Here is a 72,089-nt window from a genome sequence, read left to right as displayed (position 1 = left end):
CCCTATGCCCTAACCCTGCGCATTGATCATAATCAACCTAACCCGTACATCTTTGGACTATGGGAGGAGCACCCGGAGAAAACCCACACAGGCACTGGGAAAGTGTACAAAATACAGTTAGCCAAGGTCTGAATCAAACTGGTCCCTGGTGCTGAGGCAGCAGTGCTAGTTACCATGCTGCCCATGTACTTAACTATAGACTGTTAGCTGTGAATTAAAACTTTTTCTAGGGTCAACATTTTCAACATGTTTGAACATGTTTTTAAATGGTCTTGTGGGTTCTGAGACGAGATGTAACTAACATCTTTTCATTTCTCTCTTTAATGTTGAGACTGTAATTGCAGTAAAATGTGCACTTGTTAGTTTTTTTTAAATGAGCCATGTAAGGCTGTGTACATATTGTGCCCACTGATTCTGAACTGATATGGTACAGCTGTAATCAGAACTTGTTGGGAAGGTGTGTGCGTCATGTTGGAACTATGACACCATATAAGGGTGTGGTTTAATACTGTTCCTTTAGAATTACTACAAGCCGAGTTAGTCACGAGTTTTTAAACTTGATCTCGAGTGGAAATTTCCACTTGAGTAAAATGCCAACTCAAATAATTAAGTGAGAAAACCGGTTTCCTTTGATTTCTTTCCCTTCTAAGAATAAAATATTCACGTCTTTGAAGCCAGTTGCTTTGTGTAACAATGGGCTGGGTGCCTTGTGTTCTCTCCTTCTAGTAACTACCAGCTTGGCATTTTCTCATCAGGGTGGGGGAGGGATTGGGTAGAAAACCCACTCCATTGTCATATGTTTTAAATTATGATAATGTCTGCAATGTACACTTTAGGCGCCACAATTTTAGTACTTGACAGGAGTGAAGTCAGTTATTTTGTTTGTCCGTAACACAGAAAACTGGTAGTAATAAAAAAGCAAAATACTGTGAATGCTGGAAATCAGAAATAAAACATCTGTGAAGGAAGAAACAGAATTGACATTTCAAGTCCATATGACCCACCTTCAGAGCTAAAGAGGGGGAGAAATGTTTACTGGATGGGGGGGTGGGGGAGGTGCAGAGTAGAAGGTCTGTGATGGGTGGGAGCTCAAGAGACATTGCAACAAAGATGTGCAAGGCACAAGACCGGGTGCAGCGTGAAGGACTATGGAAAGGTCTGGTAGCAGAATGTTTCAATAGGAGAACAAAGGGCAGTCAGTGCTCAATGAAAGCAAAACCTGAGGACCAATGACGGGTGGTCCAGTGGGATTGGTGTCTGTGAGGGACAAAAATGTTTGCGTTGGGGATTGAAAAGCTCACCCAGTCTGGTTTTAGAGTCCCCAATGAAGCAGAGTGCAACAGACAAATTTGAAAGAGGTGCAAGTGAAATATTGCTTCACCTGAAAGGAATGTTTGGGATCTTGAATGGTAAGGAGGTAAAGTGGCAGGTGTTGCATGTTCTGTGACTGAAGGAACGGAATGAGGAGTTGGGGGATGATGGAGGAATGCACCAGATGTCACAGAAGGAGTGGCCCCTGTGGAAAGCTGACTGGTGAAGATGTGTTTCATGGTGGCATGCTGCAGTTGATGGTCATGATGGAAAATCGGCCTTTGGATGCTGTAGAATCAAGTGGGATCCTATTGTGGTTCTGCACAGTCCAGAGTGCAAGATTTTGAACTCCTCCTCTCCTCAACCTTTGAACACCCAGGGTGGGATTCTCTCAGCCCGGGGCTGGGCTGGAGAATCCCCAGCGACTGGTGCGAATCGCGCCCTGACGCCGGCACTAGATTCCCTGCAGAGCGGAGCCTTGGCACCGGTGTGGTTGGCGTGGCGCCGGTCGGGGGCCGCTCTCCGCGGTCAGCCCGCTGATTCTCGGCCCGAGATGGGCCAAGTGGCCGTCGGAAAACGGCAAGTCCCGCCGGCGCCGTCCGCACCTGCTTTCAGCCGGCGGGAACTCGGTGTGAGGGTCGGGGGGCAGCCTGTGGGGTAAGGGGGTCCAACCCCGGGGGGGGGTCTCAAATGTGGCCTGGCCCACGATCGGGGCCCCCTCCGATTTGCAGGCCAGCCTCTGGCTGGCAGCCTCCTGTCTTCAGTGTTGGCCCCTGTAGCCCTGTGCCATGATGCGTCGGGGCCGGCGCGTTGAAGGAAGCCACTGCGCATGTGCGTGTTGGCGCCGGTGCCACTGCGCATGTGCGTGTTGGCGCCGGTGCCACTGCGCATGTGCGTGTTGGCGCCGGTGCCACTGCGCATGTGCGTGTTGGCGCCGGTGCCACTGCGCATGTGCGTGTTGGCGCCGGTGCCACTGCGCATGTGCGTGTTGGCGCCGGTGCCACTGCGCATGTGCGTGTTGGCGCCGGTGCCACTGCGCATGTGCGTGTTGGCGCCGGTGCCACTGCGCATGTGCGTGTTGGCGCCGGTGCCACTGCGCATGTGCGTGTTGGCGCCGGTGCCACTGCGCATGTGCGTGTTGGCGCCGGTGCCACTGCGCATGTGCGTGTTGGCGCCGGTGCCACTGCGCATGTGCGTGTTGGCGCCGGTGCCACTGCGCATGTGCGTGTTGGCGCCGGTGCCACTGCGCATGTGCGTGTTGGCGCCGGTGCCACTGCGCATGTGCGTGTTGGCGCCGGTGCCACTGCGCATGTGCGTGTTGGCGCCGGTGCCACTGCGCATGTGCGTGTTGGCGCCGGTGCCACTGCGCATGTGCGTGTTGGCGCCGGTGCCACTGCGCATGTGCGTGTTGGCGCCGGTGCCACTGCGCATGTGCGTGTTGGCGCCGGTGCCACTGCGCATGTGCGTGTTGGCGCCGGTGCCACTGCGCATGTGCGTGTTGGCGCCGGTGCCACTGCGCATGTGCGTGTTGGCGCCGGTGCCACTGCGCATGTGCGTGTTGGCGCCGGTGCCACTGCGCATGTGCGTGTTGGCGCCGGTGCCACTGCGCATGTGCGTGTTGGCGCCGGTGCCACTGCGCATGTGCGTGTTGGCGCCGGTGCCACCGCGCATGTGCGAATCCCACGGCGTCCAGTTCGCACCGGGATCATCAGCTGGAGCGGCGTGAACCGCTCCAGTGCCATGCTGACACCCCCCCCCCCCCCCCCCCCCCCCCCCCCCGGTAGGCGCCAGAATTGCTGATTCTGAGGCCGTGTCGACGCCGTCGAGAAACGCAACGGTGTTTCCGACGGCGTTAACACTTAGCCTCAGGATCACAGAATCCCGCCCCCAGTTTATTCCGCCTATTCCTGGAATAATTCTTGTGCCTCTATCTGCACCCCCCCCCCCCCCCCCACACATTAAGGGTAGCATGGTGGTTAGCACATTTGCTTCACAGCTCCAGGGTCCCAGGTTCGATTCCCCACTGGGTCACTATCTGTGCGGAGTCTGCACGTTCTCCCCGTGTCTGCGTTGGTTTCCTCCGGGTGCTCCGGTTTCCTCCCACAGTCCAAAGATGTGCAGGTTAGGTGGATTGGCCATGCTAAATTGCCCTTGGTGTCCAAAATTGCCCTTAGTGCTGGGTGGGGTTATGGGGATAGGGTGGAGGTGTGGACTTGGGTAGGGTGCTCTTTCCAAGAGCTGGTGCAGACTCGATGGGCCGAATGGCCTCCTTCTGCACTGTAAATTCTATGTAAATAATGGGCTGGATTCTCCGCCGTCAGGATGGTCCATTTTGCTGGAAGCCCAACGGTTTCCCGACGGCATGGGGCTACCCCACAATAGCAAACCCCATTGAACCGGTCGGCATAATGGAGCATCCTGTCCACTGGGTGAAACCGAAATTGGCGGGGTGGAGAATTCAGCCCAATGTGTTCACATCCTTCCTGAATGGTGGTGTCCAGAATTGGACATTATATTCCAATTTGGGTTGAACCAGTTATTACGCAAGGTCCACCACAGCTTTCTTGCTTTTGTACTCTCTGCCTCTGTAAAGCCCAGAATCTCACTGAATACCTTCCCCACTCATAAAGCAACCTTTCTCCATTATTGTTTATAATCATTTGGCCAACTGTGTTCATGTTGCCACTCTCCCTTTTATTCACTGGCTTTGTCAAGGGTTTTATGCAGCAATCATCAATTGTGTTTTTGAAGTCCATGCGCATGACAACACCTAATATCACAAAATGGCTGAATGAACTCCCTTCCAGCAATAGCACTGAAGCTAGCCAGCTGTTCCAGTACAGCTACAACCATGGTATCTACCTGGCAATGTGGAAAATTGCCTAGGTGTGTCTTGTAATGTAAACAATCCAACCTGGCCAATTACAATCTTCTCCATCTACTCTCTATCATGACTGAAGTGGTGGAAAGGGTCACCAGCAGTTGTATCAATGGGGGCAAATTCTCTGGTTGGAATCATACCTGGCACAAAAAATGGTTGTGGTTGTTGAAGGTGAATCGTCTCTGTTCCAGGACACCACTACAGGAGTTCTCCAGAGCACTATCCTAGGCCCAACCATCTTCAGGTACTTCATCAATGGCCTTCCTTCCATCATAAGGTTTGAAACAGTGATGTTTGCTGATGATGCACATGATTGCAGTGTTCATCATCACTCGTAACTCCTCAGATACTGAAGCAGTCCAAATGCAGCAAGACTTGGACAATATTAGGCTGACGAGTGGCAAGTAACATTTAGGCTGACGGGTGGCAAGTAACATTTTCACTTGCACAAATGCCAGGCAATGACTATCTCTGATGACAGAATCTAACCACTCTCTGCCTCTTGACAAGGCATTGCTTTGTCTGTATCTTCCCCCAATTTGCCTGCCCACTTCTGCTTATTGAAGTCCATTAGGTCAGGTAATGGGGATAGGGTGGAGGAGTGGCCTTAAGTAGGGTGCTCTTTCCGAGGGCTGGTGCAGACCCTCGCTGTTCATGATGTTCCCAAATTTTGTCTTTTGCAAATTTTGAAATTGTCCTGGTAATGTGGATCATGAGCTCCACTGTATACTGCCCTGATTGGTTCCAGAACTCCACTGTATACTGCCCCCATTCCAAAAAAAACATTCACTATTAATGTTCCCAGTCATCTGGGCAGCTTTTTTATCCATGCTGCCACTCACCCTTTTATTCCATGGGCTTTGTTGCTGAGTGTTGCGGTGCTTATCATTTGTCTTTGGGGAAATCCATGTGCACGACAACAGGCCTATTTCCCTTGTCCAATATCTCCAAGTTAGTTCCATGTGATTTGCCTTTAACATCTGTGCTGGCTTTCCTAAATAATCTGTATTTGCCCCAATGACCTGTTTGTCCAGGATTATTGTTTGGAGACATTTCCCTATTGCTGAGGTTAGACTGACTGGCCAGTGGCTTTGTGGGGCCTATCCATGCACTTTTTTTTTTTTTTGTCAATTGCCCAGCTCCGCAGGATATGGAATTGACGAGGTGACAGGAAGGAGAGGGTGGATGTTTTTCAGACTGGCAGGTGTTTTGGATTGGTATTTCCCAAAGATCAATTAATAAACTTTAATGAATCCTAACAACCTAGATTCTGAAGTGGGAGTAGCATTATACAGTTTGCAGATGATACATTTGCAACTTGGCGAAATAAGTCACTTCACTGTTGCTGGGTCAAAGTCCTTGAACTGTCTTTCTAACAGCACTAGGTGTTTCCCATAACACATTGATTGCAGTGGTTCACCAAGACTTCATTACCACCTTCTCGAGGGCAATAATGGATGGTCAATAAATGCTGGACTAGCCAGAAATGTCCATGTCCCATATACCAATTGAAAACAGTAGTATTGTTTGTGGATTTAAAGATCTTTATAGGATGGTGAAATGGGCAGAAGCATGGTAGGTGGATAAAAGCAAATGACTGCGAATGCTGGAATCTGAAACGAAAGAGAAAATGCTGGGAAATCTCAGCAGGTCAGGCAGCATCTGCAGGGAGAGAAGAGAGCTAACGTTTCGAGGTGGATTTCAATATGGGGAAGTGAAATCAACTGAGGCGATTCTTTCATTGTCAGGGTCTGGAACACTCCACCTGATAAGCTGGTGGAAATTGATCCCCTGGATAATTTTGAAGAGAGAATTTCTACAGTGTAAAAGGAGGCCATTCGGCCCATCAAGTCTGCACTGACCCTCTGAAAGAGCACCCTAACCAGGACCATTCCCCACCCTATCCCTGTAACCCCACCCAACCTGCACATCTTTGGACTGTGGGAGGAAACCAGAGCACCCAGAGATTTGGGCAGGTACTTGAAGATGAGGAATATTCAGATTTATAGACAGACGGGATGAGGAACTACGCACAAGTTCTTTCAAAAGAGCCAGCAGAGGTACATGTGGTTGTTTCCAGTCCTCCATGTGACCATAACGCGAGACACACACTTTCCACCATACAGAACAAACATTTGTCATTTTTCTGTTTGAAATTTCAGCATTAATTTGTCAAATAGTGCAAATCCTGTGTCAGTGGCTGTTATTGGGCTTTGATTTAATTCATGTGATTGTGGTCAACTTTTTTCATAGCGGGGTGCTCCAGACTCACTCCTGGTCTCCATCCACAATGGACATGGATACTGCTTGCTTTTTAGAATTACACATCCTGTTGTACTGTCTTAATTGTTGGATTAGATAAGAGAAAAGAGCTAACGTTTTGAGTCCGATGACTTTATCAAAGCTGGATTGGATATGCTTTTGAGTGCTTATTTTGATTAGTTTGTGTAACAATGCACATTATTCAGTTATTTCGGATCATTGCCTGCGTTGCTCTACCAGTTTAGCAGGTAATCCAGAAAGTAAGGCACACTGTTCGGGCAGCACGGTAGCCTTGTGGATAGCACAATTGCTTCACAGCTCCAGGGTCCCAGGTTCGATTCCAGCTTGGGTCACTGTCTGTGCGGAGTCTGCACGTCCTCCCCGTGTGTGCGTGGGTTTCCTCCGGGTGCTCCGGTTTCCTCCCACAGTCCAAAGATGTGCAGGTTAGGTGGATTGGCCATGATAAATTGCCCTTAGTGTCCAAAATTGCCCTTAGCGTTGGGTGGGGTTACTGGATTATGGGGATAGGGTGGCGGTGTTGACCTTGGGTAGGGTGCTCTTTCCAAGAGCCAGTGCAGACTCGATGGGCCGAATGGCCTCCTTCTGCACTGTAAATTCTATGATAATCTATGACTTGCATACTTTGCTTTTCACCTTTCTACTTTACCAATAAATTTTGATAAAGTACTCTGTTATTCAGCATGCATTTTCAGATCATATTTAATTCAATTCCTCATTAGCTCTTAACAAAATATATTTTCTCTATCCGGTTTTCCAATCTATCTCTCAGCTAATATTAGAGACAGCACTTAATTGGTATTAAAATGCTGTATGGGGAATGTAAAATATTAAAATGTATTGCCTGAAATGTACAAACATAATTGCTTCTTGGTACTTTGTCTCAACCTTAAATATGTTGGTTTTGTTTGTATTTTTGTGGGTGTATAATAGAATAATTTGTTACTAGTGACTTTTTTGCTTTATTGTGTACCTTCTGCTGCAACATAACTGAGTAGAATTAGCTGCCCTTTCTAAAAATTGAAAGATGTAATATTGGCCCTATTTCATTTTAACGTGGCAAATGTAAGCTGGAATAACGTATAGAATTCTCTTTTTTTTTTTTTCCTAATTTCAGCATCATCACGAAGCTTTATTGGCGTGGAAACTACCAGTGAAGAAGAAACTAACAGCAGCAACGGGGACCATGGACTTAAAGTTGGCGACTTTGCTGCATCTGTACTAACGAGTGGATTGACTACAGTCTTCTTGCCTTTGGTTTACATTATTGTGTTCATCGTTGGCTTGCCTGCAAATGCTATGGCACTGTGGGTGTTTGTCTGGCGAACCAAAATGAAACATCCGGCAGCTATTTACATGGCCAATTTGGCTTTGGCAGATCTCCTGTTCATCATTTGGTTACCTTTGAAAATTTCCTATCATCTCAATGGCAACAATTGGATTTATGGCGAAGGACTGTGCAAGGTGCTGGTGGTGTTTTTCTATGGAAACATGTACTGTTCAATCCTATTCATGACTTGCATCAGTGTTCAACGATATTGGGTTGTTGTTGATCCAATATCTCAATCAAGAAGAAAGACTTCTATTGCCTATGCTGTATCGATTTTCATTTGGGTAATATTTGCTTTGGGCACTATGCCATTGTACTTAAATATTCAGCAAACTGCAAACATTACTAACCTTAATATAACAACCTGTCATGATGTTATGCCTGAAGAGCAGTTGGTCTCCAGCATGTTTGATTACTTTCTCTCTTTGGCTATTGGTGTGTACTTTTTTCCAGCATTGCTGACATTAACTGCATATGTGTTGATGATCAAAACATTGACAGCTTCTCCCAATGAAGATAGCATTGGGAAAAGCCGCAGGAGAGCGATTGAGTTGATCGTTACTGTTCTCACGATGTATTTAGTCTGCTTCACTCCGAGCAATGTTATGCTTATTGTTCACTATTCACGTATAAAATACGCAAGTGACAGCAATGTTTATGCATTCTATATTGTAAGCCTTTGTCTGTCTGGCATAAATAGTTGCATTGATCCCTTTGTCTATTACTTTGTTTCCAAAGATTTCCGAGACCATGTTAAAAATACTTTGCGGTGTCGTAGTGTCAGGGCAGTTAAAAGTATTCAGGCTTCCTTTGCCTCTAAGAAATTTTCCAAAGGATCTGGTTCGTATACTTCTGCCAGTAAAGTTACGACAACAAGCAGCTGTTGAGTGAAGCATCTATTTTGATTTGACAGTTTAATTGCGGGTATGAAAATCGCTTATTGTCACACGTAGGCTTCAAATGAAGTTACTGTGAAAAGCCCCTAGTCACCACATTCCGGTGCCTGTTTGGGCAGGCTGGTACGGGAATCGAGCCAGGCTGCTGGCCTGCCTTGGTCTGCTTTAAAAGCCAGCAATTTAGCCCAGTGTACTAAACCAGCCCCTGCTATAGCATGTACTAAACAGTTTATCTTCATAATTAGCTGATTTGGTACCCAAAGCATGAAGTATTAAGCCATTTTGGGATGTTTTAACTGAAGCTATATTATCACTTGTAAATAATTGCTCAGCTTTGTTATACGACATACCTATAATGTGTGAGTCACTTTTTTGAATAGACTTGGCCATTTTACATATTTATTTCTGCACAAAGGTATTGTCTATGAATTGCACAATAATTGCTGAACTAAACCACAGTAGCTGATTGCTACTAATATGAGGATCCAAGCAATGCTCCCTGTCAACTTGTATAGTGTTGTATAACGATTTTATTTAAGCATGGTCCAACACTGAAATATTTTGTGAATAATCCTGTTTTTTTTTTTTTATTTGATTTTTAAAACTTGTACATAACTGCCAAAGGCTTGTACTGTGATTTTTTAAATTTTTTTTTTTACAGATTGAATGCATTGTTCCCAATTGGTACTGTAACTGTGAACCTTTTATAACCTGTTTGAAGAACGGCCATATAAATGTAGGAAAGGGAACGTTTGGATGTTTAATGCTAGCTTTTAAGAATATTAAACTATTCAGTAAATTGTTTTGAAGTCTTGTGGTTTCAATACTGTGAATGATGCATGCATTTATTCTGAATAAATATGTTTGAAAACTACTTTTGAACAATTTGTTTTGTTTTAATGCACTTTTAGTCACCAATAACTTGACTGTGCTCTTATTTTTGCAAGCTGAGACCTGACTCCATTGTCAAGTCTAGTCTAAATTCAAGCAAACTGCAAAAGCACAGGCATTGATGACCCACTGTACTATCATGTTCATCTCTACTCTCCCATTCTCAATTTGTATGAATGTAACATTCTCAACGTGTGAGGGAAGTGAATTCATGTGACAATTCTCACTGCAGAAGCCCTTCCCCTTTAACATAAGATTTTAAAAAGATGTTACCAGGAGCATGTGATGAGCATCTCCTGAATTACCGCTGTCATGACCTTTTTGTCATGAATGCAACCTTCTGAGTCAGCAGGTTGTGGGTTCATATCCACTCCAGGAATTCCTGAGCACAAAAATCAAGACTGTTGATCCGGAATAAAAGCAAATTACTGCGGATGCTGGAATCTGAAATTTGAGAAAATGTTGGAAAATCTCAGCAGATCTGGCAGCATGAAAATGAAATGAAAATCGCTTATTGTCACGAGTAGGCTTCAATGAAGTTACTGTGAAAAGCCCCTAGTTGCCACATTCCGCCGCCTGTTCGGGGAGGCTGGTACGGGAATTGAACTGTGCTGCTGGCCTGCCTTGGTCTGCTTTAAAAGCCAGTGATTTAGCCCAGTGAGCTAAACCAGCCCCTGCATCTGTAGGGAGAGAGCTAATGTTTCAAGTCCAGAAGCAATATGAGAAAGACACATTATCACACAGCAAGTGCTAGGGGTCGAGGATCCATTGTTTGGTGTAGGCATTCAAAAAGGAATTAGATTGTTATTTGAACAAGCTGTGGGGTTATGAGGAGGTTGGCATTAGGTGAAATGCTCATTTGGAGAGTTGGTGCAGACACAATGGGCCGAATGGTCTCCTGCACTACTATGTGAAGTACTCATTAAAAACATTTGTTCAGGTGTCCCTTTGAACTTCTATTCTTGTCTGTCAAGATCTCCACTTGAAACACACATCACAAAAACTGCATTTGGGGTAATCTCTCACCATATCTCACTGGTTATCTTACATATCTCACTGGTTATCTTAGTGGGGAATCAAACAAAATAGCTGCAAAAAGGAGTGCTGAGCCTTTCGGAAATGTAATCTTTTTCCAAACCATCCCTTATAATGTCATCTAAAATACCATTGCTGAAGACCCTTTTTATATCAAGCTTTTATTGGCACTGCAGTGCATCTCTTATGATAAAAGGAAACGTTTGACCACTTTCAGCAGAGCTCAGCCACATCAATAAGTAATTTGAAAAAGTTTTCCTGAAGCCTAATGTCATTTCATAGCCTTGAATAAAACCGCTGTCTGCCCTTCATATCCATTACAATGCAAAATCCACTTTCAGCGATGGACAGGCTCGTCATGCAGCACTTACTGAGCAATAACCAGCTAAGTGATGCTCAGTTTGGGTTCTATCAGGGCCACTCTACTCCTGACCTCATTAGAGCCTGGATTCAAACATGGACAATAGCGCTGAATTCCAGATATAAAGTGAGAATGACTGCCCTTGTCATCAATGGATGAGTGCAGTTACAACAATACTCAAGAGGTTTGACACCATCTAGGACAAAACCGTCTGCTTTATTGGCACCCCATCCATCAATATTCACCCCCTCCCATTGTACATCAATGTGCACCACCTACAAGATGTACAGCAGGAACTCCTCAACACTTAGGCAGCACCTTCCAAACATATGACAATCTAGAAGGACAAGGGCAGCAAATACATGGGAACACCACCACCTGGAGGTTCCCCTCCAGACCAAACCTGTCTGACTTCAAAATATATTGCCGTTCCTTCACTGTCGCTCAGTCAAAATCCTGGAACTCACTCCTTATAGCACTGCTGGTTTACCTACACCACATGGACTGCAACGGTTCAAGAAGGCACCGTCTGAAGGGCAATTAGGGATGGGCACTAAATGCTAGTCTAGCCACCGACGCCTGCACCTCCTGAGTGAATAAATAAAAACCATTCTGCAGCCTTCCCAATGCATGTCAGAATGGACTGAAAATCTATGAAATCTGGTTTCAGCCTGGAATTAATTCTAAATGCAAGGCTGTTGATTCCTGCCATTTTCTGCCCAACCTGTTCTAAATAAGAAATATTTTGTTTCCAATTTTCACATCGACTTTTGATTCTACTGCATGGATTTAAAAAAAGACTTGGCAGGATGTGGTGAATGTATTCACCATAATGCATAACACTGTAACCATTGTATCCACCTAATGTAACCTTTGACCTGGAAGTGGTGATACGAGCTGCTTCCAGGTACTGTACTGTAACCCCAGTGGGCTCCGCCCTCACCGGGGCCATATATAATCTGGCACCTGCGGGAGAGCAGAAATTGCAAGTCTTGCACTCGAGGGTGAGCCCGGAAATTTACACCCTCATCGAGGACGCGGACGACTTCGATGCAGCAATGGAGCTGCTAAAAGGACATTATATTCGCCCAGTAAACCAGGTCTATGCCCGACATCTGCTAGCAACGAGGCGATCAATCCCTGGGGAATCGCTGGAAGAATTCTATCGTGCGCTCCTTGTGTTGTGGAGAAACTGCAGCTACCCGCAAGTTTTGGCGAGCGACCAAACAGAACTCTTGATCCGGGACGCTTTCATGGCAGGTATACTGTCCTCCTAAATCCGCCAGCGATTGCTGGAAAAAGACACCCTAGGCCTCAAGGAGGCACGGGCCCTTGCAGGCCCCCTGAATGGTGGCCTCCAGAAACGCCCGCGCTTATGTTCCCGACCACGCGGCAGCCCCCTGGGCAGCGTGGAACCCCTCCGCAGCCGATCCCGAGACATCCCCCATCCCCCCACAAGCTTGTGCTGCAAGGCGGCCTGGCAACCCCGGGGGGCCCCTCTGCTACTTTTGCGGGCAGGCCAAGCACCCCCGGCAGTGCTGCACGGCCCGCGAATCCACCTGCATGGAATGCGATAAAAAGGGCCACTTCGTGGTGGTATGACAGGCCCGTGGGGTTGCCGCCTGCGAACCGCCACCACAAACTTCTCCACGGTCCCCGTGCAGCCAGCGGGCGCCACCATCTTCCTCCTCCAGGGCCATGTGCGGCCCCCGGGCGCTGCTATCTTGTCCCGCGGATGCCACCTTCGATGGATGGGCGCCGCCATTTTGTGCACCCCCAGCCATGTGCGACCAATAGGAGCCACCATCTTGGATGGACTCCCAGAACCCCAGCTCGGCTGACCGCACATCGCCCGATGAGAACACTCAACTGCTGCGATTAGCCTCGGTGACCCTGGACCAGGCCCGGCCTCGGACACTCTCAACTGCTACAACGACTGTATTTATCAACGGGCACGAGACGTCCTGCCTCATTGACTCTGGGAGCACAGAGAGCTTCATACACCCCGTTCTCTCCTCGTCCACCCCGTTAATCAAAAAATCTCCCTGGCCTCATGTTCCCACTCAATAGAGATAAAGGGGTTGTGTGTAGCAAACCTCACAGTCCAGGGAAGGGAGTTTAAAAATTACCGGGTCTACGTCCTTCCCCACCTCTGCGCGGCCACACTCCTGGGTTTAGACTTCCAGTGTAATCTCCAAAGTCTAACTTTCAAATTCGGCGGCCCTATACCTCCCCTCACTGTCTCCGGCCTCGCGGCCCTCAAGGTCGACCCGCCTTCCCTGTTTGCGAACCTCACCCCAGATTGCAAACCCGTCGTCATCAGGAACAGATGGCACAGTGCCCAGGATCGGATCTTTATTAGGTCAGAGGTCCAAAGGCTACTAAGGCAAGGAGTCATGGAAGCCAGTAACAGTCCCTGGAGAGCTCAAGTAGTGGTGGTAAAAACCGGGAGAAGCATAAGATGGTCATCGACTACAGTCAGACCATCAACAGGTTTACGCAGCTGGACGCGCACCCTCTCCCCCGCATATCCGACCTGGTAAACAGGATCACGCATTACAAGGTCTTCTCCACGGTGGATCTTAAGTCCGCCTACCACCAGCTCCCCATCCACACTAGTGACCACAAATACACTGCCTTCGAGGCAGATGGGCGGCTCTATCACTTCTTAAGGGTTCCCTTCGGTGTCACCAACAGGGCCTCCGTCTCCCAGCACGAGATGGACCGAATGGTTGACCGGTACGGTTTACGGGCAACATTCCCGTATCCTCCATGCTAGCCCCCAGTACGCCTACGTGGCGTACCCCGACGGCCGACAAGATACGGTCTCCCTACGAGACCTGGCGCCCACCGCATCCCCACGCACACCCCAGCCACCAGTCCCTCCCTCCCACCAGTGCACCTTACAGGAGGATCGGTCCTTCCGCCGGACCCGTCTAGGCCCCCCCCACCCACCGACGCACCCCGCAGACACACCCTTCCCAGGTCAACCGTTTTCCCCACCAGCACCGTCTAGGGGTGTTGAAGCTGCCACAGAGATCGAGGCCACGCTCCCGGAGTCACAGAAGCCCGAGTCTCCACCGGCGTCACCCCCAAAGCTTCGACGATCACAGAGGGCGACCAGGGCCCCGATCAACTGATTGCTTCATTTTAAAGTGTATATAGTTAATTGTGAATCTGTAAATAGTTACAAAACGCTGTACGGAGATATTATGGTACCTCCATAACTATAATTCCTACCACGTTACCATGTTGAAATATCAAGCCACCACCCCTGCCGGACTCCTTTTTAACAGGGGGTGAATGTGGTAGTCTGTGTAGAGGTATTACGGTACCTGGTAATGCTGGAACACCATTGGTAGATATTGTATGTTTCCTATTGGTCAAGCTGTATGGTAGCTCCGCCCTGCGAGGCAGGGTATAAGAGCCTGTGCCGCCCTAGCAGTCTTCTTTCTGTACCTGAGCTGCTGGGGAAACAGCAAATGTACACCGAGGGGCGGGTCATTAACGCTCCAATGTATAAAATAAACATGACAATGTAAATGTTTAAGAAGGAATTGTAATGTAAAGAGCGATATGTGTGTAAGGTTATCAAAATTGAATGGAAGAAAGTCAAGGGAATGTGTAACTCTGATGGAAATGTACAGTCAAGACAATTCGAAATGTTCTGTAATGTTTATGATAGATTTTATGAATAAATTATATATTTTTTGAAAAAAATATTAAAGCCTTCAGTTGGACTACAACCTCGCTTTAGTGGTCATTGATTGTGCATCAGTGTTCCCCCCAGAGGAGAGCAGGCTGCTGATCACTGGCGTCTCCACTTTCCCAAAGGGGAATGGAGCCTATGGTCATCTGGGACAATGGCGACTTTACTTTTATAGTCTTGGGTGGCGGGGTGATACCCACCCTCCTGGCCCAGGGCAGATGCAGGCCCAGACCTGCCTTCAGGTCACGCCTCCTTCGCAGGTTCTTCCAATCAGATTATTTGAGGAGATTCCAAGATCCTGTCAATCATCCAGTCCAGGTATGACGAGCCCGGCCCCTTTCCGCAATTAGCAGATGACATATAGGGCGGGGAGGGAAATGCAGACAGAGTTTGTTCCTGTTGTCCTGGAGTTTGTGTTCTGGGAATTGATCCAAGTGAGGAAGCATTGGGAGGATGTTTACAGTAATATTGGCAGCGTGTCTGCTGGCCCTGCCAGTTTGCAGTGCAGGTAAGGCTGTGGAGGGGGAGGTGCTGCTGCTGCTGGGGGAGGGGGCGCTGGAAAGCCCGGCTCGCTTTCACTGTGAAATTGCTCCGCTCTCAGTGACTGGAGGGAGCCGGGGGGCTCCGAGGTTTCACTGGACACCCATTCGTTCAGGTTCCGTCGCCTGAGTGATGAAGGTGGCACAAGTCTGAGATCAATGCACATTTTTTGTATTTCATTCAAACATTCATTTTAAAACAGAAAGATTTTAATTCCCTGTTCCGTCCAAGGAAAAAGTTAGTGTTGTTCCAGAGTCAATGTCTGAGCCGGGACTGGCCTGATTTCGCTAATCGCAACTGAACAATTGGATTGGGCGCAGCTTCCATTTGTCCCCAGTCTATCCAGCATTGTACTGGGACTAAAGGGAAAAGACACTTTTATTGTTGTGAAGGCGAGGAGAGACAGTGAACATGTCGGGGTTTTGTTGTGCATTTTGAAACTTTTTGGTGTAAATTGTATTCGAATAAAACCTGTAATGGCGAGTTAGTGATTCCCAGGTTGTAAATTAGTTTAAGGTTGGATTAATGATCGGAAGGAAAACTGTTCTAGTTACAAGTTGAAGTGAAATTGTAAACCTTTTTGAATGCCATGTTGCTGCAGTCTAAACATTCTGCCTTGCGGTAGGGGAGACAGTGAACTATCTAATCTTGGATCATAACGCTCACTTGTTCACTGGTTCAGAGATCACTGGGGCAGCACGGTAGCATTGTGGATAGCACAATTGCTTCACAGCTCCAGGGTCCCAGGTTCGATTCCGGCTTGGGTCACTGTCTGTGCGGAGTCTGCACATCCTCCTCGTGTGTGTGTGTGTGTGGGTTTCCTCCAGGTGCTCCGGTTTCCTCCCACAGTCCAAAGATGTGCAGGTTAGGTGGATTGGCCATGCTAAATTGCCCTTAGTGTCCAAAATTGCCCTTAGTGTTGGGTGGGGTTACTGGGTTATGGGGATGGGGTGGAGATGTTGACCTTTGGTAAGGTGCTCTTTCCAAGAGCCGGTGCAGACTCGATGGGCCGAATGGCCTCCTTCTGCACTGTAAATTCTATGATGATTTTTACACTGTTGGTGCTCGCCATCGTTTGCGCCACTGACGATTCGGTTAATCTCTGAAACATTATCAGGATATAATACAATTAGATTGGGAGAAACTTCCATTTCTCGTTTTGTCCCCAGTCTATCCAGCACTGTACTGGGACTAAAGAGAAAATACACTTTTTTATTATTGCGACGGCGAGGAGAGAAAATGCTGGAGAAATTAGCAGGTGTGACAGCATCAATCAAAATAACTTGATTTACAAATTTTGGCACCATCTGCCATTGTTTGTACTACTGACATTCAGTTATCTGTCACTAAAACGTTATTAGGTTATAATGTTGTTCAACAATACAATGGTGTGCACTAGTTTGGCTGAATAGAGTAAACTCCATTTGGGGAGTTAACATGTAATGTAATTTGAAATAATGTTGCCCTCCTGCATTAGTTAATTATTGTAGTTTAATTCCATAGGACTGTGTAGAGCAGAAGGTCTTACCTCTGATATAGTGTGATTTTAGCTTCCAACATGACTGTCTTAAATCACAAAGCAGTTTCCTTTTATTTGATGTATGGTTGGAAACAGTTAGGTGAAAGGTGGAAAGGGAGTCATATTTCTGTAGAAGTATCAAGAGCTCCAGTTAAGATTTGCTAAAGGTCAGTTATGGGGAAGCCACAAGTGTGACTTTAGCACCTTCTAAACACATGACCACAACCATCTAGAAGGACAGGGCAGCAGATACCTGGGAACACCACCACCTGGAGGTTTCCCTCTCCACACACCATCCTGACTTGGAAATATATTGCCGTTCCTTCACTGTTGCTGGATCAAAATCCGAGCATTCCCTCCCTCACAGCACAGTGGATATACCTACACCACATAGGCTGCAACGGTTCAAGAAGGCAGCTCACCACCACCTTGTGAAGGGCAACCAGGGATGGGCAATAAATGCTGGACTAGCCAGTGGCCCCCACATCCTGTAAATGAATTTTAAAAGCAACATGTACCTCATGTACTTATTGAGTCATTAGACTTTGTGACTGATGTGACGAGGGTGAACATTTTTTTAAAGTGTTTGAACATACTTCACCATTATAATAAGAGCTTTTTGTTTCGAAATTACCTATTGAGGTCTGAAACAAGATGTCATTTGCATTTTTTTCATTCCTTAATGTCACAGTAGCACAGTGGTTAACGCTGTTGCTTCACAGCTCCAGGTTCGATTCCCAGCTTGGGTCACTGTCTGTGTGGAGTCTCCGTGTTCTCCGTGTCTGCGTGGGTTTCCTCTGGGTGTTCAGGTTTCCTGCCACAAGTCCCAAAAGATGTGCTTGTTTGGTGAATTGGACATTCTGAATTCTCCCTCTGTATACACGAACAGGTCCTGGAATGTGGCGACTAGGGGCTTTTCACAGTAACTTCATTGCAGTGTTAATGTAAGCCTACTTGTGACAATAAATATTATTGAGAATGTGTAATTGCAATAAAATGTGCACCCAATTGGTATTTTAAAGTTGAAAGCAATGTAGGGCGGGTGTATATATTGTCCTCGCCTATACTGAACTGTAGCTGTATATCTGGGAAGGTGTGTTGTTGTAACTATCATGACACTGTAGAAGGGTGTGGTTGATTACTGATCCTTCCGGGGTAAGGTTTATAATTACAACAAGCCTAGTTAGTCACAAGGTTTTTATGCTTAACCTAGAGGGGACATTGTTACATGATTAGAATTCAAGCTCGATTAGAATTCAAGCTCAAATAGCTAACTATAAGAGTAAGGGATTTATTTGATTTCATTGCATTCTAAGTCTTTGCTATGTGTAGCAGTGGTGTGGGTGCCTCTTGTTCCCTCCCTCTTAAATACCAGCTTGGTATTTTCTTCTCTGGGTGGGGGATGGGTTGGGTTTAAAACCTATTCTGAACAAACAATAATACAGCATAGGAATGGGCCCTTCAGCTCTCCAAACCTGTACCGGTCATGATCGCGCTTGGTCCAATCCCTCAGCACTTCTTAGTGCCATATCCCTCTATACTCATCCTATCCATGTAAGGGCAGCATGGTAGCATAGTGGTTAGCACAGTTGCTTCACAGCTCCAGGGTCCCAGGTTTGATTCCCGGCTGGGTCACGGTCTGTGTGGAGTCTGCACATTCTCCCCATGTCTGCGTGGGTTTCCTCCGGGTGCTCCGGTTTCCTCCCACAGTCCAACGATGTGCAGGTTAGGTGGATTGGCCAGATACGTGCGCTTCAGTAGGGTGCTCTTTGTAAGGGCCGGTGCAGACTCAATGGGCTGAATGGCCTCCTTCTGCACTGTAAATTCTATGATTTGTCGAGATCCTTTTGAACGCTGTTAATGTATCTGCTTTCAGAACCTCGCCTGGCAATGTGTTCCAGGTACTCACCACCCACTGTGTAAAAAAAACAAAAAACCTGCCCTGTACATCTCCTCTAAACTTTACACATCCACTCTATCCATGCCTCTCATAATCTTGTAGACCTCTATCAGGTCGCCCCTCAGCCTCCGTCATTCTGATGAAAACAGTCCGAATCTATTCGGCTTCTCCGCACAGCTAGCACCCAGACCAGTCAATATCCTGGTAAACATCCTCTGCACCCTCTCAAGCCTTCACATCCTTCTGGTTGTGTACCGCTCAGAATTGCGGCACGGTAGCACAATAGTTAGCACTGTTGCTTCACAGGGTCAGGGTCCCAGATTCGATTCCCGCTTGGGTCACTTTGCGGAGTCTGCACGCTGCACGTTCTCCCCATGTCTGCGTGGGTTTTCTCTGGGTGCTCCAGTTCACTTCACAAGTCCTGAAAGATGTGCTTGTTAGGTGAATTGGACATTCTGAATTCTCCCTCGTGTGCACCTGAACAGATTAAAGGATTTTCACAGTAACTTCAAGCTTCATTGCAATGTTAATGCAAGCCTACCTGTGACAATAATAAAGATTATTATTGCGCGCAATATTCCAAGTGCAGCAGTACCGAGGTTCTATACAACTGTAACATGATTTGCCAGTTTTTATACTCAATCCCTGTCCAATGAAGGCAAGCATTCCGTATACTTTCTTGCCTATCTTGTTCTTGACTACCTTGTCCACGTGTGTTGTCACTTTCAAAGATCTGTTGACCTATACGCCCAGATATCTGACTTTCCATATTCCTAAGAGTTTTGCCATTGACTGTATATTTCCCCTCTGTTAGACCTACCAAAATGCATTACCTCACATTTGTCCGGATTAAACTTCAATTGCCATTTCTCTGCCCAAGCCTCCAACCTATCTATGTCCAGCTGTATTCTCTGGCAATCTGCAACACCATCTGCCACTCCACCAACCTTGCTGTCATCTGCGAACTTACTAATCAGACCAGCTACATTTTCCTCCCAAGTCGTTTATGTATACTGTAAACAACGAGGCCCCAGCACAGATCCCTGTGGAACACCACTAGTCACAATCTTCCATTCAGAAAAACACCCTTCTACTGCTACCTTCTGTGACCGAGCCAGTTCTGTAACCATCTTGCTACCTCACCTCTGATCCCGTGTGACTTCACCTTTTGTACCAGTCTGCCATGAGACACCTTGTCAAAGGCTTTACTGAAGACCATGTATACAACATCCACTGTTCTCCTCTCATCAATCATCTTTGTCACCTCCTCAAAAAACTTGATCAAGTCAGTGAGGCACGACCTCCCCTTCACAAACCATGCTGTCTATCACTAATGAGTCCATTTGTTTCCAAATGGGTGTAAATCCTGTCCCTGAGCATTCACTCCAATAATTTACCTACTACCGATGTGAGGCTCACCGGCCTATTCTTTCCTGGATTATTCATATTATCTTTGTTAAACAGCGGTACCATGTTAGCTTATCTCCAGTCCTCTGGGACCTCACCTGTCAGTCAACGCCCCAGCAGTTTCCTCTCCTGCTTCCCTCGGTATTCCGGGGTAAATCTCATCAGGCCCAGGAGATTTATCTACCTTAATGTCTTTTAAAACACCCAATACCACCCCCTTTTTGAGGTCAACATGACCCAGACTGTCCACACACCCTATTCAAGAATCATCTTCCACAAAGTCCTTTCCTTTCGTACCTTACCCATTTCATCTGGCTCAACACATAGATCCCGCTGCCTCAGACACACTGTCCTTAAGTGGTGCAATCCTGTCCCTGGCCACACTCTTGCTTTTTACATATGAATAAAAAGCTTTGGGATTTACCTTAAATCCTACTTGCCAAGGACTTCATGACCCCTCCTAATTTCCAGCTTAAGTACCTTCCTACTTTCTTTGTACTCCTCGAGGGTTTCGACTATTCCCACCCTTCTAGACCGTACAAAAGCTTCCTTTTACTTTTTGCCGAGGTTCACAATATCCCTCGTTATCCAAGGCTCCCTAAAGTTCCCGTATCCATCCTTTTGATTTGATTTGGTTTGATTTAGTATTGTCACATATATTAGTATACAGTGAAAAGCATTGTTTCTTGTATGCTGTACAAACAATGCATACCGTACATAGGGGATGTGGAGATGCTGGCGTTGGACTGGGGTGAGCACAGTACGAAGTCTTACAACACCAGGTTAAAGTCCAACAGGTTTGTTTCGATGTCACTAGCTTTCGGAGCGCTGCTCCTTCCTCCTCAGTACATAGGGGAGGAAGGAGAGACTGCAGAATATAATGTCACAGTTATAGCGAGGTGTAATCAACTTAATACGAGGTAGGTCCATTCAAAAGTCTGATAGCAGTAGGGAAGAAGCTGTCCTTGAGTCGGTTGGTACGTGACTTCAAACTTTGGTATCTTTTTCCTGACAGAAGAAGGTGGAAGAGAGTATGTCCGGGGTGCGTGGGGTCCTTAATTATGCTGGCTGCCTTTCTGAGGCAGTGGGAATTATAGATAGAGTCAATGGATGGGAGGCTGGTTTGCGTGATGGACTGGGCTACATTCACAATCTTTTGTAGTTTCCTGCGGTGTTGGGCAGAGCAGGCTCCATACCAAGCTGTGATACAACCAGAAAGAATGCTTTCTATGGTGCATCTGTAGAAGTTGGTGAGGGTCGCAGCTGACATGCCAAATTTCCTTAGTCTTCTGAGAAGTCGTTGGTGGACTTTAAAAATTTTTAAAAAAAATTTAGTGTACCCAATTCATTTTTTCCAATTAAGGGGCAATTTAGTGTGGCCAATCCACCTACCTGCACATCTTTGGGTTGTACGGGCGAAACCCACGCAAACACTGGGAGAATGTGCAAACTCCACACGGACAGTGACCCAGAGCTGGGATCGAACCTGGGATCTCGGCACCGTGAGGCTGCAATGCTAACCACTGCGCCACCGTGGTGCCCTGTTGGTGGGCTTTCTTCACTACAGTGTCGGCATGGGGGGGACCAGGACAGGCTGTTGGTGATCTGTACACCTAAAACCTTGAATCTCTCAACCCTTTCTACTTCGTTCCCATTGATGTAGACCGGGGCATGTTCTCCACTATGCTTCCTAAAGTCGATGGTAATCTCCTTCATTTTGTTGACATTGAGGGAGAGATTATTGTCGTTGCACCAGTTCACCAGATTCTCTACCTCCTTCCTGTACTCTGTCTCGTCTACCACTACGGTGGTGTCATCAGCAAATTTGCAAATCGAGTTGAAGGGGAATTTGGCGCCACAGTCATAGGTGTGTAAGGAGTATAGTAGGGGGCTGAGGACACAGCATTGTGGGGCACCGGTGTTGAGGATGATCGTGGAGGAGGTGTTGTACCCTATCTTTACTGATTGTGGCTTGTGGGTTAGAAAGTTCAGGATCCAGTCGCAGAGGCCAAGGCCACGGAGTTTGGAGATGAGTTTTGTAGGAATGATGGTGTTGACGGCTGAGCTGTAGTCGATAAATGGGAGTCTGACATAGGTGTCTTTGTTATCTAGGTGTTCCAGGGTAGAGTGCAGGGCCATGGAAATGGCGTCTGCCCTGGACCTGTTGCAGCTATTGGCGAACTGTAGTGGATCAAGGCAATCCGGGAGGCTGGAGTTGATTCGTACATTTTGAATGTCTCCATCAAATCTCCTCTCCACTCCTTTTAAGACCAAAAACTCCAATCCTGTAATTGAAGTCCCTTTATCATTGGAACAATTCTAATGAAGCTTTCAGCTACCTGCATAATGTGTTCACATCCCTCCTGAAGTGTAGTGCCCAGAATTGGACACAATATTCCAATTTGGGTTAAACCAATTATTTCTAAAGGTTTACCACACCTTCATTGCTTTACTCTGCCTTTGTAAAAGCCCAGACCCTGAATGCCTTACTGGCCACTTTGTCAACCTGGGGCGGGATTCTCCGACCCCACGCCGGGTCGGAGAATCGCCGAGGGCTGGCGTGAATCCCGCCCCCGCCCGTGTCCCGAAGTCTCCGCCACCAGAGATTCGGCGGGGCGGGAATCGTGCCGCGTCGGTCGACGGGCCCACCCCCACTGATTCTCCGGCCCGCGATGGGCCGAAGTCCTGCTGCTGGAATGCCTGTCCCGCCAGCGTGGATTAAACCACCTTTTGAACGGCGGGACAAGGCGGCACGGGAAGGCTCCAGGGTCCTGGGGGGGCTTGGGGCGATCAGGCCCCGGGGGGTGCCCCCACGGTGGCCTGGCCCGCGATCGGGGCCCACCGATCTGCGGGCGGGCCTGTGCCGTGGGGACACTCTTTTTCTTCCGCCTTCGCCATGGTCTTCACTATGGCAGACGCGGAAGAGACCCCCTCCCCTGCGCATGCACGGGGATGACGTCAGCAGCCGCTGACGCTCCCGCGCATGCGTCGCCCGGTGAAGACCTTTCGGCCCTGGCTGGCGTGGCGCCAAAGGTCTTTCCCGCCAGCCGGCGGAGCGCAAACCACTCCGGCGCGGGCCTAACCCCTCAAGGTGAGGGCTTGGCCCCTAAAGGTCCGGAGACGTCCCTCTAAACTTTTCACACTTTGACTACCCCAGTTAATGTTGGGGAAGTTGAAATCCCCCACTATCACTACCCTATTACTTTTGCACTTCTGTGATATTTGCCTACATATGTACTCTTCTATTTCTCTCGGACTGTTAGGAGGCCTATAGAACACTCCCAACAATGTGATTGCTTCTTTTTGGTTTTTAAGTCCTACCCATATGGCTTCAGTTGGAGAGCCTTCTAAGTTGTTGTCCCTCCTTACTGCTGTAATCGATTCATGATCAGAATTGCGACAACCCCTCTACTTCCCTATCTCGCCTGAAGACCCTGTATCCTGGAATATTGAGCTGCCAATCCTGCCACTCTCGCAACCATGTTTCAGTGACAGCAATTCCATCACATCTCCATGTTTTAAGTTGTGCCCTCAATTCATCTGCCTTGTTCGTTAGACTGCTTGCATTAAAATAAATACCATCCAATCTTGCCAAACTCCCTTGTAACTTAACTGGTCTAGACATCTATGTCTTCCTGACTCACTTGATGTCCCTTCTAATCTTGGCTGTGCATCTATCCCTGCGGGACCTTCTCTCAGGATCCCAGTCCCCTATCAAGTTAGTTGAAACCAAGTTAGGTTGAAGTTAGTTTTCTACCAGTTTAGCAGGCAATCAAGATAGCCAGGCACAGCAGTGATCAAAACACTTGCATGCTTTGCTTTTCATCTTGCTGTGTTACCAATAAATGTAGTCCAAAGATGTGCAGGTTAGGTGGTTTTACAGGGATAGGGCGGGGGAATGGGCCTAGGTAGGGTGCTCTTTCGGAAGGTCGGAGCAGACCTGGTGGACAGAATGGCCTTCTATACTGCAGAGACTCTGTGGTTCTATGTACAAAAAAGTGTTACGATCCTAGTTGATACAACTGGACAGCAAGGTCCCAGAATAGAACATAGGATTTTTTGAGCCAAACTTTTACTTGTTTTTGGAAAACCTGGTGAACAGAGTCACTGGAATACCTTTTAACAACAACAAACAATTATTAAATTTGAGATGTTTTGACTATAATACAATACTATCCCACTCCCACTTCATATAAATGTATGCAAATGTTATGATAACACAGGTTATAAGTTGAGCTATATTGTTCTTGCAGTCCATGTAAACCAAATGTGATCAGACTCATCCCAAACCATGGGGCAGATGCCACCTAATTGAACTTCTGAATTTCTCTTCCAAGCCTCCAGATGTTTATTACATAATTCAGGACCTTGGTTTCCACACAAGTATTTCCAAAGTCTACTCTCAAAGACATGCCTTTGAATCTTCTTTCAAACAATGCTTTATCTCTGCTGTTTTCAGCAAGGATCCACTTCCAGTATTTACAATTATTATTATAATTCTCCTTTAGTATATCTCTGTCTTGAATTGCCACGTGCATTCAAGCTTCTCTGCAATCTCTCGGGTACCCACCCATGCCAGTAAAACACTACTGCTTCACAGGCTGTATTAAGATGTCACCAAACTTTTTGATTTACTTTCTGTCTAGTTCCTCACTTTAAATCTGGTTACCACAGCCATCTCTTAACTGAGCATTTTCTCCATCTTTCACTTGAATGCCAATGAACAGTACCGTGCTCAAATCCCAGTTTATTTTGTCTTTCTGAATTCCGTGTTCCTATGGACCAGTCTCTGGTTTCCTGAACTAGCTGTTGTTTAGTTTATGGTGACAAAACATTAAATTCTTTATCCGTCAGTCTGGCCTCAATAAAACTCGAGATGGATTTGTAGGCATATCATTAGTTATTTTTATTCGACTTGCAAGTCTGACTCGTTTCACAAAAACCCGGAACACAAGCAGCCTCCTAGGTCTTCAGAATCGAGTGCTGTTGGAAACAAAGAAATCTCTACAAATACATTCAAATGGCATCAAGTTTCACATACACAATTTCCATAGGTCATCCTATACCCCTCCTGACCTGGCCATACATCCTAATTGGCTCACTTCTCATTCCTTCCCCTGACCTCTTGTTACCCAGCATCCTTTTCTCCTCATACACTAGACACCCCTCCCCCCTTCCTTGCCATGCTCTCTGAAATCCTTTGTCTGTGAACTAACATGAATTAGACCGGCCTACATCTACATTACTGTAACTAATATATTAAAACTAACTATTTTATATCACATTTGTCATTCCCTCCTTTTATCATTTCATGATAACCTAGCTATTCAATCCGTAGCTGCGGCCCCTCATCTAAAAAGATTTGTCGCTGCATTTCCAATTCCTGTTGTAGCCCCCCCCCCTCATCCGCTGCACCCTCGTGAATCCTAACAGCCAAGATTCTAGGGGCGTCTATCTGTTCCAGTGCACCCTGCATTCTACCCTTCACACATTTAAGGATGGCCAGGCCCACAAAAATGCAGCCGAGTGCCACTGCTAAATACATGGCCATATTTATCAACCAGTCCTTCCAACCTCCAAATCCCCAGTTACCCCAAGAGCCAGGATCCTGCATTCCGTCCAGGTGATCCCGTATGCGATCCATAAATTTAGTGATGTTAGCGGTTAGGTCTTGAACTCCCATGATACACTTGCCCTGCACTATGGCGCATACTCCACCCTCACGGGCCAGAAGATAGTCAAGCGGATACCGGGTCTGCATTGCAAACAACTGAGACAATTCCTTGGTTATTGCCCCGAGGGCTCCCAAGGTTTCCTTTCCCAGGATGGTAAGGCCACAAATAAAAGAATTCCTATTGCTGACCGCCAAGGAACCCCCCACACCTCCCAGTGTCAAGACGCTCAGAATTCCCCACCCGGCTGAGTGGCCTCGGTTGGGTGCGAGAACCTGAGGTTTTTTCCAGTTCTCGCAGAATTCAGCTGAGACTGCCCGGCGTGCTAACTGATTATGCAGTATCCACGCCGAGGGGCAGGGTTTTGTGGTAGGGACTAGAGACCCAATAGCAATTTGGCGGGGGAATGGGGGTAACAAAACATTGGTCGCTGTGCCATTTAAAAAAAAAAAAAAAAAAAAGTAGTATCCTAGCTCCGTTTACAGGCTAGCATCACAATCAGTATATCGGTTGCGTAGGGATCCCCCAGTAGCCCAGTTTATCTAGCTTTGGAACGCCCATTCGGGCCGCCTAGCGATGCGGAAAGCCCGACTCCCAACAGTGATAGGAGAGACATTCGCCCAGCCACAAAGGAGCTGGAGGTCGGCGTTCAATGGAACGTAGGTGGTGTTGTAACAAACGCACTGGCCAGTGTAACTGCTGGCGTATGCCCAACTGGGAGCAGAACTCCTTGTTAATCTGTCCAATAAAATGAGGCCTGTTATCAGAACTTAACTGAGCTGGTATACCGTACAGGGGAATGATTTCCACATCAGAACTTTAACCACAGCAGCAGCTTTATTATCGATAGTCGGATACGCCTCAACCCATCTGCTGAACACTTCCACAATGACCAAAACATATTTATAACATTGACACCTTTCTAACTCCATGTAATCCATTTGGAGCATCTCAAGGGGACCACTGGGCAATGGGGTTGCAACCTAACCGTTTCACATTTGTTTATCACTCTCAGGAGCGTCCTCCTGTAACCTTATGACGTCTTGGATGGTTGGCATTGACTTGTCAGAAGCAGACATATTTATAGTAGATCGTTTAGTCTGACTTAACATTTTAGGCACCATCACTTGCTGAATTTGCGCGGCTGTCCACGCTGCACAATCTGCTTGTTCATTACCAACATCAACTGGGGTCTTACCGTTTGTATGGGCAGCGCATTTAATGATGGAAATCTGCGCGGGCATAAGGAGGGCCTGTAGTAGGTCATTAACTAAACCCTGGTGGGATATTTCCGTGCCGGCCGAGGTAAGGAATCCCCTATTCTTCCAGAGCTGTCCGAAGTCATGAACTACCCCGATGGCGTATCGGGAGTCAGGGTAAATATTTACCCGTCGATCTACCCCAAGTATACATGCACGGGTAAGGGCAAAACGTTGGCTTGTTGGGCTGAATAAGGGGTCTGAAAAGCGTCCGCTTCTAGGATCAGACCATCCTGATCTATGATTGCGTAACCGGACAGTCCGGCCAATGGGGCTTATTAATGCACTGCCATCAACATACATAATCATGTCAGGTTGTTCGAACGGAATATCACTCAGATCGTCCCTTATTGTGGTAGTTTCCTGAATCAAGGTTAAACAGTCGTGGCCAGGTGTGTCTTCATGGACAGGGGGACCGCTAAGAAAACAGGCTGGATTGACAGTGATACAGTATTTAAATGTCAGACGTGGATTGTTCAAAAGGTATATCTCGTACCTATTCTGACGAGCTGCGGTAAGATGCTGAGTCTGCAGTTGCCCCAATAGTGCGATTACCGAGTGGGAGCTATATACCGTAATATCCTGTTGGAGAGTTATATTGGCAGCAGCCTGCAAACTATTGTATATCGCTGCCAAGATCTGGGTGCAAACAGGGTGGCCCAAGACCACTGGATCAAGTTTGGAAGAGTAATATGCTACGGGCGGGCCGGTGCTTGTCCCCATGTTGCTGGGTGAGTACCGCTGTTGAACATCCTTCCAGAACAGCACAGTATATCTGGAACGCTCGGGCGTACAAGGGCCTACCGAGGGCCGGTGCTTGTAACAAGACCTGCTTCAGGCAACGGAAGGCTTCGAGTGCCTCGGTGGTGAGAGTAAAATCTCAATTATGGCGAAGACCCGGGCTTGAGCTGGAATTTGAGCCAGTATGAGGGCAGGATTAGGGACGAGAGCATGTAACGGCTGCGCGATGGCATTGATTGAATGTAAATCCTGTACTAATCGGTACTGGTCTGGTTTGGCTGGTTTAGGCACAGCAAGTATGGGGGTGTTGCATTCTGATTGGCAAGGGACCAAAATACCCTGTTGCAACAGCTCTCGGATTAATTTGTCTATAGACGGGGCAGCTTGGGGTTTCAGGGGGTATTGCCGAATGGAAGGCAGCTTTACATGGTCCTTATTCGTTGCCTTAATAGGTGTAACATTTGTCTTTCCCACTTGTGATGGGTATTTCGCCCAGACCTGTGGATTGACATTCCAAAATATCACGTCCCCGGTGATGCTGAAGTCGAGTGTTAATCATTTCAGGGACCTCAAAATATTTTATGGAAGTGCCGTCTGGCGTGCCTTGAAGTGCGTACTCTGTTGGATCTGAATGATCCACTGCCCTCCTTGCCATAGGCCCCAGATCCTTGGCATGGTACTGGTCGTGGACCTGACGTGTAATATGAGGGCTTACCGAAGCTGACTGTGGCCATAAATGTGGTGGTATTGTAACAAAATCGGCTGTACCTTCTTTTCCCATGACTGGCTGTAACCTTGACTGGCCATTCGGTCCCAATTAACGGCCGGTATTTGTCCTCCAACTCCCTGTTTTGTCCGGTTCTGTCATCGGCCAGGGTAACGTGATGCAGTGAATGTTCAATGTCTAACGTCCACCACTAGGGAGTGATAGAAATATAGCACTGTTGTCTCATCCTCCATGATTGAACCGTTAAAGATCTTAAAGTAAGGGAGCACTTAGGAGGCAGTGATCATAATATGGTCGAATTCAATCTCCAATTTGAAAGAAAGAAGGTAGAATCAGATGTAAAGGTGTTACAGTTAAATAAAGGTAACTACAGGGGCATGAGGGAGGAACTGACGAAAATCAACTGGGAGCAGAGCCTAGTGGGAAAGACAGTAGAACAGCAATGGCAGGAGTTTCTGGGAGTAATTGAGGACACAGTACAGAGGTTCATCCCAAAGAAAAGAAAGGTTATCAGAGGGGGGATTAGGCAGCCATGGCTGACAAAGGAAGTTAGGGAATGCATCAAAGTAAAAGAGAGAGCCTATAATGTGGCAAAGAGTAGTGGGAAGTCAGAAGATTGGGCAGACTACAAAAACAAACCGAGGATAACAAAGAGAGAAATAAGGAAAGAGAGGATCAAATTTGAAGGTAGGCTAGCCAGTAACATTAGGAATGACAGTAAAAGTTTCTTTAAATACATTAAAAACAAACGGGAGGCAAAAGTTGACATTGGGCCGCTCCAAAATGACGCTGGTAATTTTGTGATGGGAGACAAGGAAATAGCTGAGGAACTGAATAAGTACTTTGCGTCAGTCTTCACAGCAGAAGACATGAGTAATATCCCAACAATTCCAGAGAGTCGGGGCAGAGTTGAATATGGTAGCCATCTCAAAGGAGAAAGTGCTAGAGAAACTAAGAGGTCTAAAAATTGATAAATACCCGGGCCCAGATGGGCTACATCCTAGAGTTCTAAAGGAGATAGCTGAAGAAATAGTGGAGGCGTTAGTTACGATCTTTCAAAAGTCACTGGAGTCCGGGAAAGTCCCAGAGGATTGGAAAATAGCTGTTGTAACCCCCCTGTTCAAGAAGGGAACAAGGAAAAAGATGGAAAATTATAGGCCAATTAGCCTAACCTCGGTTGTTGGCAAGATTCTAGAATCCATTGTTAAGGATGAGATTTCAACAAAACAAAGAACAAAGAAATGTGCAGCACAGTAACAGGCCCTTCGCCCCTCCAAGCCCGTGCCGACCATGCTGCCCGACTAAACTACAATCTTCTACACTTCCTGGGTCCGTATCCCTCTATTCCCATCCTATTCATGTATTTGTCAAGATGCCCCTTAAATGTCACTATCGTCCCTGCTTCCACCACCACCTCTGGCAGTGAGTTCCAGGCACCTACTACCCTCTGCGTAAAAAAACTTGCCTCGTACATCTACTCTAAACCTCGCCCCTCTCACCTTAAACCTATGCCCCCTAGTAATTGACCCCTCTACCCTGGGGAAAAGCCTCTGACTATCCACTCTGTCTATGCCCCTCATAATTTTGTATACCTCTATCAGGTCTCCCCTCAACCTCCTTCGTTCCAGTGAGAACAAACCGAGTTTATTCAACCGCTCCTCATAGCTAATGCCCTCCATACCAGGCAACATTCTGGTAAATCTCTTCTGCACCCTCTTTAAAGCCTCCACATCCTTCTGGTAGTGTGGCGACCAGAATTGAACACTATACTCCAAGTGTGGCCTAACTAAGGTTCTATACAGCTGCAACATGACTTGCCAATTCTTATACTCAATGCCCCGGCCAATGAAGGCAAGCATGCCGTATGCCTTCTTGACTACCTCCTCCACCTGTGTTGCCCCTTTCAATGACCTGTGTACCTGTACTCCTAGATCTCTTTGACTTTCAATACTCTTGCGGGTTCTACCATTCACTGTATATTCCCTGCCTGCATTAGACCTTCCAAAATGCATTACCTCACATTTGTCCGGATTAAACGCCATCTGCCATCTCTCTGCCCAAGTCTCCAAACAATCTAAATCCTGCTGTATCCTCCGACAGTCCTCATCGCTATCCGCAATTCCACCAACCTTTGGTTGTCTGCAAACTTACTAATCAGACCAGTTACATTTTCCTCCAAATCATTTATATATACTGCAAAGGTCCCAGCATTGATCCCTGTGGAACACCACTGGTCACAGCCCTCCAATGAGAAAAGCATCCTTCCATTGCTACTCTCTGCCTTCTATGGCCTAGCCAGTTCTGTATCCACCTTGCCAGCTCACCCCTGATCCCGTGTGACTTCACCTTTTGTACTAGTCTACCATGAGGGACCTTGTCAAAGGCCTTACTGAAGTCCATATAGACAACATCCACTGCCCTACCTGCATCAATCATCTTAGTGACCTCCTTGAAAAACTCTATCAAGTTAGTGAGACACGACCTCCCCTTCACAAAACTGTGCTGCCTCTCACTAATACGTCCATTTGCTTCCAAATGGGAGTAGATACTGTCTCGAAGAATTCTCTCCAGTAGTTTCCCTACCGCTGAAGTAAGGCTCACTGGCCTGTAGTTCCCCAGATTATCCTTGCTACCCTTCTTAAACAGAGGAACAACATTGGCTATTCTCCAGTCCTCCGGGACATCCCCTGAAGGCAGCGAGGATCCAAAGATTTCTGTCAAGGCCTCAGCAATTTCCTCTCCTGCCTCCTTCAGTATTCTGGGGTAGATTCCATCAGGCCCTGGGGACTTATCTACCTTAATATTTTTTAAGACACCCAACACCTCGTCTTTTTGGATCTCAATGTGACCCAGGCTATCTACACACCCTTCTCCAGACTCAACATCTACCAATTTCTTCTCTTTGGTGAATACTGATGCAAAGTATTCATTTAGTACCTCGCCCATTTCCTCTGGCTCCACACATAGATTCCCTTGCCTATCCTTCAGTGGGCCAACCCTTTCCCTGGCTACCCTCTTGCTTTTTATGTACGTGTAAAAAGCCTTGGGATTTTCCTTAACCCTATTTGCCAATGATGTTTCGTGACCCCTTCTAGCCCTCCTGACTCCTTGCTTAAGTTCCTTACTACTTTCCTTATATTCCACGCAGGCTTCGTCTGTTCCCAGCCTTTTAGCCCTGACAAATGCCTCCTTTTTCTTTTTGACGAGGCCTACAATATCTCTCGTCATCCATGGTTCCCGAAAATTGCCGTATTTATCCTTCTTCCTCACAGGAACATGCCGGTCCTGAATTCCTTTCAACTGCCACTTGAAAGCCTCCCACATGTCAGATGTTGATTTGCCCTCAAACATCCGACCCCAATCTATGTTCTTCAGTTCCCGCCTAATATTGTTATAATTAGCCTTCCCCCAATTTAGCACATTCATCCTAGGACCACTCTTATCCTTGTCCACCAGTACTTTAAAACTTACTGAATTGTGGTCACTGTTACCAAAATGCTCCCCTACTGAAACATCTACCACCTGGCCGGGCTCATTCTCCAATACCAGGTCCAGTACCGCCCCTTCCCTAGTTGGACTGTCTACATATTGTTTTAAGAAGCCCTCCTGGATGCTCCTTACAAACTCCGCCCCGTCTAAGCCCCTGGCACGAAGTGAGTCCCAGTCAATATTGGGGAAGTTGAAGTCTCCCATCACCACAACCCTGTTGTTTTTACTCTTTTCCAAAATCTGTCTACCTATCTGCTCCTCTATCTCCCGCTGGCTATTGGGAGGCCTGTAGTAAACCCCCAACATTGTGACTGCACCCTTCTTATTCCTGATCTCTACCCATATAGCCTCACTGCCCTCTGAGGTGTCCTCTCGCAGTACAGCTGTGATGTTCTCCCGAACCAGTAGCGCAACTCCGCCTCCCCTTTTACATCCCCCTCTATCCCGCCTGAAACATCTAAATCCTGGAACGTTTAGCTGCCAATCCTGCCCTTCCCTCAACCAGGTCTCTGTAATGGCAACAACATCATAGTTCCAAGTACTAATCCAAGCTCTAAGTTCATCTGCCTTACCCGTGATGCAAAGTATTCATTTTAGTACCTCGCCCATTTCCTCTGGCTCCACACATAGATTCCCTTGCCTATCCTTCAGTGGGCCATTACTGTAAGAATTACAGTAAGAATTTCCAAATTCTTGGAAGTGCAGGGTCGGATTAGGACAAGTCAGCATGGATTTAGTAAGGGGAGGTCGTGCCTGATAAACCTGTTAGAGATCTTTGAAGAGATAACAAATAGGTTAGACCAAGGAGAGCCAATGGATGTTATCTATCTTGACTTCCAAAAGGCTTTTGATAAGGTGCCTCACGGGAGACTGCTGAGTAAAATAAGGGCCCATGGTATTCGAGGCAAGGTACTAACATGGATTGACGATTGGCTGTCAGGCAGAAGGCAGAGAGTTGGGATAAAAGGTTCTTTTTCGGAATGGCAACCGGTGACGAGTGGTGTCCCGCAGGATTCAGTGTTTGGGCCACAGCTGTTCTCTTTATATATTAACGATCTAGATGACGGGACTGGGGGCATTCTGGCTAAGTTTGCCGATGATACAAAGATAGGTGGAGGGGCAGGTAGTATGGAGGAGGTGGGGAGGCTGCAGAAAGATTTAGACAGTTTAGGAGAGTGGTCCAAGAAATGGCTGATGAAATTCAACGTGGGCAAGTGCGAGGTCTTGCACTTTGGAAAAACAAATAGAGGCATGGACTATTTTCTAAACGGTGACAAAATTCATAATGCTGAAGTGCAAAGGGACTTGGGAGTCCTAGTCCAGGATTCGCTAAAGGTAAACTTGCAGGTTGAGTCCGTAATTAAGAAAGCAAATGCAATGTTGTCATTCATCTCAAGAGGCTTGGAATATAAAAGCAGGGATGTACTTCTGAAGCTTTATAAATCATTAGTTAGGCCCCATTTAGAATACTGTGAGCAATTTTGGGCCCCACACCTCAGGAAGGACATACTGGCACTGGAGCGGGTCCAGCGGAGATTCACACGGATGATCCCAGGAATGGTAGGCCAAACATACGATGAACGTCTGAGGATCCTGGGATTATATTCATTGGAGTTTAGGAGGTTGAGGGGAGATCTAATAGAAACTTACAAGATAATGAATGGCTTAGATAGGGTGGATGTCGGGAAGTTGTTTCCATTAGGAGGGGAGACTAGGACCCGGGGGCACAGCCTTAGAATAAATGGGAGTCACTTTAGAACAGAGATGAGGAGAAATTTCTTCAGCCAGAGAGTGGTGGGTCTGTGGAATTCATTGCCACAGAGGGTGGTGGAGGCCGGGACGTTGAGTGTCTTTAAGACAGAAGTTGATATATTCTTGATTTCTCAAGGAATTAAGGGCTATGGAGAGAGAGCGGGTAATTGGAGTTGAAATCAGCCATGATTGAATGGTGGAGTGGACTCGATGGGCCGAATGGCCTTACTTCCACTCCTAGGTCTTATGGTTACCCCTTTGTCTCCGCACTCCAGCTGTAGCTGGAAGATACACAGTAAATCTCGGGCCAACAAGTTACAGTCCAATCCAGTAGTCACTACAAACTGATGATCCACAGACTTATTCTTGTAAGTGACTGTCACAGGTTCAGAAATAGGGTACTCACACACCTGTCCTTGGAACCCCGACAAATGCTGCGTGTGGTCGGATAGTGGTAGTCGAAGTTCTGATTGCACCGAAGACCTGGCTGCTCCTGTGTCGATTACAAATGGGTAATGTTGATCTCCTATCTGCAGAGAAATAATAGGTTCCCTGTCCGCTTGGAGAGTCCTTATGACTAAATTAGCTAGTCAATCCTGTTGGGAAAGGGTTTGCCTGGGAGAAGTCAGTTTACCTCGTCTGTCCTCCCCTTGGTGGGTACCCCCTCCTTTGGGTCGGGTAGTCTCCTTCTGCTGCCCGTCTTTTAAAGGGGCATTCCTGTTGCCAGTGATCTGCACGGCCGCAATTAAAACATGCATTGCTCCCTCTATATCTGTCCCGTCCTCTTTTCCCAGTAGACCAATGGCCCCTCAGAGAGGGCGGCAGTTGTAAAGCTGTTGGTGCACTCGGTGGGCCATAAAGAGGAGCTGAGGGTCCATTTGGGTGGGTTTGATATCCTACCCCATGTTGATCCACCCACCCAAGGTCACAATAGGTTGGGGTCGCAGATCATCCTTTTTCATTACATACTCAGTCTTAATCTTTGTAACTGAGCCTCCTTCCTGGACTACACCCTCCTTCCATTAAAATCTGACTGCCCTGGCCATTTGAGAAGGGTTGTTCTCTGTCCAATTCATGTTATTACATTTCACGGCAGTAGCCACGGAAGGTGGTAGGCAATGCATTAACATCGCACAATATTGAGGGGAATTCTGACCATTTTGGTATGGCAAGTCGCCTGACTGCCCATGGTAGATTTCATTAAAACGTTCCAGAAATTCCTCTGGCTCTTCAGTCTTTTTAGGTTTGAGGTCTAAGATAGCAGAAATGTTTATGGGCTTTTGAAATGTAACATTCAACGCATTCAGAATTTGTGCCTGTCTATCATCGTCCAAAGCATGGGCTTGCTGGAGTTAGGCGTGGCTAGCATAATTCAAGTGATTGAGATGATTGCGATACTCTGCTGGGGTTAATACCTGTTGGACTAGGGCCCAGAGGTCCCTAGAATCAGCTTGATAAACTGAGATGGTAGTTCTCAGATAATCCACGAAAGCAGCAGGAGATTTCTTCCTGTCTGGGATTGCAGCCATAATAGCCATCATCTCACTGGGTCTCCATGGGAATTAAATGTCTATCGTGGGCTGGGCCACCGCCGTCACAGTGTCAGGGTTTGGTATTTTCCTAATCGGCAACTGTCTCAGAGTCTCACTAGGGGGCGCTCTAGCTGATTCCTCTGGTTCTTCCAAGATTTTGACGTCCTTCCCTGTCACTAGGGGGAGCTCCAGCTCCTCAGAACCATCCCCATCCTCTTTCTTTGTTCTCGTACTTTTCTGTCCTACCATATCGGTCTGAAGGGATCTAGGTGGTATGCGTGATTGTTTCTGGATAGGGTCAGGCCCCTCTCTCATTGTCCGAGATCGGATCCTAGAGCTAACTGGGCTTGTGGAACAGAGCTCCCCTTCTCTAACAGACAGTGAAGATGGTAAAATAGGACCCAAGCTATCAACCAAAGGGGCTGGAGAGGCTGGCATGATTTTTGAATCTGGGCAGCAGTGACTGGATATAAATTATGATACTCTGGTGGTTCCGGAATTAGTGCAGACAATGCTACTGGTGCAGTCGGAACACTAGCCGACCTGGTCCAATTTTCTAAATCTTCATCCTCTGTCAATGCAAGGCCAGCCATTGAACTACGTGGCCCTTTTTTTTTTTACTCTAGTCCACCCTCTCTTTACTTGCGCGTTTTTTGAATTCACTCTCCTTTTTCAAGATCTCCAGAGTTTTCTGGTTTCCCCCTTCACTAATTGGAATTCCCATTTTAAGGGCATTTTCTTGCCAACTTGATAACATGATCTTATCTCTTTCCTCTTGACAATATTGTCTCCATAATCCAATTAATTCTTTTGCTTTCATACTTTGGCTCTTTTTCCCTGAATTTTCTTAATGATGTCCAGGTCTTTAGTGCCCCCTAGTGGCCATTCATCACCCAATTTGTTCCTTAAGGTTGCTGACATTTTCCAAAAATCTCTCGCTTTATCTGGATAAATATCACATAATATTTGCAATGGTGTGCCTGGATCATTCGTGTTATCCAAGCAATTCCCCATAATCTCAACTAGTCCTCAAGACTGCGTTTTTTCGCCACTACAGTCCAAGGATACAATTTTAGCTTAATCAACTATAGATTTAAAAACACTCATTGAACTAAACCCTCATCCTGAGGTCCCATCAGTTCTCCAAAAACACTCACACGTGGAATTATACCATCATTTTGATGTCCCATTAATTCCAAAACTAACCCAAAACTGAATCATCAATTTATGAAATCCTATCAGTTAAATTTCTAATCCCCAGACTGACCTTTGATTTCGTCGAGACGATCTTTCCGTACGCACCGCGAGTGACCAGACTAATTAGACCATAAGAAGAGGGGAAAAATCAATGCTCGGTCATTTTCCAGCTATACATTGTGGGCCCTTTTCCACTTTCCTTGTCCAAAATCAGTCTAATTCTGATTTCGCGGTTGGTCAGAACCGTCTTGAGAAATCCCGCGTTTCCGGCACCAAATGACAAAACATTAAATTCTTTACCCCTCAGTCTGGCCTCAATAAAACTCGAGATGGATTTGTAGGCATAGCATTAGTTATTTTTATTCGACTTGCAAGTCTGACTCGTTTCACAAAAACCCAGAACACAAGCAGTCTCCTAGGTCTTCAGAATCGAGTGCTGTTGGAAACAAAGAAATCTCTACAAATACATTCAAATGGCATCAAGTTTCACATACACGATTCCCATAGGTCATCCTATACCCCTCCTGACCTGGCCATACATCCTAATTGGCTCACTTCTCATTCCTTCCCCTGGCCTCTTGTTACCCAGCATCCTTTTCTCCTCATACACTAGACACCCCTCCCCCTTCCTTGCCATGCTCTATGAAATCCTTTGTCTGTGAACTAACATGAATTAGACCGGCCTACATCTACATTACTGTAACTAATATATTTAAACTAACTATTTTATATCACATTCGTCAATGGGACTTGCTTTCTTCCTATTACTCCATTGTCCTGCTTCTGCTTCTTGCAGAGCTATGAAAGCTGGTAGCCTCTACTGTCTTGGATCCAGTTAAAACTAAACTCAAACGCTCTTTCTAAGTTTTAGGTGACCTGTGGTTGCTAAGCAACAGATCGATCTTTTTTCGTACTTGTTTGCTTTTCACAATCACAATGTCAACTCGCCAAGCACCATGCAGACATTTTGAAAACAAACAAATCCCCATACATGCAAAGGCCTTTGTTTAACAGGAATCTAACTAGACGTTTTAACCCTTGTTACACAGACACACTAAATTGAACTCACTTGGGCTGGATTCTCTGCCAGCGGGATGCTCCGTTTTGCCGGCAGCCTGGGGGTTTCCCGACGGCGTGGAGCTGCCCTACAATGGGAAGCCCCATTGACCGCCTGGCGTAACGGAGCATCCCACCAGCAGGGTGAACCTGAAATGTGGCGGGACGGAGAATTCAACCCCAGATTTCTATAAATCGCTTAAAACTACCTCACTTGTGCATTGAGTATCATCAGTACTTTGTCTCAAATTTTTAAAAAAAATGTTTGCTTTGTTTGTAATTTAATGGCTGTGACATGAAATTTGCATGTGTGTTGACTGCTTTATTAGTAACAACTACTAATAATCTAGTTTTTTCCCCACTTTATTTTGTAACATAATTTGGGTAGATTTCATGCACTTTTCTACAATTGAAACATCTTCATTTCATTTGAGTGACAAATACCACTTGGAATAACATATTTATTATGGAATTATAAATGAGCTCTCTTTCTTTCCAGGAAAAGGACGAAGCTTTCTTGGTAACTACAGCAACCATGGAATTGAGGTTGATGATGTTGCTGCATCTGTACTAACGAGTGGATTGACTACAGTCTTCTTGCCTTTGGTTTACATTATTGTGTTCATCGTTGGCTTGCCTGCAAATGCTATGGCACTGTGGGTGTTTGTCTGGCGAACTAAAATGAAACATCCGGCAGCTATTTACATGGCCAATTTGGCTTTGGCAGATCTCCTGTTCATCATTTGGTTACCTTTGAAAATTTCCTATCATCTCAATGGCAACAATTGGATTTATGGCGAAGGACTGTGCAAGGTGCTGGTGGTGTTTTTCTATGGAAACATGTACTGTTCAATCCTATTCATGACTTGCATCAGTGTTCAACGATATTGGGTTGTTGTTGATCCAATATCTCAATCAAGAAGAAAGACTTCTATTGCCTATGCTGTATCTATTTTCATTTGGATAATATTTGCTTTGGGCACTATGCCATTGTACTTAAATATTCAGCAAACTGCAAACATTACTAACCTTAATATAACAACCTGTCATGATGTTATGCCTGAAGAGCAGTTGGTCTCCAGCATGTTTGATTACTTTCTCTCTTTGGCTATTGGTGTGTACTTTTTTCCAGCATTGCTGACATTAACTGCATATGTGTTGATGATCAAAACATTGACAGCTTCTACCAATGAAGATAGCATTGGGAAAAGCCGCAGGAGAGCGATTGAGTTGATCGTTACTGTTCTTGCGATGTATTTAGTTTGCTTCACTCCGAGCAATGTTATGCTTATTGTTCATTATTCGCTTATAAAATATGAAAGGAACAGCAATGTTTATGTGTTCTATATTGTAAGTCTTTGTCTGTCTGGCATAAATAGTTGCATTGATCCCTTTGTCTATTACTTTGTTTCCAAAGATTTCCGAGACCATATTAAAAATACTTTGCGGTGTCGTAGTGTCAGGGCAGTTAGAAGTATCCAGGCTTCCTTTGCCTCTAAGAAACTTTCCAAAGGATCTGGTTCGTATTCTTCTGCCAGTAAAGTTACTACCGCAACAAGCACACTGCTGAATAAAGTATGAAGCATCGTTTTTGACCATTCAATTATAAACCTTCAGTTGCTCAGTTTTGTACAATAAATCTGCGAATTAATTTGGCCATTTTAGCCAAGTATTATCTCATTAGTCGTTTTCTATGAATTACAAAAATTGCTGAATTACAAACCATTTCTGACTGCCATTTGCTTATACGGATCAAAGCAATCTTCCCTATTTTAATTGCAAGTGTGTGTATATAGTGTGTAAATATTTTAAGAATGATCCTACACATTGACATATTTCTTGAATCATCCTGGATTTTAAAAATATTTCATGTTTGACTAGAACACCAACATATTTTTTGTCTTCCCTTTAACTGCCAAAAGCTTGTACTGTGACTTTTTAAAAGAGTGAACGAATGCATTGTTCACAATTGGTACAGTGACTGTTGACCTTTTATCTATAACCTGTTTGAATAAAAAAAGATAGCTGTAAAATGAGGGAAGGGGACATGGGATTTTTTAATAGCTGTGTTAAGAATATTAACAAAATTGTACAGTAACATGTTTTGAAATCTTCAGCTGTTCTCAAAACTGTGAATGATGCATTTATTTTGAATAAATATTGTTTTTTAAATTGTGAAATGTGATCTTTTTATTTAAAAAAAAAAAAAAAAAAAAATACACTTGGTCACCAATAGCCTGCCTGCAGACTTCTTATTGCTAGCTGAGACCTCTCTCCATAGTCTGGTCTAAATCCAAAACAAATTGCAAAATTACAGGGCATAATGGTGACCCACTGGTTTTCACCTTCACCTTGACTCATCCTTTCTCAATAGCTTTCCCCTTCACTGTATAAGTGTAGAATTCTGAGGAAGATTCTCGCTGAAACGTCAACCCGTTCTCCCCTTTTTTTTTTTTTAGATGCTGAGCCTACCGCACTTTTCAAATATGCAGATTCTACCTGGAATTATAGTGGTGATAAGTGGCGAGTGTATCGTGAATTAATGCTGCCACACTGGCTGGGGATCTATGGGTAGCGTTGTTGCTTCTGAGTCAGAAGGTTGTGGGTTCAATTCCACTCCAGGACTTGAGCGCAAAATCAAGGCTGACAATCCTGGGCTGTGTTGAACTAGGGTTGCATTTTTTTGGTGGTGCCACTTTTTTCAGATAAACCAGGCCCCTGCCACCTTGGGGATGCAATAGGTCTTGTGTCACTATTTTCTAAGAAAGCAGGGGAGATGTCTGTGTCCTGGCTAATATTTATCTATCATAACACAAAACAGTAATCTGATTATCACATGGCTGGATAGGAGCTTGCTGTTATCAAATAGGCTGCCATATTTTCCACAAAGAAGACATTGCTGCAGGAGTTCCTTCAGGATGGTGCCTCGGCCGAACTATCTTCAGCTGCTTCAACATATCTTCCCCTAACAAAATGGTTTTGGTGTGGAAGGCCATGTCTCTGCTGTCCCTCTCTGAAGGAACCTAGTGCCACGCCCCAGTCTTTTCTCTGCAAGCCTGCAAAGTTTCCTTTTTAAGATAATTCCCTTTAGCCTCAGTTGACGCTGCCTCCACCACTCTTGCAATGGATTCCTGATCCTAACTACCTGATGTGCGACAGTTTTCCCTCATTGTGTCATTGCTGCCTTTTCCAATTGCCTTAAATCCACACCCTCTGGTTCTCAATCCTTTCACAAGTGGGAACCCTTTCTCCTGAACTACTCTGTTCAGAACCCCTTATGATTTTAAATGTCTCCTATCCTCACAACCTTCAAGGCGAACAGTCCCAACCTCCAACTCTTACGTTAATTTCCTGGGACCATTCACATTTGTCTTTTCTGCAGCCTCTCTAATACCTCATGATCCATCCTATGGTGCCCAGAGCTGGACACGAATACACTGGGTGAGAATAAGCCAGTGTTTTATGTGTAACTTTAACATGGCTTTCTTGTTTTTCTCCTCTTGTGCCCTTCTTGCTAAAGTCCAACATGTTTTAAGCACTCTCTCAGTCTGTCCTGCCACTTGCAATGAATTGTACACATGTCTTGATGTGGTGCTAATGTCCACCAGGCCACACCAGGCCTTCCATGAGCAGTGGGCATGCCAGGGACTGCATCACCCTCCCAGTAATGACATTTTGGTTTTGGTTTTTACTTTGCCGCTTTGTTGTAGTGACCGTGCCTCACCAGGGACTATCATCCCCTCAATTGTGTTGAATTTTTAAAACATATAAAAATAAGAGGCTTTGGCGCAGTATTATTGTCACTAAACTAGTAATCCAGAGACCCACGTAATGGTCTGCGTTCAAATCCCACTGCTGCAGAATTCACACAAAATCTGGAATGAAAAGTCTAATGATGACCGATGACCATGGAAGCCATTGTTGATTGTAGAATTATACCCTTTGTATTTTATGTTGCCTGTTATTCCTATGGAAATGGATCACTTCACACTTCTCTGCATGAAATTTCATCTGCCGATTGCTCATTTCACCAACCTATATCTTTTGGTCTGGAAATGCTAAACGATCCAACTCATTGTCCACAGTTTTTATCATCTGCAAACTTTGTAATTGTGCCCTGTAAGCAAAGGTCAATGTCATTAATAGGTCTCGGGAAGATCAGGACTCCCAATACTGATCCCTGGGGAGCTCCCTCAATCTTCCTCCAGTCTGGTTAAAAACCATTCACCACACCTGTTTGCTGTCACTCCACCAATTTCCTATCCGTGTTGCTACTGTCCCTGTTATTCCAACGTTCTGGGTCAGATGGGACCCTAGGGGGCCTGTTCCGCCCAGTGCAATTTACCACTGCAGACTTGTTCAATTTCTCAGGGGAGGGGGGCAGCGAAAACCCCCTGCTTCTTGGCTTCTTAGCGGGTTATAGTTTGGAAGAGCCTCTGTCTCAACTGCTGTCTTCGGGCACCTCCGCCACTATCCCGGAGCTGTTTCGGGAGTTGTTTGCGGGGCATTCTAGTGACCGGGCGGCTTGGACAGAGCAGGGATCCGCACCAACGCCTCCCACTGGCCCGGGATTCCAGGAGGAGCCCGAGGAGATCCCACCTTTCGATAATCTTGGTAGCAGGATTGAGGCAGGCCCTGGGTTAGTTGGTGGGCCCGTATCGTCCGCCGCACCCAGTGTGGTGAAGGACCCGGGCCTGGAGGGCGACTGGCCGATGTCGGGAGTGGAGGGTGTACATGAGGCTCTCTGCAGTGGGGTGCAGGGCTCGCTCGTGCCAGGCACTGTGTTACCCCCTCACCCTCTCTGGAGCCTCCCCGAATCTGTCACATCACAATTGAAGGTTCTTTTATTTTTCTGCGTCCATGGATGGCTCAGGCAGTGCCCTATTAGTCTTCACAGTGGAAGGCACTAGTGGCATGCCAGAACTTCGAGAGTCAGGGGGCAGAGGTTGATAAATCACCCGGACCGGATGGACTGCACCCCAGGGTTCTGAAGGAGATAGCTGAGGAAATTGTGGCAGCATTGGTGAGGCAAAGAGGGTCCCAGAGGATTGGAAAATGGCTAATGTACTGCCTCTGTTTAAAAAGGAAGGGAGGCAGAAGACAGGAAATTATAGGCCGGTTAGCCTGACTTCGGCTGTTGGTAAGATTTTAGAGCCCGTTATTAAAGATGAGATTGCGGAGTATTTAGAAGAGCGTGCTAAAATAGGCGTGGCCAATCCACCTACCCTGCACATCTTTTGGGTTGAGGGGGCGAAACCTACACAAACACGGGGAAAATGTGCAAACTCCACATGGACAGTGACCCAGAGCCGGGATTGAAACTGGGACCTCAGCGCAGTGAGGCAGCAATGCTAAACACTGTACCACCATGTTTCCTTAGATTGTTCTCTTTTGAACTGGCACTTCGGAGGTTGTTGTGTTCCGTGACCTTGTCTTTGCAGTTATTCGACAGAACTGCTGGTGACTTAACGAGACTGATGGTTTATTGATGTACACGTGGTAAGGTAACAATCAGAATACCATACAGAGCAAGTTACTGATTGAGTTACATAGACTTTCCTGGAACTACCCTTACGTGCAACTGTGCCTTACAACCTTCTGCTGATAGGACGTCACATGACTGATGTCTGATGTCGCCTTCTGGTGGGAGATCACCCTGCTGAGTGCATGCAATATTATTCACAGGCACATCACCACAGAGGTGACCCATAGAGGTTTAAGATTAAGAGATTTTGATGGTGAAGATTGAGAAAGACAAATCCTTCTGTCATAGGTTTAGTAAGAAAGTTATGATTTAAGATCAGTCAAAAGATCAAATGGGGAGATGAGGATATTCTTTCACTGTCAGGGTGTGGAACACTCCACCTGATAAGGCGGTGGAAACTTATTCCCTGGATAATGTTGAAGAGACAATTTCTACAGTGTAAAAGGAGGCCATTAGCCAGCTGCCTCACGCCGCCGAGGTCCCAGGTTTGATCCCAGGTCTGGGCCACTGTCCGTCTGGAGTTTGCACATTCTCCCCATGTTTGCGTGGGTTTCGCCCCACAACCCAAAGATGTGCAGGGTAGGTGGATTGGCCATGGAAAAAATGAATTGGGCTCTCTAAATTTATTTAAAACAAGGAGGCCATTAGGCCCATCAAGTCTTCACTGACCCTCTGAAATAGCACCCTAACCAGGCCCACTCCCTGCCCTATCTCTGTAACCCCACCTAACCTGCACATCTTTGGACTGTGGGAGGAAACTTGAGCACCCAAATATTTGTAGTTTTTCTGTTTGAAATTTCATCATGAATTTATCAAATAGTGCAAATCTTGTGTCAATGGCTGTCATTAGATTTTGATTTCATCCATGTGATTGTGGTCAACTTTCTTAATAGCACAAGACTCACTTCTGGTCTCCATCCACAATGGACTTGGATACTGCTTGCTTTTTACCATCCTGTTGGACCCGTGATGATATGCATGTGCACAGTAATGTACATAGTTACCTATTCATGTATATAATTATCAAGACGACCTCCAACCAGCAGGTGGCGATAGAGATCCACCATGTTACCCGAGCTATCCGGCAGTTGGTAATAAGCCATACTGGAGGCTAGTTGCACTAGAAGTAGCTCCAGGAGAATTCACTGAATTCACTTATTCATTACTGTTTGTGTCAAGTTCGTTAGTTAAATTTCCACGTGTTCATCTTGTTAATAAAATATCTTATTAGTCAAAGAATAAGATGTTCTGCATACATAACACAGAACATAACATGGTACCAAGAGTGTAGAACAAATGAAGATAATTACGGAGATGACAGGACAAAACAGGCCGAGGAAAGAAAAAAGAAAATTCTTCCACCTACCTGGTAAACTACGGGCAACTGGAACTCAATGCACTGACGTTAGAGATGGAAGATTTGAAGGCACCTCACCAGCTTCAAGTCACCGGTAATGTAGACAAGAATTGGCATGTTTTTAAGCAGCAATTCAGACTCTGTGTTGCAGCCCTTAGCCTGCAGGCACAGCCTGACAAGATGCGTATTGCATTGCTGCTCATGGTAGAAGGTCCTCAAGCAATAGAAGTTTATAGTGCCTTCGCATTTGACAGCGATGAGAAAATCAAGAGCTTCGATGAAGCAATAAAGTACTTTGCTCCCCGAAGAAAAATGAAACGCTTGAACACGTACCCAGAAGGCAGACAAATCTTTTGATAGTTTTTTTAACCAATGTGCGATTAAAGTTGCAGTCGTGCAATTTTAGTACATTAAAGTTGTCGATGATCAGATTGTGTTTGAGATATCAAATGATAAGGTACGTGAGAGGCTATTGTGGGAAGAAGAACTTCAATTAGAAAACGCTATCAAGATTTGTCATGCAAGTGAGCTAGCTGCACAGCAGATTAATATGCTCAACCTGAAACATTTTGCCGCCAATCTGGAAGAAGATGCCAGCGCCATAGGCACTCAGTACGGGCAGCCATTTTAAGTGGCAGACCGGGTCTGCCATTCACAAATGAGGTAATGACAAAAGCATACCAGATGGAGTCGCAGCTTGATGAGTCAGATTTTTCTTCTTTGATGAACGAAAAATCTTGGGATTCACAGGGGGCCAGATCGACTGGAAGAAAGAAAGAAATGTCACTTTGAAAAACATTAAAATGAGGCAGAAGCATAAAGGTTGGGCAACTGGTCGAACAATTATGAAAACTGTACCAAATGACTCTTTCTTCAATTTCTTTACTCCTCCTGAAGTTCCAGAGCAGGGAGAGCTGGATGAAGGTTCTGCAGCAAGACTTGCTGCTAATTCGCTCATGATTCCGATGAGGAAAGTGAAGAATCAGATGATGAGCCAGAAGAGGAAGGAAATGAAGGTCTATTGAACTGTGTTACCGTTCTGTACACAGAATAAGAAATATATATACGTATATAGAAGAGAAGGGCACACCCAAACATACAAAAAAAAAGTAATAATAAAAAATAAAATAGAATAACTGGTAGGGTATTGTGCACCAGCTCAACAGCAGCAACTCTGAACAACTGGCAAAATTATTTACAACACATAAGTAGGCGACTGTTTGTGGGGGAGGGAGGGAGGGGGGGCTGGAGACTGGGGAGGTAAATATACATTTGGGCGCAGGAGAAACAATTACAGTGGGCAATACTCGAATGGGTTTGGTGTTGTCACTTGCTTCTCCCGGACGTATCTCGCTGCCGTTGTCGTCTCGCACTCACCTCCGCTTCAGCCGTTCCTCCCGTCTTTCGCCTGTATTCTCCTTGTTCCCTGTTCCTGGAGATACCAAGTTTGTTATCGTATCCCATGCCCTCCTTCTGGCTGTCATTTTCCTGCCCCCCCCCCCCCCCGACCTCCCTGGTTCTCCTCTCTTTCTCCCTGTCCTTCCCCCCCCCCCCCCCCACCGCCCCCCGTGGTTCGCCTTTCTTTCTTCTTAGGTTTGGCTGTCTCTCCCCCCTCCCCCCACCGCTCTCCTGGTCTATCTCTCCCTCTCATGCTTTGGCTACTTTCCCCTGATTCTTGGCTACCTGGCTATTGTTCTGCCTGTTCGTTGGCCACAAACAGGTCTCAGAACAATTGGGTGAATGGCTCCCACGTTCTGTGGAAGCCGTTGTCTGACCCTCGGATGGCGAATTTGCTTTTCTCCATTTGGAGAGATTCTGAGAGGTCGGACAGCCAGTCTGCAGCTTTGGGTGGTGCTGCTGACCGCCAGCCGAACAGGATTCTACAGCGGGCGATCAGGGAGGCAAAGGCAAGGGTATCCGCCCTCCTCCCCAGGAATAGATCTGGCTGGTCTGAAACCCCGAAGACCGCCACTTTCGGGCATGGCTCCACCCTCACCCCCACCACTTTGGACATTGCTTCCAAGAAGGCTGTCCAGTACCCTGCAAGTCTGGGGTAAGACCAGAACATGTGGGCGTGGTTGGCCGGGCCTCCTTGGGAACGTTCACATCTATCCTCCACCTCTGGGAAGAACCTACTCGTACGGGTTCTTGTTAAGTGGGCTCTTGGTTGTGGCACTTTGTAGCACTATTGCTATTCCTTTTCAAGCCTTGTTTGTCCCTCCTTCCCTGTCCCCCTCCTCCCCTCGGTCTCCCCCTCCCTGTGTCTCCTCCCCCCCCCCCCCCGGTCTCTCCATTTCCGCCACTTTTACCCCCCTCTCCCGTATACCCCTCCTGTCTCCCTCTTTTCCCTGCTCCTCTCATGCCTCTATTGAGTGGTCCCCCTCACACCCTACCTGGCGCCTTCCCCCCTATTGGGGGCGCGCTGCGGCCCTGCTTTGTTGCATGCCCTCGCCGCCAGCTTTCCTGCTAGTGCGGTGGCCCCCCTCTCGGGGGTTACTGTCTCGCTTCTCCCTTGCCCGGCCTCTGCGGTTTTTTGCCCGCTCTTCCCCCATCCTATCCTGTACTCCTCGCGCTTGCTCTCCCTTCTCCGATTCTCTCGCTCTCTCATGCTGGGGCCTGGTCTCCCACCTGAAGCGGTCCCTCAGACAGTGGTTTGCTTTTTGTTCAGGGTGCGCTCACCGTGGCGGGGGTGAGGGGGCCTGGCGTTGCCTCCCCCCTCCCCCCCACCTCCCCGCGTCAGCGTGTTGTTGCCCCTTGCCAGGAGCCCCTTATTGCTACCCTCGCTGTTGGTTTTCCAGCCCGTGTTCCTCGACAAACTTGTTTGCTTCAGCGGGGGCTGTGAAGAAATACTCTCTTCCTTGGTATGTGACCCAGAGTTTCGCTGGGTACAGCATACCAAAACGCACTTCGTCTTGTGAAGAGCTGCTTTTGCTCTATTGAAGTAAGCCCTTCTCCTGGCGAGGTCTGCTCCAATGTCCTCGTAAACCCGAATGAAGTATCCTTCCCATTTGCAGGTTCTGTTTTGCCTGGCCCAGCGCAGGATTGTTTCCCTGTCTTGGCAACGGTGCAGTTTAGCTTTACCTGCCCTCGGGTGGTCCCCTGCCTTGGGCTTCGGGCACAGCGACCGGTGTGTCTGTCCATTGCTGGTGGGTTGGGGAAAGTTTGCCTCCCCACTAAGTTGCCCAGCATCGTGACAACGTATGCCGTGGGGTTTCTACCCTTGATCCCCTCTGGTAGGCCCACTATCCTGACATTTTGCCTTCTCGAGCGGTTTTCCTGACCGCCCACTCTGCTCTTCAGGCTCCTCTGCGTTGTGCCCAGTCTCGCCACCTCTTTCTCTAGGGCCGTGATCCGGTCGGTCATGTCAGTCGCGGCTTTCTCCAGCTCCTTAATGGTCCCTCTTGGGCTTCCAGTTTCTCCTCTTGGGCTTCCAGTTTCTCCTCTGCTCTACCCAGGGCCTGCTGCATCTCCTCAGGGCCTTGGCCATTGCTGCCTGCACTGCGGCCCCGATGTCGGCTCTGGCCTCTGCCTTGTTTTCCTGCTGATGCTCCCTCAGCGCCTCGGCAAAGGCTGCCTTCCAGTCCCCCCCTGGCCCAGGTGGAAAATGCTCCTGTCTGCCCAGCTCTTTTTGTTGTGGCGAACCTTCCATTCTGCCGCTTTGTGCGCTGATTAGCTCGTCTGCATTTGGTGCCCCTTCTCCCTCTGCTTTGGCTCCCTTCTGACACTTTCCCCCCCCTTTTTTCCCACCTCCTTTTTTTTCTTCCCTTTCTTTTCCCCCATTTCCCCCCCTTCTTCTTTCCCCTCCTTTCTCTCCTTTACAAGTTTTTATTTTATAAAATTCTTTTCAAGAGAATTTCTTTTTTAAAAGGTGAAAAAAAAATGTCTTTCTCTTTAAAAGTTTTCTTTTCAAAGTTTTGTTTTTGCAAAATGGGTAGTTCTTTTTTTCTTTTACTTCACTCACCCAAGGTCGAGAGAGAGTGAGAGGCTTCTGGCCGGGAGTCACTCTTTGTTCCTGCCTCGTGGTGGTCGCCACCAGGGGGAGGCGGTGGGGGAGGTCGGTCCTTGCTGCTGGCTCGGTCCCTGCTGCTGGCTTGGTCCCCGCTTTGATCCTTGCCTTGGTCCGGGCCGCCGCTAGTCTTACCCTGCGCTCTCCTGAGCTTTGGAATCTGTTTTTTTCTTCATCCCCAGTCTCTTGTTGCGGGGGAAGTGGGGGGGGGGGGCGGGGGGGGGGGGTGAATTTGCGCGCTTGGCTGCAAGTTCTTGGCGAGGAGTGGGACGCAACTTTGTTCCCCTTCAGGAGCTCCTCCACCCGCGACCGCTCTCTTCCCCCGCCGGAAGCCGAATCGAAAGCTCTAAGATGGCGTGTTCAGAGGCTGAAAGTGAGATTGCAATAGCAGATGAATTGACTGAGAGCAAATCAACTGTGAACAGCCAACTGATAATTGAAGAAATAATCCCCATTTTGGAGAAATTGGCTCCAGAGAAGTACGATGAATCATCCTAAGCCTATGGAATGGTTCCTGCATTGCATTCCCCAATACTCGAGGCCAGTCCACTGTCATAATATCCACTCATGTATATAATGAGATGCAGACAGGCAGTGATTGACACACAGGATGACCAGTAAGCACACAACACAGTGCAGCCAATCACCAGACAGGACACTACCACGATAAAGCCAGAGGGCACCAGGTTTCCCGCTCTCTCGGGACCCAGCCACTGAGACAGTCAGAGTCCACGAGCTAGCAAGTGCAAACGCCATGCTAGTAAGTCTGGTCAGGCTACTACAAGGTCTCCAGTCAGTTCAGTATAGTGTCGACCCACAGCTGAATATGTATATTAGTTCTATCGTTGAATAAAACCGTGTTGGATCTTCTCTGTTTCTAGCTTCCCTGCATCGAGTGCAGTCCACATCGAACCTACCTGCCTAACACATCATGGTACCAGAGTGATACTGATCTTGACGGACCTACCTCGAGTGAATCAGCATTGAACAGCAAGCAACCATCCAGTGAAATGGAAAACATCCAGCCTCCTCCGCAGCTCCGCATATCCGGCAACCTCGGCGCCAATTGGAAGATCTTCAAGCAAATGTTCCTCTTGTACATCGAGGCCTCCGACCTCAAAGCAGCATCGGATGCCAGGAAGATCGCGCTATTTCTCTCCACCGCGGGGGCCCACGCCATCCACATCGACAACTCCCTTACGTTCTCTGACGGTGAACACAAAACAAAATTAAAAACTGTCCTGCTGAAGTTTGACAGCCACTGCGACATTGAGGTGAATGAGAGCTTTGAACGGTACGTTTTCCAGCAGAGGCTTCAGGGTAAGGATGAACCTTTTCAGTCCTTCGTGACCCATCCCCGCATCCTAGTGCAGTCACGTAACTATGACTCGATGGCTAATTCCATGATCCGGGATCAGATCGTTTTTGGGGTCCACTCCGACTCCCTTCGGCAGCAGCTCCTGAAAGTCAAACAATTGACCCTCTCTGTCGCTATCGAGACGTGCGTTGTCCATGAGAATGCTAAGAATCGTTACTCCCACATCAGGGCGGCAGAAACTGCAAAGCTGGCCTCCCAAGAGGTGGAACGGGTGCAGGCCATTGCACAAATGCAGGGCCTGAGCATCGAGGAGAGTGGCCGTTTCACGCGCTTTTCCCAGGTCCCTGCGCATGCGTGTCACGACCGAGTGGATGACGAGGCCGACAATCCGACTGCGTAGGTGCGTATGTCGACCGACCTCACTGAGCATGCGCGATGGCGCACGGAATGCGCTGACGTCGGCGTCATGACGTGTCCGAATTGTGGCTCCGCCCATTTAAAGCGACAATGTCCGACAAAAGGACGCCGGTGTCTTCAGTGTGGCAAGCTTGGCCACTACGCAGCCCTTTGCAGATCTGCTCCACCGCTCAGCAGCCAGCGATCCCAGCTGCGGCGCAGAAATGTCCATTCAGTACAACTAGGCATGCCAGATTCCGATCCCGATAGCCCAACAGACCCTGATGCTGAGTGCCTCAAGTCCCCATACCGGGTGGGCATCATAACTACACATGCGCTGCCTTCCACCACAACGGCGAAACGCCTCTCGATCCTCAGTGTAGATCCCAACGACGAGCGGTGTGCTGTCCTCACAGTTAACAAGGCTTGCATCCGATTTAAACTGGATACCGGCACATCAGCGAACCTCATCTCAAAATCCGACCTCGACACCATCCGCGCCACACCAAGCATTCTTCCACCGGCCTGCCAGCTCCTTGACTACAATGGCAATGCCATAGCTGCCAGTGGCTCCTGTCAACTAGGGGTATCCAACAAGGCGATCAAGGCAACACTGCGGTTTGAAATCGTCGGGCCTGACAGAGCATCCCTGCTCGGTGCTCGAGCCTGCAAGCTCCTGAACCTGGTTCAGCACGTCCACACCATGTCATCATCACCGGCGACGGCCTCGCCTGATGGAAACTTACAAGCCGACATAGATGACATTATCACGCAGTACCACAGCGTATTCTATGGAATGGGCACGCTCCTGTACCGATAGAAAATCCTGCTCAAGCCAAACGCCACCCAAGTAATTCATGCACCATGCCAGGTGCTGGCGCCCCTCAAGGATCATCTGAAGAAGCAATTACAGGACCTCCAAGACCAGGGCATCATATCGAAGGTCACAGAGCCAACAGACTGGGTCAGCTCCATGGTCAGCGTAAAGAAGCCATCAGGGGAGCTTCGCATTTGCATTGACCCGAAGGATCTAAACCGCAACATGATGCAGGAGCATTACCCGATACCAAAACGTGAAGAGTTGCCCAGTGAGATGGCTCATGCCAAATTCTTTACTAAGCTGGACGCCTCTAAGGGTTTTTGGCAAATACAGCTGGACGCGTCCAGTCGCAAGCTGTGCACGTTCAACACCCCGTTCGGTCGCTACTGCTACAACCGGATGCTTTTTGGGATCATATCTGCCTCCGAAGTATTTCACCGCATCATGGAGCAGATGATGGAGGGCATCGAGGTGGTGCGAGTATACGTTGACAACGTAATTATCTGGTCCACAATGCCCCAGGAACACATGCTCGCCTCAAGAAGGTATTCCAGAGAATTCATGAACATGGTCTCCAGCTCAACAGGGCCAAGTGCTCATTTGGTCAATCGGGCATTAAGTTCCTGGGTGACCACATCTCACAGCAGGGCGTGCGGCCAGATGCCGACAAGGTCTCGGCGATCAACGCCATGAAGACCCCGAGGACAAGAAGGCCGTCCTCCGCTTCCTCGGGATGGTCAACTTCCTCGGGAAATTCATTCCCAATATGGCATCCCACACCACGGCCCTCCACTATCTCGTCAAGAAGTCGACGGAATTCCAGTGGCTGCCCACGCATGAAGAGGAATGGCGTGAGCTGAAAGCAAAGCTCACCACAGCCCCGGTTCTAGCGTTCTTCGACCCAACCAAGGAAACCAAGATATCGACTGATGCAAGCCAGGATGGCATTGGGGCGGTGCTCCTTCAGCGGGATGACTCCGCGTCCTGGGCTCCAGTGGTGTATGCCTCCAGGGCCATGATGCCCACTGAGCAACGGTACGCTCAGATTGAGAAGGAGTGCCTGGGCCTCCTGACAGGGGTAGTCAAGTTTCACAAATACTTTTACGGCCTGCCAAAATTCACGGTAGAAACGGACCACAGGCCTCTAGTCCATATAATCCAGAATGATTTAAATGACATGACACCTCGATTACAGCGAATTCCTCTTAAGCTACGTCGCTACGACTTCGAACTTGTATACACGCCAGGCAAAGAGCTGATCGTTGCAGATGCCCTATCTAGGTCCATTACCACACCGTGTGAACAAAGTGACTTCATCTGCCACATAGAAGCGCAAGCGCAGTTGTGTGCCACCAACCTTCCGGCCTCTGATGCACGGGTGGTCCAAATTCGTGAGGAGATGGCCAAGGATCCTCTGCTGCAGCGTGTGATGCAGCACCTTACCAATGGCTGGCAGAAGGGACAATGTCCCCAGTTCTATCACGTAAAAGATGACCTGACGGTGGTGGAGGGAATCCTTCTGAAACTCGACAGGATCGTAATTCCTCAGAGCATGCGTGCTATGGTGCTGGGCCAACTCCATGAGGGTCACCTTGGGGTCGAGAAATGCCAACGTAGAGCTCGGGAGGTGGTCTATTGGCCAGGCATCAGCCAGGACATTGCCGACACAGTCCTCAAGTGCCCTACCTGTCAGAAGTTTCGACCAGCTCAACCCAAGGAAACGCTGCAACAGCACGAGATCGTGACCTCTCCGTGGTCCAAAGTAGGTGTAGACCTTTTCCACGCCAAGGGGCGTGACTACGTACTCCTGGTCGACTACTTCTCCAGTTACCCAGAAGTGGTGAAACTATCCAACCTCACGTCGAAGGTGGTAATCAAAGCATGCAAAGAAACGTTTGCCAGGCATGGAATTCCGCTCACAGTAATGAGCGACAATGGTCCTTGCTTTTACAGCCAGGAATGGTCTGATTTTGCACAGTCCTACAACTTCCAGTCCCCACTACCCGCAGTCAAATGGGAAGGCCGAGAAAGGGGTCCATATTGTCAAGCGGTTGCTGTGCAAAGCTGCAGACTCAGGCTCCGACTTCAACCTGGCGATGCTGGCATACAGGGCAACCTCACTGTCCACTGGGTTGTCTCCCGTGCAGATGCTCATGAATCGCACTCTGAGGACCACAGTTCCAGCCATCCATGTTCCAGACCTTGACCATCTCACGGTCTTACAGAAAATGCAGCAGTCACGGGCCCAACAGAAGGCCACATATGATGCTCATGCCACGGATCTACCCGAGCTGGCCCCAACTGATCATGTTCATGTCCAGTTGCCTGAGGGCGGCTGGTCAGCCACAGCTGTTGTGATCAAACAAGTGGCCCCAAGATCATTCCTTGTCCGCATGGCTGATGGCTCCCTGCTACGGTGCAACAGACGGGCACTGCGAAGAGTTCCACGCCCGCTACCTGACCGAAGTGCCCCGCCGCCTACGATGCTTCCTCCGGACGTACCCTGCCATGAGGCCACCGATCTACCTGCAATCCTGCCGGCCCATGCGACCACCGCGATGGCAGCGATCTCGCCTGTCCACGTGCAGGCGGCTCCTGATCCACCTCTGCGGCGATCAACAAGAATTCGTCGCCCACCACAAAGATTGAATCTGTAGACTGAACTTTTGTACATTTTGTGACTTCATCGATTAAACCTCTGTAAATATTGTTTAGTTTGCCATGTATCTGCACCATCGACACCTTCCTATGTATATACGTTCATTTAGGCACCTTTTGTATATAATCAGGCATATACATATATATAAATATATACGCACGCACACCTTAGTATTTATTTATCTAAAAAGAAATGGGGGGAGATGTTATAATATCCACTCATGTATATAATGAGATGCAGACAGGCAGTGATTGACACACAGGATGACCAGTAAGCACACAACACAGTGCAGCCAATCACCAGACAGGACACTACCACTATAAAGCCAGAGGGCACTAGGTTTCCCGCTCTCTCGGGACCCAGCCACTGAGACAGTCAGAGTCCATGAGCTAGCAAGTGCAAACACCATGCGGTAGCTAGTAAGTCTGGTCAGGCTACTACAAGGTCTCCAGTCAGTTCAGTGTAGTGCCGACCCACAGCTGAATATGTATATTAGTTCTATCATTGAATAAAACAGTGTTGGATCTTCTCCAGTGTTAGACTCTGTTTCTAGCTTCCCTGCATCGAGTGCAGTCCACATCGAACCTACCTGCCTAACACATCATCCACCAAAAAGACTTGCAGGAAGAACAGGTGGCTACATCGTCATTCAGTTCTACAATGAGAGACGAAGCATGTATTGTCATGTCAGCTGAAGTTGAGCGACCAGTCCGATCTCCAACAAAAGGCGAAGCATATATCGTAATGTCAGATGAGGATGAGCCACTAATAGGGCGGCACAGTAGCACAATGTTTAGCACTGTTGCTTCACATGGCCAGAGACCTGGGTTTGAATTCCAGCTTGGATCAGTGTCTGTGCGGAGTCTGCACGTTCTCCCCGTGTCTGCATGGGTTTCCTCCGGACGCTCCGGTTTCCTCCCACAAGTCCCGAAAGGCATGTTGTTAGGTGAATTGAACATTCTGAATTCTCTCTCAGTGTACCCGAACAGGCGCCAGAGTGTAGCGACTAGGGGCTTTTCACACTAACTTCATTGCAACGTTAATGTAAGTCTACTTGTGACACTAATAAAGATTGTTATTACAAAGGAAAAAATGGGAGACCCGAGTATAAACTGACATTAAAACTGATATTAGCTTATTCTCTCTGTGTCTGGGTGGGTTTCACCCCCACAACCCAAAGATGTGTAAGATAGGTGGATTGGCCATGCTAAATTGCCCCTTAATTGGAAAAAAGGAAAAAAAAACTAATAGTGGAGTATGGACTGAATGCTTTGTTTCATTGCTATATATACCATTCAGGTACATGGAATGGACTGATTTTTAGCACAGTGATTTAAGTGAAGACAATTCAAGAAAAGGTACATAGAAACAGAAAATGCTGGATAGCCTCAGCAGGTCTGGCAACATTGATAGAGAGAAACTAGAGTTAACGTTTCCAGTCCTTTGACCCTTCTCAGTTCAGTCAAAGGGTGAATGGACTCGAAACGTTAACTCTGTTTCTCTCTCTCCAGATGTTGCCAGACCTGCCGAGTTTACCCAGCATTTTCTGTTTTTATTTCAGGTTTCCAGCATCCACCAGTGTTTTGCTTTTATTCAAGAAAAATGATATCTGATACTTTGAACTCAGATTCCACAAAGAATATTTCAATACAATATGTCTTACATACTGTGGCCATTGTGGACTATTGTGTTCATATTAAAAATACCTATTTTAATCAACTGTTTTTCTTTTTCCTACAACTTTCCTCATTGCTTAGCTCCTGGATATTCACACATTGTTTAAAAGCTGTTGTACATCTTGTCGTTTTGATACCCATCTTAACACAGTTAACGCACATAAAGCATTTGCTATCACAAGTCCCATTTTCAGTGCAATCTTGAACACTTCAATCTTAGTTGGAATTAGTTCCAAGAAAGTAATTTCCATCTGAAGGCAGGGGGCAGGCTGAGGTTTTAAGTGCCTCAGTCTTTACCGAGGAAGAAGATGCTACCCAGGCCATGATGAAAGAGAAGGTAATTCAGTCACGATAAGAGTTAAAAATTAACTCTTATAAAGAGTTAATAAAGAGGAGTTATTGAATAAGCTGCCATAATAAAAGTTGATAAAGCACCGGGACTCTATGAGATGCATCTAGGAATACTGAGAGAACATAGAACATACAGTGCAGAAGGAGGCCATTCGGCCCATCGAGTCTGCACCGATCCACTTAAGCCCTATCCCCGTAACCCAATAACCCCTCCTAACCTTTTTGATCACGAAGGGCAATTCATCATGGCCAATCCACCTAACCTGCACATCTTTGGACCGTGGGAGGAAACCAGAGTACCCGGAGAAAATCCATGCAGACACGGGGAGAACGTGTAGACTCTGTACAGACAGTGACCCAGCAGGGAATCGAACCTGGGACCCCGGCGCTGTGAAGCCACAGTGCTAGCCACTTGTGCTACCGTACTGCCCCCGTTCAAAAATGTTCAAACAAAAACCTGTAAGGATAAGCCAAGCTACGACAGGCCAGTCCATTTAACTTTAGTGGTGGGGAAACCTTTAGAATTAATAATTTCGGACAAAATTAATCATCACATGGACAAATGCTGGTTAATTAAGGAAAAACCAGAATGGATTTCCATTGAGGAAAATTGTTTTTAACTAATTTGTTGGAGTGCGGCACGGTGGCCCAGTGGTTAACACTGCCGCCACACAGCGCCAAGGACCCAGGTTTGATCCTGGCCTCGAGTCACTGTCCATGTGGAGTTTGCACATTCTCCCCGTGTCTGCGTGGGTCTCACCTCCACAACCCAAAGATGTGCAGGGTAGGTAGATTGTCCACACTAAATTGGCCCTTAATGTCAAAAACAAATTTTGGGAGTTTTTTTGAAGTGGTAACAAAGAGTTGATGAGGCTGATGTTGTTGATGTTGTGAACATTGATTTCCAAAAGGCATTTGATAAAGTGCCGCAAAACAAACTTGTGAGCAAATGTCGAGGTCATGGAGTAAAAGGGACAGCAGTAACAGAATACAACATTGATTGACTGAGAGTGACATGAAACATCGTAGTGGGTAATGGATTTTTCTTTGGGCTTGGAGGAAGGTTTGTAGCGGAGGTCATTCCCCATGGGCCAATGTTGGGAGCTTTGCTTTTACTGATATGTAGAACTTGGTGTACAGGGCACAATTTCAAAATTTGCAGACAATACGAAACTTGGAAGCGTTGTAAACTGTAAGAAGGATAGAATTTCAAAAGGATTTAGATAAGTTGGTGGAATGAGTGGAGAGGTGGCAGATGAGGTTGGAATATGGAGAAATGTGGGGTGATATATTTTGGTCAGAAGAGAATGGAGCAGCAATCTAAAATAAAGGATACGATTCTAAAGGGGTGCAGGTACAGAGGGAGCTGGGTGTATATGTGTACAAGTCATTGAAGGTGGGCAGGACAGGTTGAGAAAGCAGTTAATAAAGCCTAAAGAGGCCTCGGTTTCAGAGACGGAGTGAATCGGTGGCGTTCTCCGACAGTTAATGGGCTAGCATCGGCGTCTAATTTGCTGGAGTCGGGATTGACACTTGAGAGGCTGACAAGCTGCAGACACATATAAGCATTCTACTCCCCACACACAAATCATCCCAGCCAATTCTATGATTCTATGAATTCTGTGACCCTGTGAAGCGCTCACAATATAAAAACTGTTTGTTCAAGTGTCCTTTGAACTCCTATTCCTGGGCGGGATTCTCCCCTACCCGGCGGGGCGGGGGGTCCCAGCGGGACGGAGTGGCATGAACCACTCCGGCGTCGGGCCACCCTACTTCACGGGCTAGCCCCCCCCCCGGAGTGGTTTGCACCCCGCCGGCCGGCGGGAAAGGGGCTTGGCGCCACGCCAGCCGGGGCCGAAGGGACTTCGCTGGCCGGCGCGGGTCTGTGCATGTGCGGGAGCGTCAGCTGACGTCATCCCCGCGCATGCGCACATGGAATCACTTCCACACCGGGAATGGCGGATGACCACGGCCTCCGGTGCAGAAGGAATACAGTGCCCCCACGGCACAGGCCCGCCCGCGGATCGGTGGGCCCCGACCGCGGGCCAGGCCACGGTGGGGGCACTTCCCGTGGCCAGATCCCCCCGCGACCCCCCAATAGCCCCGGAGGCCGCCAGCGCCGCCAGGTCCCGCCGATAAGGGACCAACTGCAATTTACACTGGCGGAACTGGCTACAGGTGGGCGGGATTTAGGCCCATTGCGGGCCGGAGCATTCGGGCGGCCCCGGGGCCCATTGAGTCGTGCCGGACCCTGCCATTCTCCGAGGCGGGCGGCGCGACTCACGCCACCCCGGTTTTTGGGGGGGGGGTGGGAGAATTCGGAGGACGGCGGGGGCGGGATTCACACTGACCCCCGGCGATTCTCTGACCCGGCGGGAGGTCTTTCAATACCTCCACTTGAAACACAAAATTTCATAAAACTGCATTTGGGGTAATCTCTCACCATATCTCACTGGGTATCTTAAAGTTGAAGATTAGTGAGTAGAGATCAGGAGGTTTGCAGCAGTATAATTAACAAAATAGCTGCAAAAAGGAGTGCTGAGCCTTTCAGAAATGTTGGGTGGTATTCTCCGTTGCCTGACGCCGATATCGCAATCGGCGATTGGGTGGAGAATCCCTGTTTACAACAGAATCGGGGGTGGCGGCTGTTTTTGGATGCTCCGCCTCCTCCAAATCGGTGTCATCGAGGAGTACGGCGCACGCCATTGGGACAGCTTCAGGATGATACCTGAAGGCCCTTCCCCGATGCTCCGCCCCCGATAGGCTGAGTTCCCGACGGCGCATTACACATGTGCTCTCAGTTTTTGTGAACCCAGCGTGGTGGCTGCGGACTGTGTCCAGCGCCTCCACAGTCGGGTGGAGGGAGAGATGCCGCTGGTCGGGGGGGGCTTTGGCGAGAGCTGAAAGACTGGTGAGGGTGGCCTGGGGGTGGTGAGGGGGTGTCCAGGGGGGCACTATCTGGCAGGTTGGGTCCGCCTGCGGCCGGCTCCCATGCTGTATAGCGCGGCCGCTGCAGGTCATTGCCGTGACCATGCGCGGCTACGGATCCGGCAATTCTCCGGTCGATTATTTTGTGAAGGCCATGTGTTTTATGTGGCGCGGCCGCTAGCCCCTCAACCGTTGGAGGGTCAGTGCTGGGGCCTCACCAATATTTTTTGTCGTAAAACTAGGCACTTCCTCTGGACATAGCCTCAAAATCGGAGAATCCGTTATCTTTTCCCAAACCATCCCTTACAATGTCATCTAACATATCATTGATGAAGTCTGTAGACTTTTACATCAAGTTATCATTGGAACTGCAGTGCATCTCTTATGATAAAAGGCAAAGTTTGACCATTAGCTCTGTACTTTCAGCAGAGCTCAGCTACATTAACGGCCTTACATTAAAAAATCCATTAAAGTAAATTGAACGAGTTTCCCTTAAGCCTTACATAATTTCATCACCTTGAATAAAACCAGAATCCGCCCTTCATATCAGTTACAATGCAAAATCCACTCTGTTATTTTCAGCGACGGACAGGCTCATCAACAGTGCAGTCAAGCAGCACTTACTGAGCAGTAACCAGCTAAGTAATGCTCAGTTTGGGTGCTCTCAGGGCCAATCTGCTCCTGATCTCATTACAGCCTTGGTTCAAACTGTTATATTACGTGATTGTAATACGTCATTACTCTTTTGCTTACTGGTCTGATGGTTGTAGTTCAATGAAACTATCAGTCTTCAATTTAAAGCAAATAACATTTAATGAATAACAAATATAAATACTAATGAGTTCTTTCACTCTTCAATTGATGATCGAGAAAATCAGAAGTATTAATAATGTTTAACAACACTTGCCCTGGGAGCACGTTGGTGCAGTGGGTAGCACTGCAGCCTCACGGCCCTGAGGTCCCAGGTACGATCCCAACTCTGAGTCACTGTCCATGTAGAGTTGGCACATGCTCCCCGTGTTTGCATGGGTTTCGCCCCCACAACCCAAAAGATGTGCGGGGTAGGTGGATTGGCCACGCTAAATCGGCTCTTAATTGGAAAAATGAATTGGGTACTCTAAATGCTTTAAAAAAAAACTGCACTTGGCAAATAAGCGATACCTCTCTAACACTCTGCTATCTAGCCACTCCTGATACGAAGGGGCGGGAAGATCCTCTGAGTTCAGTTAAGATACATGGATCTGGTGCTGCCATCTAGTGGTTGTCTAGCACGATGATACAGTTGTTAACCTTTTACATACCAGCAGATAAACAGATCACTACACAAACATGGACAAAAGAGCTGAAATCCAGATGTAAAGTGAGAGTGACTGCCCTTGACATCAAGGCAGCATTTGACCAAATGGCATTAAGGAGTCATACTTAGCTAAACTGGAGAACAACATCACCCTCAGGCAGAGCAAAAAAGGTGACAAGTGTGAGATGGGAGGTGGTCAATGCAGGATTGAGGGTACTGTACCTAAATGCCCGCAGTATACGGAACAAGGTAAATGAGCTTGTTGTGACAAATCCCAAATTTCTTTACCCGTCAGTCTCGCCTCAATAAAAGTCGAGATGGATTTGCAGATACAGCATTAGTTATTTTATTTGGCTTGCAAGCCTGATTCATCTCAGAGGCATAAGACACATCCAGTCTCCTACACCCCGGAAAGCGAATGAACAAAGAGACAAAGGGATCTCTGCAAATCAATTCAAATGGTATCAAGTTTCACATACACGATTCCCATAGGTCAACCTATACCCCTCCTGACCTGGCCAGACATTCTGATTGGCTCACTTCCAATCCCTTCCTCTGGCCCCTATTACCCAGCATCCTTTTCTCCTCCTTTGGTGGACACACCTCCTCTTGCCATGCGGTCTGAAATCCTTTGTCTGTGAAATCACCAGAATGAGACTGGCCTATCTCTACATTACAGTAACTAATATCTCTAAAGTAACTCTTTTATATCACATTCGTCAGTTCCCTCCTTTTATCATTCCATGATAACCGAACTATCCAATCCATAGCTACGGTCCCTCATCTAAAAAGATCCGTCACTGCATTTCCAATTCCTGGCGTAGCCCCCCTTCATCTGCTGCACCCTCATGGATTTTGACAGCTAAGATTTTAGGGGCGTTGATCTGTTCCAGTGCACCCCGCATTCTACCCATCACACATTTAAGGATGGCTAGGCCCACAAAGATGCAGCCGATAGCCACCACTAAATACATGACCATATTTATCAACCAGTCCTTCCAACCTCCAAATCCCCAGTTACCCCAAGCGCCAGGATCCTGCTTTCCGTCCAGGTGATCCCGTATGTGATCCATAAATTTAATGATGTTAGCGGTCAAGTCCTGAACTCCCATGATACACTTGCCCTGCACTATGGTGCATACCCCACCCTCACAGGCCTGAAGATAGTCAAGAGCATACCGGTTCTGCATTGCAAACAACCGTAGCTGAGACAATTCCTTGGATATTGCCCCGAGGGCTCCCAAGGTTTCATTTCCCAAGATGGTAAGGCCACAAATAAAATAACTCCTATTGCTGACAGCCAAGGGACCCCCCAGTAGCCCAGTTTATCTAGCTTTGAAACGCCCATTCGGGCCGCCTAGCAATGCGGAAAGCCCTAGTCCCAACAGTGATATGAGAGACATTCGCCCGGCCACAAAGGAGCTGGAGGCCGGCGTTCAATGGAACGCAAGTGGTATTGTAACAAACGCATTGGCCAGACGCCTGGGTGATATGACACCTCCTGTCCGTACAGGTGGGGAACAGACATGTTATATTCGTTTCCACCTCTACCAGCAACAGCCGTATCCTTCACTGCTGAAACAATTCTCGTACGACCGGGAATCCCTATTGGGAGTGAAGTGGCTAGGTATGTATGCCCTCCACCGTTGCAGCCTATCATACTGTGAATGGGAATTATCCCGAGGAAGGGGAAGGCAAATAGCCGGTGGTGCTGAACCCGGATCGTAAGGAAGAGTGACTTGCTCGGGCGGTGGCTCGGAACGCTGACAATGAACCACCGTTTGGGGAGTGCCCCAAAGAGGTGAAACAGAAAATAACCTAGACACCGCTGCGGTGTTCGGGTAGCAGACAACCCGTCCGTGGCCATACAAGCGGTGGTAAATCTGGTAGAAGAGATTCATACTACCCAGGTTTTCCTCAGTTTGGCCTTTAACTAAATTAAGTGTATCTCCCGGTAACCTACGTTCTAGCTGTACTTCCCTTCTCACATGCCCCGTCCTCTCTCTAGTCCCTCTCTCTCTCTCACAGCCTCTTCCTACGCTCTCCTGACGGCCTGATGTTACCTTTCATAGAATTTACAGTGACGAAGGAGGCCATTCGGCCCATCGAGTCTGCACCGGCTCTTGGAAAGAGCACCTTACCCAAGTTCAGCACCTCCACCCTATCCCCATAACCCAGTAACCCCACCCAACACTAAGGGCAATTTTGGACACTAAGAGCAATTTATCATGACCAATCCACCTAACCCGCACATCTTTGGACTGTGGGAGGAAACCGGAGCACCCGGAGGAAACCCACGCACACACGGGGAGGATGTGCAGACTCCGCACAGACAGTGACCCAAGCCGGAATCGAACCTGGGACCCTGGAGCTGTGAAGCAATTGTGCTATCCACAATGCTACCGTGCTGCCCTTTATTGCACCAATCTTAACACATCCAAAATCAAATTTACATGTATTCCAAAAACAAGGCAATGTCCATATAATGTTCCCTTCCCATCGCCGGGACCGGTGCAATTGCTTCATGAGTCCCTCATTCTCCTTAACTTTGACGACCTTCCATGAGTCGATACCATGTCTTCGTATATGGGGGCAGCGAAGAACATCACCTTTGCATACTGAAATATCCTTGTAGCTTGGTTGGGGTTACAAATGTAGATAATATTTCCCTTTTCCATGCCCGTCGCCAATAACGCTCCAAGCGAGGTGAGGCCGAATATCAGACAGACGGTGCGTAGCCACCCCATCATGCTCCACACCTGTAAAATAGCACTGGGGAAGGGAGGCAGGTTAATCTGTCCAAGAAAATAAGGCCCGTTATCAGAACTCAACTGAGCTGGTATACTGTACAGGGGAATGATTTCCCGCATCAGAACTTTAACCACAGTAGCAGCTTTATTATCGGTAGTCGGATACGCCTCAACCCATCTGCTGAACCCATCCACAATGACCAAAACATATTTATAACATTGACACCTTTCCAACTCAATGTAATCCATTTGTAGCGTCTCAAAGGGACCATTGGGCAACGGGGTTTGCCCGATCCCACAAGGGATACCTTTTCCGGTGTTATATTGCTGACAAAGCAAACACCGATTACTGATACTCTGGGCCAACCCCTGCATTTTAGGGTGCCACCAAGTGTCCAGCAACAAATCACTAGTCCCCCGAGCCCCACAATGAGTTGCAAAGTGTACACATTCGATGACCCATAAAGCCAGTACATCAGACATACAAGTCTGATGTGCTGGTGTGGTCCATAAAGAGGAAACAGAATCATATGTACAACCTAACCGTTTCCACATTTGTTTATCACGCTCAGGAGCGTCCTCCTGTAACCTTATGACGTCTTGGATGGTTGGCATTGACTTGTCAGAAGCAGACATATTTATAGTAGATCGTTTAGTCTGACTTAACATTTTAGGCACCATCACTTGCTGAATTTGCGCGGCTGTCCGCGCTGCACAATCTGCTTGTTCATTACCAACGTCGACTAGGGTCTTACCATTTGTGTGGGCAACGCATTTAATAACGGAAATCTGCGTGGGCATAAGAAGGGCCTGCAGTAGGTCATTAACTAAACCCCGGTGTGATATTTGACCACACATAATCATGTCAGGTTGTTCTGACGAAATATCACTCAAATCGTCCCTTATTGTGGTAGTTTCCTGAATCAAGGCTAAACAGTTGTGGCCAGGTGTGTCTTCATGGACAGGGGGACCACTAAGAAAACAGGCTGGATTGATAGTGGTACAGTATTTAAATGTCAGACGTGGATTGTTCAAAAGGTATATCTCATACCTATTCTGACGAGCTGCGGTAAGATGCTGAGTCTGCAGTTGCCTCAGTAGTGCGATGACCGAGTGGAAGCTATACACCGTAATATCCTGTTGGAGGGTGAGAGCATGTAACGGTTATGCGATGGCATTGATTGAACGTAAATCCTGTACTAATCGGTACTGGTCTGGTTTGGCTGGTTTAGGCACAGCAGGTATGGGGGTGTTACATTCTGATTGGCAAGGGACCAAAATACCCTGCTGCAACAGCTCTTGAATTAATTTGTCTATAGACGGAGCAGCTTGGGATTTCAGGGGGTATTGCCGAATGGAAGGTAGCTTTACATGATTCTTAATCGTTACCTTTATAGGTGTAACATTTGTCTTTCCCACTTGTGATTGGTATTTCGCCCAAACCTGTGGATTGACATATTCCAAAACATCATGTCCCCAGTGATGCTGCAGTCGAGTGTTAGTTGTTTCAGGGACCTCAAAATATTTTATGGCAGTGCCGTCCGCCATGACTTGAAGTGCGTACTCTGTGGGATCCGAATGATCCACTGCCCTCCTTACCATTTGCCCCAGATCCCTGGCATGGTACTGGTCGTGGACCTGACGTGTAATATGAGGGCTTACCGAAGCTGACTGTGGCCATAAATGTGGTGGTATTGTAACAAAATCGGCTGTACCTTCTTTTCCCGTGACTGTGGCTGTAACTTTGACTGGCCATTCGGTCCCAATTAATGGCCGGTATTTGTCCTCCAACTCCCTGTTTTGTCCGGTTCTGTCATAGGCCAGGGTAACGGGATGCAGTGAATGTTCAATGTCTAACGTCCACCACGTGGGGTGATAGAAATATAGCACTGTTGTCTCATCCTCCATGATTGGACCGTTCCCCTTTGTCTCCGTACTCTAGCTGTAGCTGGAAGATACACAGTAAATCTCGGGCCAACAAATTACAGTCCAATCCAGTAGTCACTACAAACTGATGATCTGCAGACTTATTCTCGTAAGTGACTGTCACAGGTTCAGAAATAGGATACTCACACACCTGTCCTTGGAACCCCGACAAATGCTGGGTGTGGTCAGATAGTGGTAGGCAAAGTTCTGATTGCAGAGAAGACATGGCTGCTCCAGTGTCGATTACAAATGAGTGATGTTAATCTCCTATCTGCAGAGAGATAATAGGTTCCCTGTCCGATGGGAGAGTCCTTATGACTAAATTAGCTAGTCAATCCTGTGTTGGGAAAGGGTTTGCCTGGGAGAAGTCAGTGTATCTCGTCTGTCCTCCCCTTGGTGGGTACCCCCTCCTTTGGGTCGGATAATCTCCTTCTGCTGCCTGTCTTTTAAAGGGGCATTCCTGTTGCCAGTGATCTGCACGGCCGCAATTAAAACATGCATTGCTCCCTCTATAGCTGCCTCGTCCTCGTCTCCCAGTAGACCAATGGCCCCTCAGAGGGGGCGGCGGTTGTAAAGCTGTTGATGCATACGGTGGGCCATAAAAAGGAGCTTAGGGTCCCTTTGGGTGGGTTTGATATCCTCCCCCTCGCTGATCCACCCACCCAAAGTCACAATATTGGGGCTCCTGCTGGTAAACTACCATTTCTGCCGCTTGTTGGGGTTGCAGATCATCCTTTTTCATTACATACTCAGTCTTAACCTTTGTAACTGAGCCTCCTTCCTGGCCTACACCCTCCTTCCAATAAAATCTGACTGCCCTTGCCATCTGGGAAGGGTCGTTCTCTGTCCAATTCATGTTATTACATTTCACAGCAGTAGCCACAGAAGGTGGTAGGCAATGCATTAACATAGCACAATATTGAGGGGAATTCTGACCATTTTGATATGGCAAGTCGCCTGACTGCCCACGGTAGATTTCATTAAAACGCTCCAGAAATTCCTCTGGCTCTTCAGTCTTCTTAGGTTTTAGGTCTAAGATAGCAGAAATATTTATGGGCTTTTGAAATGTGCTATTCAACGCATTCAGGATCTGTGTCCGTCTATCGTCGTCTAACGCATGGGCTTGCTGAAGTGCGGCGTAGCTAGCATAATTCAAGTGATTAAGATAATTGCGGTACTCTGCTGGGGTTAAAACCTGCTGGACTAGGGCCCAGAGGTCCCTAGAATCAGCGTGATAAATTGAGATGGTAGTTCTCAAGGAATCCACGAAAGCAGCAGGAGATTTTTTTCTATCTGGGATTGTAGCCATAATAGCCATCATCTCACTGGGTGTCCATGGGAAGTAAACGTCTATCGTGGGTTGCGCCCCGGCAGTCACCGCGTCTCGGTTTGGTATCTTCCTAATCGGCAACTGTCTCCGAATCTCACCAGGGGGCACTCTAGCTATTTCCTCTGGTTCTTCCAAGACTTTGACGTCCCTCCCTGTCACTAGAGGGAGTTCTTTCTCTTCAAAATCATCTGTTGCAGCTCCCTTTGTTCTCGAAATTTGGGGTTTCCCCTTGGTCTGGAGGGATTTAGGTGGTATGCTTAATTGTTTCTGATTAGGATCAAGCCCTTCTCTCGCTGTCCGAGATCTGGTCCTAGAGCTAACTGGGCTTGCGGAACAGAGCTCCTCTTTCTCTACTGATCGTGAAGATGGTAAATCGGGACCCACACTATCAACCAAAAGGGCTGGAGTTACTGGCATGATTGGAATCTGGGGAGCAGTGACTGGATATAAATTATTATACTCTGGTGGTTCTGGAATTAGTGCAGACAATGCTACAGGTGCAGTCGAAACTTTTACTGACATTTTTAAATAATTGAATTGATCATTTTCTGTCAATTCAAGGCCAGCCATTGAACTACGTAGCTCATCTTTTGTTTGACCCGAGCCTTTCCTGTCTCTACTTGCGCGTTTTTTTGAATGCACATTCCTTTTTCAAGACCTGTAATGTTTTTTTTGTTACTCTGTTCACTAATTGGAATTCCCATTTTAAGGGCATTGTCCTTAACATGATCTTATCTCTTTCCTCTTGACAATATTGTCTCCATAATCCAATTAATTCTTTAGCTTTCATACTTTGGCTCTTTCTTTTTTTTAAATTATATATATATATTTTTTTATTTGCTTATTTATAACCAATGGCAATTTTTTTTTCCCTTGGCAAAACGATTGAAAAGGTTCTAACAGTGTTCTTTTAAAACTTAAAACTTTTTGAAAATTCAAATTGAATTACTGCAACTTGCAAGCTTAGCTCTGATCTCAACTCAGAACTAAATTTACGATTTGCTTAACACAAACTTGTATAACATTTACAACTTAATTAATTCTTTATCTTAACAATTTTTCTTTTAACAAGTTTTTCTTACATTCTCAAAAATGTTGGCAAAGTCAACTGTCATCTCCAGTTTCTATTAATTCACAAATAAAATGAGATAAACATTATTTCAAGTAAGTAAAACTTAAGATTCTGGCAATTTCAATCAATTGCTTTCGAAAATAATAACTTTTATCAAAGAGGTGGAGAAACCCACTGGTTTCCTTTAATTAATTCAAAACGTAACTTTGCTGGAGTTCACTGACTCAAAGGAAAGGTATCCGATTACACTACAGGCTGCTGCTGTTATCTCAAGGCCTGAGTGAGAAGCACTGTCTGTCGTCTTTAACTTTGGCTGCTGCTGTTAACCCTTTGAGAGACTTCTGCTTCAACCAATATGCAGCATTCCCCACAATCTCAACTAGTCCTCAGAACTGCGCCCTTCGCCACCACAGTCCAAGGGTACAATTTTAGCTTAATCAACTATAGATTTAAAACACTCACACATGGAGTTGAACCATCTGTTTTAGATGTCACATCAATCCATAACCTAACCCAAGCCGAATCAGAACTCACACATGGAGTTGAACCATCTGTTTTAGATGTCACATCAACCCATAACCTAACCCAAGCCGAATCAGAACTCACACATGGAGTTGAACCATCTGTTTTAGATGTCACATCAACCCATAACCTAACCCAAGCCGAATCAGAACTCACACATGGAGTTGAACCATCTGTTTTAGATGTCACATCAACCCATAACCTAACCCAGGCCGAATCAGAACTCACACATGGAGTTGAACCATCTTCAGATTTAAAAACACTTATTTAACTGACCCCTCATCTGCTGAAATCACATCAGTCGTCAACAACACAATTAACCCAAAACTGAACTATCAATTATGATATCCCATCAGTTTAATTTGCTAATCCCCAGACTGACCTTTGATTTCGTCGAGACGATCTTTCCGTACCAACCGCGAGTGCCCAGACTAATCAGATGATAAGAAGAGGGGAAAAAGCAATGCGCGGTGATTTTCCAGCTATACATTGTGGGCCCCTTCTTCCCACTCTCCCTGTTCATAATCAGTCTAATTCTGATTTCGCAGTTGGTCAGAACCGTCTTGAGAAATCCCGGGTTTTCGGCACCAAATGACAAATCCCAAGTTTCTTTACCCGTCAGTCTGGCCTCAATAAAAGTCGAGATGGATTTGCAGATACAGCATTAGTTATTTTATTTGGTTTGCAAGCCTGATTCATCTCAGAGGCATAAGACACATCCAGTCTCCTACACCCCGGAAAGCGAATGAACAAAGAGACAAAGGGATCTCTGCAAATCAATTCAAATGGTATCAAGTTTCACATACACGATTCCCATAGGTCAACCTATACCCCTCCTGACCTGGTCAGACATTCTGATTGGCTCACTTCCAATCCCTTCCTCTGGCCCCTATTACCCAGCATCCTTTTCTCCTCCTTTGGTGGACACACCTCCTCTTGCCATGCGGTCTGAAATCCTTTGTCTGTGAAATCACCAGAATGAGACTGGCCTATCTCTACATTACAGTAACTAATATCTCTAAAGTAACTCTTTTATATCACATTCGTCAGTTGCGTACATTGAAATTGGCCTGTACGATGTTATGGACATCACAGAGACGTGGCTGCAGGGGATCAGGGCTGGGATCTAAATATCAAGGATATATGTCCTATTGAAAGGACAGTCAGGTGGGCAAAGGGGACGGGGTTGCATTGTTGGTAAGGAATGAAGTTACATCGATAGCAAGGAGCACTATAAGAATAGAAGGCATAGAATCTCTGTGGGTAGAGTTGAGGAATTGCAAAGGGAAAAAGACCCTGATGGGAGTTATGTCCAGGCCCCCGAGAGTAGTCAGGATGTGGGACAGAAAATAAATCAGGAGATAGAAAAGGCATGTAAAAAAGGCAATATTACAATAATCATGGGGGACTTCAATATGCAGGTGGACTGGGAAAATCAGGTTGGTAGCGGATCCCAAGAAATGGAATTTGTGGAATGTCTAAGAGATGGTTTTTAGGAGCAGCTTGTGACAGAGTCGACGAGGGCACAGGCAATTCGGGATTTGGTGATGTGTAATGAGGCAGACTTGATTAGGGAACTTAAGGTGAAGGAACCCTTAGGGAGCAGTGACCACAATATGATAAAATTTACCCTGCAGTTTGAGAGGGAGAAGCTGCAATCAGATGGAACGGTATTACAATTAAATAAGGGTAACGACAAAGACATGAGGGAGGAGCTGACCAGAATTGATTGGAAAAGGAGCCGAGCAGGGAAGACAGTGGAACAGCAATGGCAGGAGTTTTTGTGGGTTATTAGGGAGGCACAACAGAAATTCATCCCAAGGAGGAGGAAACATGCTAAGGAGAGCTCAAGTCATTCATGGCTGATGAGGGAAGTCAAGGACTAAAGAAAAAGCATACAAAATGGTGAGGATTAGTGGGAAGCCAGAGGATTGGGAAGCCTTTAAAAACGAGCATAGGACAACTAAAAAAGCAATAGGGGAGAGAAGATGAAATATGAGTGCAAGGTCGCTAGTAATATAAAGGAAGATAGGAAGAGTTTTTTTCAATATATAAAATGTAAGAGAGAGGCAAAAATAGACATTGGCCCATTGGAAAATGTGGGCTGGAGAAGTAATAATAGGAAACAAAGAAATGGCAGAGGAACTGAATAGTTACTTTGCATCAGTCTTCACGGTGGAAGACACCAGTGGGATGCCAGAGCTCTAGGAGAACCAGGGGGCAGAGGTGAGTACAGTGACCATCACTAAGGAGAAGGTTCTGGGGAAACTGAAAGGTCTGAAGGTGGATAAATCACCTGGACCGGATGGACTACACCCCAGGGTTCAAAAAGGGATTACTGAGGAGATTGTGGAAGCATTGGTGGTGATCTTTCAGGAATCACTGGAGGGAGAAAGGGTCCCAGAGGACTGGAAAGTGGCTAATGTAACACCACTGTTTCAGAAGGGAGGGAGGCAGAAGACAGGAAATTACAGGCCGGTGAGGCTGACTTCGGTCATTGGTAAGATTTTAGAGTCCATTATTAAAGATGAGATCGCAGAGTACTTGGAAGTGCATGATATAACAGGACTGAGTCAGCACAACTTCGTCAAGGGGAGTGTGGTAGTCACCACTGTTGTATTGTATGTACCGCATATGAGGAGTATTACGGTAAGGCCAATGTACTATAGGTACGGGGGTAGTTCCCTGCCTGCTGGCTCCATCCAGTAGGTGGAGTATAACTGTGTGCTCTCCGAACTGCAGCCATTTCGGCAGCAGCTGTAGGAGGCCACACATCTCTGCGCAATAAAGTCTCGATTACTCTCTACTCCCGTCTCGTCGTAATTGATAGTGCATCAATTTATTACACAGAGATTTTACAACGATGGATCTGCGCATCAAGCCAGATCGCCTGCAGCTGCATCCTCAAGCTGACAACGCCAAGTCAGCCTTCGCACATTGGTTAGCTTGCTTCGAAGCCTACATCGGATCTGCGACAGAACCACCCTCAGAGGCACAGAAGCTCCAGATTCTGTACATGCGGCTGAGCTCCTTTATCTTTCCCCTCATCCGGGATGCGCCTACCTACGCTGAAGCCATGGCGCTACTGAAGGAGAACTACGCTCAGCAGGCCAACAAAATCTACGCCAGGCACCTACTGTCCACGCGGCAACAACTCCCCAGTGAATCTGTGGAAGATTTCTGGCATGCCCTGCATGCCCTCGCGAGGGACTGCGATTGCCAGGCCGTTTCGGCCGTTGAACATTCTGACCTGCTACCTAGAGACGCATTTGTTACGAGCATAGAGTCAGCTTACATCCGCCTGCGCCTCTTAGAAGGGGCTACCCTCAACCCCGCGGCGACCAAGAAAGTAGCGATCTCGCTCACAGTCGCCTCACGCAATGTACAGGCGTATGCCCCCGACCGCACGGCCCACCCCTCCTGGGCATCGTGGACCCTGCCAGCGAACACCACATCGTGGACCCCACCAGCGATCGCCCCCAGCCAATCCCAGGCCTGTGCCGCGCGGCAGCGAACCAACCCCGGGGGACCCAAGTGCTACTTCTGTGGACAGACAAAACACCCCCGGCACGCTGCCCGGCGCAGAGCGCGCTCTGCAAGGCCTGCAGAAAGAAAGGACATTTCGCTGCTGTGTGCCAGGCCCGCTCGATCGGCGCTATTGTCCCTGCACCCCCCCCACGTGCGACTCGTGGACGTCGCCACCTTCCTCGCCTCAGACCACGTGCGGTCCATGGGCGCCGCCACCTTGCTCGCCTCACAACATGTGCGGCCCATGGGCGCCGCCGCCTTGCCTGCCTCAGGACACGTGCGGCCTGTGGGTGCCGCCATCTTTAACGCCGCCCGCCGCGTGCGCCCCATGGGGGCGCCGCCATCTTCCCCACCTCAGGACCCCTGCTCCATGGTGATCCGGTGATGCTGCACCGCCACCCTCACCATCCAGGGCGTAGAGTTCAGCGGCTTCCGGCTCTATGTCCTCCCCAACCTCTGCGTTGCCTTGCTACTCGGCCTGGACTTCCAGTGCAACCTTCAGAGCCTAACCCTGAAATTTGGCGGGCCCCTACCACCCCTTACTGCCTGCGGTCTCACAACCCTTAAGGTCGACCCGCCTTCTCTGTTAGCAAACCTCACCCTGGATTGCAAATCCGTCGCCACAAGGAGCAGATGGTACAATGCCCAGGACAAGAGCTTCATCAGATCTGAGGTCCAGCGGCTGCTGCGGAAATGTATTATCAAGGCCAGCAACAGCTCCTGGAGAGCCCAAGTGGTAGTTGTGAAAACTGGGAAGTAAAACAGGATGGTCAGACCATCAATCGGTACATTCAGCTCGACGCGTACCCCCTCCCACACATATCTGATATGGTCAACCAGATTGCACAGTACCAGATCTGAAATCTGCCGACCACCAGCTCCCCATTCGCAAGGCTGACCGCCCCTACACCGCGTTTGAAGCGGACGGCCGTCTTTGTCACTTCCTTAGGGTTTCCTTTGGCGTCACTAACGGGGTCTCGGTCTTCCAACGGGAGATGGACCGAATGGTTGACCGGCACAGACTGCGGGCCACCTTTCCGTACCTGGATAACGTCGTCATCTGCGGCCACGACCAGCAGGACCATGACGCTAATCTTTCCAAATTCCTCCACACCGCTAAACTCCTCAACCTAACCTACAACAAGGAGAAGTGCGTGTTCAGCACGAACCGACTAGCCATCCT

At 47.3% G+C, this 72,089-nt stretch overlaps 2 protein-coding genes across 2 annotated transcripts in view; both read left to right on the top strand.

The window, feature by feature from the left end:
• LOC140429260 (proteinase-activated receptor 2-like) overlaps positions 1 to 9,572 on the top strand; it is a 14,364-nt gene extending 4,792 nt beyond the window's left edge. Inside the window, exon 2 of the mRNA XM_072516037.1 lies at positions 7,590 to 9,572. Within this exon, the coding sequence (XP_072372138.1) occupies positions 7,590 to 8,689 (1,100 nt within the window). The 3' untranslated portion in view covers positions 8,690 to 9,572. The remainder of the gene's footprint in view (positions 1 to 7,589) is intronic.
• A 5,466-nt stretch (positions 9,573 to 15,038) lies between these two features.
• LOC140429259 (proteinase-activated receptor 2-like) lies at positions 15,039 to 39,665 on the top strand. The gene is made up of 2 exons (XM_072516036.1): positions 15,039 to 15,202; positions 37,985 to 39,665. Exons 1-2 carry the CDS (start codon positions 15,148 to 15,150, stop codon positions 39,064 to 39,066), a joined length of 1,137 nt encoding a protein of 378 aa, XP_072372137.1. The 5' UTR covers positions 15,039 to 15,147; the 3' UTR covers positions 39,067 to 39,665.
• Positions 39,666 to 72,089: the final 32,424 nt, after the last annotated feature.

The sequence above is a fragment of the Scyliorhinus torazame genome, chromosome 9 (genome assembly GCF_047496885.1).
Source record: "Scyliorhinus torazame isolate Kashiwa2021f chromosome 9, sScyTor2.1, whole genome shotgun sequence".
In the NCBI taxonomy this organism is placed as follows: Eukaryota; Metazoa; Chordata; class Chondrichthyes; order Carcharhiniformes; family Scyliorhinidae; genus Scyliorhinus; species Scyliorhinus torazame.
Note: the sequence above shows the minus strand (reverse complement) of the source record. Positions and strands in the feature narration are given on the sequence as shown.

Coding starts and splice junctions, on each gene's coding strand:
- LOC140429259 (XM_072516036.1), top strand. CDS start 15,148: ATGTTTACAGTAATATTGGCAGCGTGTCTGCTGGCCCTGCCAGTTTGC. Junction 15,203..37,984: donor CCTGCCAGTTTGCAGTGCAG/GTAAGGCTGTGG, acceptor CTTTCTTTCCAG/GAAAAGGACGAAGCTTTCTT.